Source organism: Trematomus bernacchii, unplaced genomic scaffold, assembly GCF_902827165.1.
Source record: "Trematomus bernacchii unplaced genomic scaffold, fTreBer1.1, whole genome shotgun sequence".
Taxonomy (NCBI): domain Eukaryota; kingdom Metazoa; phylum Chordata; class Actinopteri; order Perciformes; family Nototheniidae; genus Trematomus; species Trematomus bernacchii.
In genome coordinates this window covers 4,902,619-4,974,707 of record NW_022987641.1, presented here as the reverse complement: position 1 = coordinate 4,974,707, position 72,089 = coordinate 4,902,619, and the positions used below count along the sequence as shown (strand labels likewise).

Genomic DNA, 72,089 nt, shown 5'->3' with positions numbered 1-72,089 from the left:
AACCTTACTTTTGATGTTTGTTCTCTGTATGTCCCTCCCCCTGCTTTCTTCCTTTTTTTCTTCACTTTAAACTCTGAGTCAAAACACACCTTTGGCTCTTAGTTAGACTGTGATTACTACAAAGTGACCGCTTTCCTGCTGAAGTGATTGACCCTCTCGCGGCAGATGGACGTCGAACTCAATCTGGAACTGAGACAAAGATGTCCGCCCCGCAGTCCTCTGGGTAAACGAGTCCACAGGTTAATGCTGACCCAATCAATCCGAGCCTTGAATGGAATTACCTGTGAGTATTCCTGATCGCCCACTCAGCTAATTAGCACTATTCATCTACTCTCTGTGGAGACAGTCCCATGGCACTCATAGGGTCAAACTAATTAAACAGGTTGGCTCTATACGGCTCGCTGCTACCCTCCTCCTCATTTACTTTGAGTGTAAGCAACTCCTGGGGGGGTCGGTCGGGTGGGCTTTGATTTGGTCTGTAGCATTCACTGGGTTTGATTATTGATCCGGACATGAAGTCGTTCCTGTTTGAATGCTGAGAAATCTGCAGGGGGTAATCCCGCAAAGTAATATAGAAAAGGGGGAGTAACCAGTTGCAGGGCTCATTGTAATTGAATTGTTTTGTGGCGCAACAAACAACCCATAGTGATATAGAGAGGGGGAGGGGCTGGTCAGAACGACGACTCAGGAGTTATTTCCATACATGAGTGATTGGTCTTCCATTGGCATGCAACAAATAGTGCTGAAAGACGGTTAATAGATGGTGAGTTGGCTTCTTCCAATTTTTTGAATATCCTCCAAGCTCCATATTATAACTTAATGTTACTTCTTCTTCACATATGGTTATAATCCTTAAGATTCCCTTACTGTTGGCCGTAATGAGCCCTTTCCTTAAGAGCAGGGCTAACAGCAAACAGCCCCCCACAAGAGAATAAGTCATAGCCATATCCTCCTTCTATAATATAATCTCCTCTATATGATTCCAGTTTCGAGCTCAGAAGGTATTACACTCAGCAGCATAAGTGATTCAAATCAGAACTGATAAGTTAAATGGAAAATTGGATTTAAAAGCGTTTTACTCGGCTGCTAAAATGCTGCATTGTCTTCAGGCTGCAGCACACTCTGGCAGAGGAAATATATTCTACTGCAGAACTTATTGTTGGATCTTTAATTTCCTTGGAAATTGTATGGCATCTTAAAAAAGAACCAGAAAATATACAGAGGAAAGCTGTATAGCATACAACAGGCAAAGCTTGATAATTAAAGGTAGCAGTATTTCAGATGACACCGTGTTACTTCTAATCTTCACCATATTGATTCAACTGTCCGAGCCTCCATCAGTGTGTCACTCAGGGTTTACCTGGCTTGATCTTTAGAGGCCTCTAGATTGAAATAAGCATACATAAATAATGGGTGCCGAAGCAACAAGCCATGATAATAAAGCATGTCAGCGTCCTACAGGACTATGTTCTTGTTGCTTTGTTTATATCCGCCCAGCTTAATTAGAAAATAAGGAATATAATGAATGTTTGCTAACATGGCAGATGAGACAACTGCAGCATTATGACTTTAGGAAGTTGTTAGAGTTCAAACACATATTTTGAACCAAGTAACTGCTATCCCCAAGACTAGTCTACAGCCATGCTAGGAACTCTTGTTGCCGTACTACTTGGATGCATTTCTTTGATTCTCTGAGCAAAATAGTAATGATAGTACCCCAACATGCTGATGATCAGGAAGTAGAACATTTGTCATCTCTATATTGTGTATATGCTTGATGCTGAGACACAGGATACTGGGCGGTAAATAGGTGCAATGGAGGCTGATAGAAATATCATTTCCAGTATCTTTGCAGCTATTTGGTCACAAACAACATTACTAGATTGCAATTTGACCTGAACATGGAGTTAGATAAACAGTGAAGAGATCCCCTTAATCATAAGTACATCATCTGGAAACCATGAATGTCTGCATTTATATTTTTTCAAATAGATGTTGAGATAGTTCACTGGATTTAAAATGTTTTTATTATTTTGATAAGGTTGAAAAGTCATTGGAGTGTCAAAATCAGAGGCGCACTTTGTATCGGTTTATCAAGTGATGGTGTGTCCCACTGACTCTACCTGGACCATTCATTGTTGCCATTTTCCATTCATCCACCAGATGCTTTCCTGATGCCCCACCCACCTACACACCTGCTCCAACTCTTCCTCATTAGCCCCGCCCACCTGCACACCTGCATCTCATTCCCTTGTCAGCCTTTCAGTAAATATACCGGCCCAGTTGCGTTAATTTCTTTCTGCACCATCTTGCCCTGTGTTCATGTGTCTCACAGCCATTTGTATCTGACCTGTTTCTGTTTTATTAATGTCATATCTTCTGGATTTACCTGGATTTAAACCTGCTATCACCTGCTGGCATGCCTGATGGATTGGTTGGACTGCCTTCCATTACAATTCTGAAATGGAGAGTGATGTAACTCAGGCAAGTGTTTCAGCACTTTTAGCTAATGCAGTGTCCACAGAGTGTTTACGTAAGCTCACTGTTAAAAACATTGTCCATCAAAATGAGTAACCACAGGGCCAAGAGAGGCTCTTTTTTAATGAATTAAAGCTAATCGAATTCTAGTATGCCGATGACGAAATGCTTCTGGATATTGATTTATCTTGTGATTGGTCATGCTCGTCAGTTGACCCCTGATCTCAGGAAGCATATAAAACCGCAGGAAGTTTACACAAGCCCCAATTTATAAGTGATGGGTGACACAGGGCCAATATACCCTCCCTGCTGCTGCCATCAGGCACTCTAATCTGATAAATGGGCCTTTTGTTTAAACTTCATGGGGATGTAAGTCATCCATGCTGAAACTGTTAAAAAACTAAAGGTCTTAAATTAATGTCATGGCAAAAATTATGACATTATTAATCACTTTTATTTTTTTTAACTGGAAACACGATTAAAAAGCTGTTGGAAGCCATTTAAATGATGTATTGTAAGAATTCAACAACGGCGTGTGTTGGTATACATTTGAGACTAATGGAGCGCAAAAGCAAATACATGATGTTGTAATCAAGTGAAAAACAAGCCACAATATTCAGAAAGTCTGTATCTCTGGCAACACATTGCGTTCAGAGTGGAGCCTTGTGCTGTTTTCCCGGGTAGGAACAGCTGCATGAAATCAGCTTTAATGATACAGATAATGCAAAGTTAAATTTAACATCTGCTGAATGCAAAAATGCCTTCTATTCGTCCTTAAAACTGTAGCACAACAGCTTTTATATTAGTTCTTCCATTCTGCTGTGGAAAGAAGGGAAAATGTTCCTGGCGAAAGGACAAAAGTGCAGCTGTACTTTTTCTTTTTTTTGGGAATGTGTGGAGGGTCTGGCTAGTGTTCAATAAATTAAAAAAAAGAAGCTGCTGTGCACCAGGAGGCCAGGACATACTGAAACTATGACCTACAAGCTGTGACATAATTTGAACTTGTTCTATGGGCTTCCTTCCACAGGTGACTGGCTTTGGTGGGCGTCTTGGGGCTGGTTGGCGGAGGGGGAATGGCGGGTGAAGGTGAATGGAAGAAAGTGTGCAGCGCCTCTGGGACTGGATAATTTGAAGGTGGGTATCTGGGAACTGAGGGTTCACGGTTCATGGTGAGTGGTTGCGGGGATTGCGGCTCCGTAGGGAAGTCTAAGGCGTGTCAAAGGGGTCTGCAGTCACCTTCCAGTCCCAACACATGGGAACTGACATCATGCATCTGTGTCTAATGCCAGGGTCGGGTAAGGGATACGACTTGACCTTTGGCCTTTGGTGAAATTCAGCCATTCGTCATGCGTCGCTTGATCAGGGGCTGCAGCTCCTAGCACATCTGTTCATAATGCAGGTAGCGTGGGGGGGCTGTGGCTTCTGTGAATCAGGACAATCTGCTGATGTATAGACATTGATGGCAGTTGTGCTTCTATAGAGACCCTGGCTCTCCGCAAGTTGTATATCCTTAGCATTTAGCCAGTTTCAAGCCTCACCCTTTGGACTCCAAGAAAATCTTAATGAGATGCATTGAGAGATAGCAAAACATGAAAATACATCAAGGGTTTTTTTTGCCTGTTGCTGCAAAATATCCATCTATCTTTACAATTTAAACAATGCCATGAGTGTTGCAAAGTGTCCCATTTAGCTGTCTGCGGGTGTTTAACATGGTTGGTAAGGGTGCGCTTGGGAAACTTCAGGTGTTTACATTTTCTAAGACGGACGATGCTTGCTTCCTCTAGCTTGATACTTCGTGTATACATCACATTTTGTAATGCAAGACTTCCACATACTCTCATAGTGCTGGTCACAGAACAGAAACACTGAGTTTTGAGGGAAGTTATTTTAAAAGCATTTATGTTGGCCATTTTGATTCAAACAATGAAAAAGCAGTGGTGTGTAGTCTAACGTTGTTTATTAGTTATAGAAGTGTGTAATTGTAATAACTGAACTTTTCCAGGATGTCATTGAACATGTTTTCAGCCTAATATTTGACCGTATTGTGCATGTGATAATGTGAACTAAGAGTGAAATTGAGTTTGTCTTCTTGCTAGAATCCTGGGTTTGTCTATATGTATATAAGAATAAGCCAGTAGTGGATACGTGTATAAAGCATATGACTTTAATTTAGACTGGAGCGTCTACTCGGCTAAAGAGAGAAAAATATTCTCATCGCCACACACACGCACAGATCTTATCCAATTACCTCTATTTGCCAATTTTCCCAAAAAAATCTGAAAAATCTCCGATACATTTGGGTGAAAACCTGGTAAATGTCATAGGAATGCAATGATTCTTAACTCGAGTACTCTTTAAAGGTTCTTGGATTTACCATGTGTGAAACTGACGGAGCACTTGGCCTCTTTATTCCTCTTAATGCTCTCATAACCCTTTTTAATTAAAAGCATTCCCACTATTAACAGTCACCGTGTTTTGACTAGTGAAAGGAGTTACAGCGACAGCAGAAAATCTGCATCTTCTACATTTCTCGACCCTGTCACAGAGGTCAGCTTGTGATTGACATCAGGGCCGGGATAGACAGGTGACCCCTGACCTTCAATGAAGGCTCAATCGGACAATCATGACCCTCCATATTGATGCTGACATGATCTCCTTAAAGCTAGGAACGCGTACAGAATATATATTGCCATCAACCGTATTGGACAAAATGGCAGCTATTTAGTGACCTCCGATTGAGAGATCCCTGAGGAGAATCACCTCTCCGACTGATTGGAATTCCTGTTGGGGAGGAGATCTGAAGTCACAGCAGTGATCCACAGTGACAGACAAATTACAGGAATTCAGATGTAGATAAAACAAACATGCTTTTATCTCTTGTCTCCATCCTAAAGTACTCGCTTCAGTCGCATAAATTGTGATGAATGGTCCTGGGGAGGAATGTGCTTGTTGCAACACACTTTTACTTTCCTTTTGAGGATTGTCTCCGGCGATCTGTAGTATCTAATCAGTATCAATCAGTGATGGTGTTTTCTGTCAAAGTAATCACTGAAGATCTTATCAAAGTTGGAGCAAATCAACCACGCTGATGATCTGAGAGTTTAACTGGAGGTTAAACCAACATGTTCCTGACACAAGAGAAAGGGAAATCAACTGATAAGAAAAACAACTGTTCCTATCAGTTGATTTAGCTCAAAGCTATTTATTGGGAGGGTCAAAGAGTTACGTACATGTTAGTCTATAACCAGATGTATCATTATAAATGATAATGTTTCCAAGCACTATCTTAGAAGTTACTTGGTGTTTTCTGATGTAAATTGTGCTTGAGTTCAAGACATAAGGCAGACATTTTTTGCATCCTAAAAAATGTGCAGTTGTTTGGTCATTTAAAAAAGAAGTGCTATTAGACAGTCACAATTCAGGGAAATGAAATTCAATAAAAATGCAGCAGAAGGCACAGTAACCAGATTAATGAGCTGTGGCTGACGGGACTAAAATTGATTTTCTCTGTGGTGAATAAGAATGTAACAGGAAGGGTGAAAGGGTTTTGTTTTAGCATGATTTACTTTCCTTTGCAGCTCAGTCTTTTTTTTTTGTCTCTGTGGTATGCTCATCATCAAAATAAATGTAGCTAATAGCGTCTGCTGAGTGGATATGTGTTTGCACTGGGAATAACAGTCTTGCACTATGAGGAGCTTTGAGGGATAAGGAGAATTTAATGAGTACATATATTTGGAAAACAGTAATAAAATTGTAAGGAAAAAGCAAACACAGATCCACCCATAGATTTTATCTTTTCTTTACGTTTTAATGAGGAAGATACAAATCTGCAAACAGTAACCAAACTTATCACATAGCGGCTGGACCTATTTTGCTGATTCTGAAACTTATTTTTTTATTTAAACTTCTTACTCACTGCTGAATAAATCCGCAAAGCCCCCACTATCTATCCCCACATGTGTTCAATCTGGATGGACCAGATGTTCCAATTGGGGTGAGTGATCTTTATACCTACAGTATACAGTACCTGCCTCTTTTCTACACAGATGATTTGTTTCCAGCAAACTCTGTGGGCGCCCTAAACACAGAGCTCTGCTGCTTCCTCTTTTTCGAGCAACAACACTTCTGATTTGTTTGGTAACTTCTTATTCTACTAGAACCTGACTTCTTCTATCAGGAACCCCAAGAGCTGGCTCCATGACTGACTGTGTTGACCTCAATATAATTCCATCCATCTAAACTGTGTTTCCCTTCCTCTTCCCCACAACTCCAAACTGTCCTCTTGTGACATCCTCAAATGACATCCCTATACAACAAATCAGCTCTGTCATTTCCAGGGAAACATATTTTTTCTGTACGTATAACAAATACACTTCTAATCAAACTTCACGAAAGTCCAGATGAATCAAGCAAACACAGGTCTTTCAGTCGGGTAACTGCTGTTCTTATTCTGTGTGAATTCAAAAGTCAACTTGAACTTTCTTTTTTAAATACTCATCAGCAACTCAACATGTGCTTATCTGTAGCCCAACCTTGATGTTTTGTCTAAACCCAACCCTAAACCCACTTTTTCTTTAGTTTTAATTAGGGTTAGGGCTAAACTTTATTAACCAATTGTGAATATAATTTAATTTATAGGAACTTTATTTTGTAGGAGACAGGGTTCCTAATGACCTGCCACTTATTATTGCTAGATTTTAGGGTTTCACATCTGTAAAGCATCTTTGTGCACCTGATAAAGTGCTTGACAAATCAAATGTATTATTATTATTACTTATGGCATCGTCTGGAACATAGGCCAAGTATGATTCTGTCTTTCAAGATTTCTTGGCATAACCTTCTTCGAGTGAAAATCTGGGCCTCACTGCCATTGTCTCAGCTTTCCTACTTGCCCTGTAGTTCAAACAAAATGTCCATTACACACTGTAGACAAATCTGCTTCCAAGTTATCGGGGCAACACCGCTGGCTCTTTACACTAATCCCCTTCCAAATGTCTCTTGCCTCATCTTCAATCATCTCTTTACTTCAGAGACTGGCTATCATATATCGGTTATTTATCCACATCAGTTGTCGCTAACACCGTCAGCTTTCCAAACAAGCAATGTATCTGGCCACCACCTGCTTCCAGTGTGGAATCCCCAACACTGCGGTCCAGCTCGGTGGCCAACAGCTTTCCAAAAACATCATTCATACAACCTCTCCTCCCTCCAGAAAGTCCATTATTCCAGGATCTGCTTCCAGGACTCTCCTCCCAACAGCTGTCACTCGCCCAATTCATCAACTCGATCCAAAAATCGGAGTCTCTGGAGCCCGTTGTCTCATCGTGTCTAATCCCAAAGTGATCATCCAGACTAAGAGCCAAGTATTCCCAGAACCAGCATTGGATTTGTCATTACAAGGTTTCAAAAACATCCCTGCCACTTGAGGGGAAACCGAAGCCTAAACCTAAATTCAAGAGGTTGGGATGTAATCTTTTGGAAGTCATTTAGCTAATCCTTAAAGACAATCACAATGTCTTTCATCAGGAAATCAGAAGCATTCATTCAAACATGATCAACACAGAACACTGCTCTGCTGTAATAGAGTGATTTTGTAATCTGGCAAATTGCTAATAAACCAGTAAACAACACATAAATTAAACAAGCTTGTAAAGCTGCTTCTGTAAACCACAACTTGTGTAACAGTGACTGTTTTACGTCTAAGTTGATTAGGTTTATTGGACAGACTAATGTACTTGTGGATGGCGTTCTTTCTATTAAAATCTAAGTGTGGAGCTCAGTCTCTCATGCAGTATAGAAGTTAGAAAGAAAGTGGGATAAATCATAACCAGATTCCATTAGTTCCCCTGTGCAAGTACATTTTTCCAGTAGAGAACTTTTAATTAGATTTATTATGTTCCCCACCCATCGAGATGGAAGCGTGGAGGACAGCAAATGATGAAAAGTGATGGGAGAGGAGACGCATGTCAGAGATCATCTGTATACTGTAGTTAGTCAGGTAAAACGGGGACATTTTTTTTAACAACGTCTCTCGATTTTGTGATTAAAAAAAATGTAATAAAAAATCTCTCAGAAGTAAGCTCTCCCTTTGTGCTGGACAAGGTGGCACAGTTGTTCATGTTGACTAGGGTTGCATCAGAAAATATTTGTTGGTTTCAAAAAACGATTTTCTTCACTTATATTAAATTATAGTTGAATGATATTAAGAACACATTAACTGATTCTTCTCCAGTCTAAAGCAGTACGATCGTGCAAGCAGTCTTGCATCTGCAGTTGCATTTTATACATGCAAAAATGACATTCATACAATATAGATTTCAGATAGGGCTGTGCGATTATGGCAAAAATCATAATCACGATTATTTTGGTCAATAATTGATATCACGATTATTAAAAACGATTATCCATTTACTTTGAAAACATCCATTTATTGAAAAATAAAATTGGAACAGTATGTTTTTAACAGTTGATTACCCTGAACTTAAAGTATAATTCAACTGAAAAACCAATACAAAAAAATATTAAAAAAAAAAAAATAATCACATTTTTTTTTTTTTAATAAAAATAATAATCGTTTTATTTCGATTACGTTGTTTTCGTAATCGTTGCAAGCCAAAATCGTAATCGAGATTAAAATACGATTAATTGCACAGCCCTAATTTCAGACGTTTTTTTTCTGTTTTGATCTCGATGGTGCTTTCATTAATGTTCTCTGCCAGGTGTGTCAATTCTCCCTGATTGTCCAGGCATTTTGGACTGTACCAAGTGGGACCAAGGGAGGGAGAAAGCAGTGGAATACTCTCTTAGAAAAAGTTACTTTTACCTGAATGTTATGTTGTTGACTTGGCAGCTTTAATGAATTCTCACCTGCGTTATGTGGGTGGTTTTGACCAAAGGGGATACATAGCTGCTGTTTGAGAAGCAATTTCTATGTGAAGTTGGGAGAGTCTCTACTTTGTCTTGAAGTTTTTTCCTTTTCTTCGTACCGTGTATGTGTATAGTAAGATTGAACATTTTGAAAGCCACAGCTCTTAAGTTACAACTGTTCTTGGTACGCCAAGCCACTCAGAAATGCTAACTTACATCCATAGAAACTGGGTTTAGATCCAAACCCAACAGAGCTATAATGTGGGTCTGGTTGTGTTTCAGTGGAACAAAAGTAAGTGGGCAAATGAATCACTTTAGTGAGATCACTCATTATTTCCTTTCTGTAATTAATCACCAGCGTTGTCTGTTCTCTCCTTTTTCACCTTTTCCTATTCCCTCCGCTCTGTGCCAGTTTATGCAGGATCTTTTGTTTTCGGCGTGAGATTCTGCACCGCCTTTGTCTTCCCATTATGGAATGACCCTCTCACACGCCATTACATTTTTCAGCCCCATCACTCCACATTTTAGAGTGGAAAGCGTTGTAGACTATCAGCACACAGTACAGTATTGTATGGACTCCAGCTGATGACTTTAGACACTGAGAAAGAGCTGCATGGAGATTTCTCTCAAGCTACTTTGACACGGAGCGTGACTCTGGCAGAATTCTTCACCTCTTTTTTGCAAGGGTGGCTAAACCTCTCAATTAATCTCCCAGAGTATGCTGCTAAAAGTGAAGGGCGCTGCCTATTTCTGTTTAGCATAAATCAGATCTTTTCTTTGGTGCCTAGCAGCTAATTAGCAATCCCATTATTCACATCTCTGCCTTTTGTTTTCCTACACTTTCATGGGCTTACAGAAGTGTCAGCCACAAGTCTGACGGGCTGCACAGATGGAATGAACATATGTACAATCGGATCAGCTGCCTTTATGGGAATTATCTGGTTTTATTTCTAGGAAAGATATGTGCCGCGAACAAATCAGTTTAAGGTTCAATCAGGCATCAGGCTGGGAAATGACAAGCTGCCTGTCTCCTTGATGTTTTAATAATCATTATTAAGCTTTCGTCAACCAGCTAATTGGGATGTATTATGCTGTATTACATTGACTGGAATGTAAATGGCTCCTCGCTTTGCAAGTTTAATAGGTTATAGATTTGAAGTGATGCACAGTCCAGTGAATTCTGTCGTATACCCTGTCAACTCCGAGAATGGACCTTGGATTTAAGAAGGAAAACGGCAACTTTCACTGGGTCGAGTTTCTTAAATATGTGAAGACTTGCCACTCTGTTTTATATCATTCTAATCTATCTATCTTGTGCTTGTTGAGATTGTTCTATTACGATTTTCGGACACTTTATAGCAGTAAAACAAAACTGTTAGTTGCCTCCCCACCAAGGCTTCAAATGCCTATGATCTTTTTCTCTTCAACCTTGGAAAACTATTAAGAAAGAAGAAACCAGTCATTGGAAAGTCAGAAAACATGCAAACCACAGAATAACACTGGCAGTGTTGTGAAATGTCCTGGTTGTTCAGCTTTACAGGAAATAAATGGATTTCCTGTTTTCAGTTGATCATGTTTCTCAAAGAGGAAAGAGGAAACCCATAAAAGAAATGTAAGAAGTAAACCATAATAACAGATTACCGCATTGGTGATAGTATATTAGCATGCTGCAGTTCGGCCTTTGATCTTACCAAGTGCATACATGTGCATGTGACATGGTGATCATCACAGGAGGGCCTCCCCTGACCCTGGCCTGCGTATTTAACGCCAGTGTGACAAATGCGTGACATCTGTGGTGCTAACAAGGGACAGGTTGTGTGTGTGCGTGGCCACAATATCAAGCGTGAGAGGAGCATCGCATGCGCAGCACTCGCCAGCGCATAAGCCTTGCCACCTGCAACTAGTGAAAGAGAGATGTTGCGTGACCGGACTGAGACCAACATCATCATTTTTGGAATAAACCATCTGACATCTATTTTGAAGACATACTTTGCTGTAACAACGTCGGACATGTATGTGTTGTCACGTGGTAATGTTCTTTGGCTCATCACACTAATTAAGTTATCTTACTGCTGAAGCTCTGTCGTCTGGGCAGTTTAGGTATGCCGGATCTCTATTTCTCTCTCATCAGACACTTTCTATTCTTCTTTTTTCCACCGATGACGAGCGTGCATCGGGACAAATGAAAAACCCTTCATTGCCCTACTGGGCTATCCTGACACTTTAATTGGTGAGGTGTAAATCAGGCTCCATTGTCAGGGAGAAAGGTAATTATTTCCTCCTGTCTCAGCCACCAGCAATCCCCTCTTTCCTCCCCCCATTTCACTTTCTCTGCTTGTCAGACGCTTTCATCTGAGACCTGCCTCACACTCTCTTTCTTTTCTGAGCTGTGATTTTAGCAATAAGCTGTAATTCCACCTCAAAGTCAAAGTGCTTATGTGTAAAATTCTTCACATCCTACCTGTAATGCAGTGAATATGACACTCAGGAGTAACACAAATGCATCCATTCATAGTTTTTCCTCTTAGGAGCTCCGTATGGAAATAGTTAAATCCAATACTTGTGTTGCTGGTGGTTAACACATCCAAGTCCTTCTAGACTCCTGACTCCTCTGGTTTGGACTTGTGTTGAAGCAAGAAATCCCTTTTTAGATCCCTATGCTGAGCAAGCTCTCCCCAATGAGCCCATTAAAAATGATTGTGTGCTAGTTGTAAGTTATTTTGTCTCTACAATTCGTGGTTTGCGTGCAACTCTCACCAAAAACATAACCTCGTCTTCTTTTTATTGTCGACCACAGAGGATGAAGAATGTCCAATTTCTGTACTTCACTTCACCATCTATTATATTGATGAAATCCATTTATTCTGTAGAAACATTTCTAAAAAAAGAATACAGTTAATATACAGAATGGTAAGGACAGTTTAAGATGGCATGCATGAGCCAAAGAAAGAGAAATAAGTTGACTGTTTTTAACCACTCTAGGCTACAGAGTGTCGACCATTTGACTGGTTAACCGCTTTGATCCAGATTTAGATATCCAATTGAAATCTATTGGATGGATTGTCAAATTTACGTACAGACATTAATGTTAGAAATCTATTAAATTCCCTTCAGCCTCAGCTGCGTTTAGTGCTATTAAGCATATGTTGGCATGCTAACACACGGCTACAACATCAATGTAGCATTGAACTCCTATAGAGAATGTCTTTTTTTTTTATTCCACACATTCTTATTTTCTATCACTTCCTGGCTCTTTATTACCCACAGTGCCACTCAACCTCACATATTTAGGTCAGCGCTAGTAGCAACTAATGTAGCCGCTAGCCCTTAGCAGAGATGAAAAGCAGGTTACAGAGTTTTTAAAATAATGTCATGATTATAAACTTGGGGAATTTTCCATTTAGTGTTATTACAACTACAAAAGCAAAGAGGGTAAAGGTGTTTTTTTCTTTTTTACTAGTACGTTATCCCCACCACTTGTAGTAGCCATCTTCATCCCATGGATAGAGCATCATAGATAGCGGAGCTTCTGTAATTATTTCGGCAGTGACAATAATATCATGAGGATTACCCTGGTATATCGTAATACTACAAACCTACAGCTAAACATATAAGCATATTAGCATTGCCATTGTGGGCTTGTTAACAATTAAGCTCAAAGCACCACTGTGACAAAGAACAGCTTCACAGAGCAGCAGTAGACTTTTAGTCTTGTTTCGCTGAGTCAATGTCTGAGTTATAATTTCCTTGGAATAATCTGGTTATTAAAGTTACTCAATTTAATATTTACAAGCTGAGTCATTATTTAGGAAATACTGATGGTCAGCTACGTAATATTTGGCTGAAAATGGAAACAAATAGGTCATATCATGGCAGAACAAATTAGATATTTTTGGAGTAAAGCAGTTTCCGTGTTATATGTCTGTACTTGTCCTTATTCACCCTGTCTGTGAGAGTCCTATGTGTTGGGCTGTACATGTTAAAGTTTGCTGTCTAGTTAACGGAGGTAGGGAAGGGGAAAGACCGTAAGAAGGGAGGGGTGAGGAGGAGGAGGGGAAAGGGGAGGGGGACTTCAGTGGAGAGTGTGTAATAGGACACCAGCCCTCTCTGTCTTTTCGCTCTCCTCCCTCTCTCCTCTTCTCTCCTGTGCTCTTTCAGTCAAGCCTGCTCTGTGAGAACTTGGATGGAATAGCAGCATTTGTCCTCTTTGGTGTCACTGCTGGAAACTGGAAACTGGAAACAAGGTGGTTTAAGCGGGATAAAAAAAACCTGGTTGGGTACCTGGCTTTTCCAAGTGGGACCAGCACTGGAGGAAGCTCCTAAAAGGTGAGTTCATGGACCAGGGACTAATCTGGATCCTGTGTCTGTAGGTAGAGGGTCTACCTGCTGTACTGCACCACACTGTAGTGGAGCAGATCTCACAGTGGATGCAGAGTGGAGGTGGTGGGCAGCAGAATAACAGGTGCAGAGTCCCACCAGTGAGAAAAGCTAAACGTAAACTGACTCTACAATCTAATTTCCCTTTTCATTTTACGAATAAAGTTGTTGCTTCCATTTGTTTTTGACTTGTGCAATATTACCTCAGATTACGTTGGCATGCTGTGCGTAACCCACATGCCTTGGGTGTACTGTCTATTTTTGATACAGTATGCATTTCCAAAATATGAGTCATGACTTTGTAGCAGTTTCTGTATTACCGTGAAGCTAATTAAACATTTAAAAAAACTGTTTTATATTTTTATTTTGTGATGTTAGTATTTCTTTATAACTTTATAAAACCAAAAGCTTAAGTGATTAATTAATAAGCTTTTTAATGAACCTTTCTCTTCTACCTAAATGTGTGAACAGGGTTGTCCTGAATCAAAGTGTCACAATGCTGCTTTCACATGTCATTAAACTAGTACTCCTGAAGTTTTAATACTAGAAATACACACATTTTGCTGTTCAGAGCGGCGTCTGCTAGTCGTGTGTGTTAAGGAGCATGTGTTTGTAACAGAGCCGCTGACAACTGAGTGACAGGGTGTGGTAGGAACACACACTGTCCTGTTAGAGCCGGGACACACGGGGTAACTTGCAAGTTGTTTACCATTTAAAATTCTTCCCAGATCAAGATACTACATCATCTCAAATGTAAATCCAGATGGAAGGACTCTCTGCCTCATCTTCTTTTAGTTAAATACTGTTCATGTGTTTAAAACATTACCAGGACCAGATGGAAGCCAAACAATCACAGACCCAGTTTGGGAAGAAACAAATAGTATTTGCTTGTTCAGCTACGCAGTTTTCTACTTCCATCAAAATGAGTTTTTGAGCAGTGTCTCTGAAATACTGTGATGGAAAATTCATTAGGCTGTCAGCCAAGGAACGCACAATAAACACAATTATCATTACATCCCACTGGAAATATAACTCCACTCACTGAGGCTGACCTCCTTTTGTGGAGACATTTGACTGCCGTCGCAGAGATTCCTGGCAGACTCTACACTGGAGTCTCTCGAATGTGAAGAGCTCGACATAATTAATTGAAGTATTTATTATTTTTGTTCATGGCAACAAACACTAATGCACTTTTTATTGGGAGACCCATCTAGGCGAGCGTCACGGTGCTTTACAAGTTCCAGGGAGGCTGGTAGTGAGCTCATTCATATCAGTGGGGAGCATCAAAGGTAGAAGCAAAGGAAGTGACTAAACCTGAGCTGTTGGGATGTCACAGGACACTCGGAAGGAGACGTACTCCCCTGACGATGAGTTTAGCAGCTGTGAGAGGTTTTCACGCCAGACCTCTCACCCAGAGATCGCCCATCTCTCTGAGAACGCAGGGAGGGGAAGCAGTGGGCCGATTCACCTATAACAAGAAAAAGTTATTATCAATGGGTAGTGACTCAACCCTAACACCACACAAGAATCTCAGTACTCAACAATTCTGTATTTCTATGTCAATTGTTGTTTTGTTTTATTCTCGTTTTAATCAATAACATGCAAACAGATTAAGGGACTATATAGTAAGTCATGGTTATGACATTAAACTATGGTTTTATGATTGAGATAATAAAAATACTAGGTTTATGGTAGGGAAAACAATGTGGACTAATAAAAAGGCTTTTGTTAATTGGTCTCCTGAAGGAAAGTCAGATGTGCCACACGTGCAGAATAATAAATATGTGCATAATTTCTAGGAAACTGGGCTATTTATCCTGTTTCTAGGTTTTGACACACTGTTGGCTGACATTTCTGCCCCACCTTAATAAAACAAATCATTTTGCTTGTGGATCACACGGCATTCTTTCCTAAAACTAAGGTCCCCATAGCTTTGGATAATCCTTAGACATTTGCAGTCAAATAATTTGTGTTACACCGGAAATACTCACAAAGGTGTTGACTTCAAACTTTTGAATTAAATCACAAAAAAGAATACTTGAGACTTGCCTACTGCAAGAGCTGGTTAATACTGAGTCCTGAGGGTCTTGTATGGCCACAAACTTTGAAAATTAAATTATACATTCAAAGAATTTTGCCACAGCTTTAAAAGGAAAATGTAATTTCCATGTTGACTTTATAAGCCTATTAACACTTATTGAGGCTTGACTTTTACTTATCTCAAATGGCTTAAATGAACTAATCCCTTAAAAATGGTGACAGAAGCCAGAGCAGGACAAGGGTCGAGCCTCGGCACGGGGTCAGAGAGCCATCCGCCCTGAGGCTAAAGTTGTTGGAGACACCCAAGCTGACGCAGGCTCTGGGGGAGGGTGTGTGTGTGGAAGCTGCCGCAGCAGAGGAGCTGCAGTTGAGCGGTCTGGGCTGTCTGAATAAGCCCCATGCTGTTTTATTTCTCTTCTCTGCAGCTTCCCATCTGTTATCCTTCTGCACCTGAACTGAAGAATTCCACCTCTGCTACACATCAGTCACGCTTCACTCCACCTCACACACCCATATCTCAGCCTATTTGTACACTACACCCCAAACTGAAATTTTCATAGCAATGATGCAGCTTTTCTATCTCCTGGACATCAATTTTTCATTGTGCATCTATAAGCAATGAGAGCAGAAATCTGCCTCTCTTGTGTATACTTTGTACATGTGAAATGGACATTCTCTTTATCCAGTGCATTGCGGGTTTTTTGCACACAGGTAGTGCGTTAGGTGGTTAAAACAGCCAATTATTTTTGTAGCAGTGGAGTTTTGCATTACAGGAGTTCGTGTCCCGCAGGCAGTACAGTACCTGCCTCTATCTATAATTCAACTGCTCTTGTCCTGTTATGGAAAAGGCTAAGGAGAACGTTTCTCCTGTTGCTCGTTGGTGCAGATTTAACTCATCCATATTTAAGAGACATACATCTGCAAGGATATAGTAAGTGATGGGATTTAGCTGACATGTTGTGCTATCATCCATGTCTTCATACAGTGTAGTTTGTACTGTACTTACATTTGTAGACCTATAAGACTGATCATTTAACTGTAAATATTATTTGTGTTCTTTTGAAAACTAGCCTACTGCATCCAGTCAAGCATTGATTGGTCCCTTTTTAGATCAGACAACACAAGATGAAAGCCACTAGTTGTGAAAATTATATTCGGTAATAGAATATTGGTAATTATAGTTTATAATTCCTTGTGTAAAATTAAGGCTACCAAAGTAAAAATGGAGTTCTATTACTATTAAAAGTAATTTTGCAACTTTTAAACACTTTTGAAATACCACCATTGGATGGCACCGATCCAAATGTTTCCAAATCCTGATAAATGTTAATATTAATATAAACATTTAGCATGCATTTAATACTTCACTTGTCCAGTTTGTTATTAGCAAAGTTAGACAATGCTCCTAAAAATGAGCACACACAAATTATCTCCTGTTTCTCTGCTCTATTTGTAGTTCTAGCGGGTTAGCCTGTTTCGCTAGTTAGCAGCTAGCTGGTGAGCATGGTGGTGAATTTAGCTGATAATTCAATCAGGAAAATAGTAGAAGATTCACAAATGAATGCTAGTGTTCAGTTGCGTCGGCCTGATGTATTAATAGGCAATTGTTTGAAATACAAATACACTAAGTTAGCTTTAGCATTGTTAGATAAGATACAGTAGAGCCAAAGGCACAAAAGTTAAAGATAATAAGGATTATGTTTCAGTGGTCATATTTCAGATTCTCAAACATATGACAACTAAAAAGATGTTGTTCTCTCTCTCAAGCCAACAGGAGGTGGTAACTGGTTTGGTTTCTGAGCGGTGCAGTCATGAGCAGGCCGGAGGGGTTGGCCAGGCCACCTCTGGTGTTAGCTATGGCGCTCCTGGCTCTCTCCCTCCTCTCCACGGGGATCTCCAGCCTCCCCCAGCCACTGCCAAGAGTCTTCCTCTCCTTTGAAGGTAACAAGCATGAATGTAAACCAACTTGTGTTTTTCTCTACAGATGTAATGACTTTGCACTGTGCCCATGTGTTTAGTGCGCTAATGCTAAACAAATGTTTGACAATCAAGGCTAGCTTGGGGCTGTAGTGTATGGTTTACCTAGACTCTGCAGATCTTATGCTGCTTTGGATCAGATTCATCTTTGATATTGTTTCAATCACAGAGCCTTGAAGCTCCATTACTGGTCAATCCTTGTCCATCTATTGTCCCGTTTGTGTCAGTTCTGCAGGAGATGGCACTGCTTGTCAGACACAGCACGAATCTGTTCGTAGTTAAACTTTAATCACACTGCAGGCCTGTGGGCATTGCTGCTGCCCCTGGAATTGCATCTCTTGTTTTATTTAATTTCTTTGACATAGATTATTTTATGAATTATTGATGCTCCCTTGAAATCAGAGTGCATTGTAGAGGTTGACAGGTTTAGTTTGTGTGTGTTCATGCTTGCGTGAGTGAGTCAGTGTGGATGAGCTGACCAATCACTCATGCCCCCGAGCTATGAGAGGTGCACTAACCTTTTCACTGTGGCTGGATAGTGTGCAGGGGCTGAAGGAGACGTTTGATCACCTTTCACTACCTCTCGCTGCGGATTAGGCTGCACAGAGCAGCTGAGGCTGTCCGTCAGCAAGGTTTCTGCACTCAGACGGTTAATAAAGCATTAAAGTGTGAAGCTAGAACAGATGTGGTTTTCTTTTCTTTTCTCTCAGACTAAATTTGTCTTACTTGTGCAACGTATTTTCCCAAATGTGGTCTCATTCTTTATATTACATCTTTCACTTTCATTCTTATATGTGTCTTTCTTTCCTTTTGAGCTGTCTCTGATTATTGTTTCAGAACCAGCCCTTATAGAAAACGGGGGGTAAACCTCACCATCACAATCTGGTTTTGCCCACTCAAGGCACATTCACTCACTCCACACTCCTCCAGTGTTTTCAAATAGCCAGCTTAAAAGGTCAGAGGTGTATTTGCTGAAAATGAGCCAATCTCTATAATCCTGCATCGCTCGATTCCCTCTCAGCGATTTGTATTAGTCACTGTAGTTGTGTTCGCCGCAGGGAGCACCATAAATGGAGAGTTCGCAGTGCACTTATTCTTTAAAGGGGCTCTGGACTTTATTCTTAATGAGTGTTTATCTGTATGAGGAGGCAAACGTGTGTGTTTCGCTATGCAACTGGGATACATCCAGGTGAATTTATGAGGAAAGAGGAGGTTGTATGTTGGCTAAACGGCCAACTTTAGGTGTGAATTTACATTCCAGCTTTGATTTAGCACCTGAGCTTAAAACACCAGACCTGCCTCGAGTAGATTCACCTGGGTTTTTAAGTGAGAAATAATTTTGAGCTAAGGAAGATGAGGCTCATAACTCCATCTTGGCAGCAGGGGAAAGTTCGAAGGGGGTGAGAACCAGATGTAGGGAGACTTTTAGGGCCCAAGGTGGAGGCTCATTTCTCCTATAAACACCTCACTAAGAGAATGTGGGGAGTATGTGCTCCATCCAAAGCAGCCATAAAGATGGATGAAGAGTCATCGAAGAAGACTGGAAGAGTGGTGTCTCGGAAGGGAAGAAGGCGCAGGTGTTTTGGCACCTGCTGGTTGGCCAAAAGGTTATTCTTGTTTTCTAGATTTTTCTTCTCCCAAATGTAAAGACCTGTTTATTATTAAAATCTGGAACAAACTTAGTCCAGAAAGTAAACTCGTAAGTGAGACGTTCGGGTTTTCCAAGATCTGGTCTCTGGAATATCCTCCCCCCTTTTCTCCCCGTGTCACTGCTGAAATCCAATCCTGGGGTAAGGCAGGTTCACAGGACTCCCGGCGTAAGCTCGCGTCCTGCAGAGAAGTTGCTGTCTTTGACATTCCTCTCTCGCTCACTCTGCTTACTCTTGTGTTCCTCAGGCAAACCCCGCCAGACCACAATTAAAACCGCATAATAAACTGTAGAAAAATGCAGCTACCCCAAATAATGAACCCTCAAGCAGTTCTCTTCATCCCTCGGATAATAAACACAAGACCCCTTCGTATAGCAAATCTATTTAGGGATACCCAGCATGATTAAATATACAGTAATTACTCCTCTACCTCGCTTTCTATATCTATTCTTTCATGTTAATTGAGCCTATTTTGCTGTTGCAATAAGGCAGAAAAGCAAACAATGATATGAAAGAGGTGACGTGCAAGCATGCAAAGAAATGTAACAACCTTCTGATTAATGTCTGCAACAGAGAGTCTAAATCTTTAGAAAACAATCTTTAAAATATAAGCTGTTATCATTAATTTACTCACATTAAGTACATTTGCTATAACCTGGATGAAGAGTTTTGTTTGAAACCCAACACGTTTTATATTTTGCTTTTTGGTTCTGCTACTGTAAAGGAGGTTGGCCTTGCTCTTGCCAAAAATGCCATTCCAGTAATGATGGGATCAAAAATGCAGCCTCATTTATCCCTTCAGTTGGCAGTTGGAGCAGTGGTCCGTGTTTATGATCAGGATCATTTACCCTCATCAGCGGTCTCACCCTGTTCTGGCAAACCTCCAATATTCAATATTAAATACAGCATGTAACCAAATCGTGAAAGATGTTTATTTGAAAGTGAGCTAGTCTGCACATGCTTTTGCGTGGATAATGTCGACTTTGCACACACGTGTTTGGCTAAGAAATCGGAGATATTGATTAAGATAAAGTCTGTTTAATGAGCGCTCTGTCACACTCGTATGAGCCACATGGGCTTGATTCACAGCTTAAACAGAACCAGGCGTGGAGATCAGGAAGCAGGCATCAGGGAGCAAATACACCGGATCCCTCCGCCTCACCAGATTACTCCTTATCATGCCTCATTACTGCCTCAACTCACCCCCCATTATTCATACAGCAATAATACAGCTCATACATTGTAGGTGGATATCTGTTAAGGATGTTTACTTTGTGGTGAGGGTTTGCAAATGCGTATGTGCGTCGCTTTGTTGGAAATAAAGTGTATATTTGTCCGTGGTCAGTGCCTGGATGTGCATTCCTTAGACTTTATTGGATTTAAGTGGCTTCACGTTCTGCTGAATCACTGTGAAAACTATGTGGTGTGTGTTCCTAGCTACATTCTAGGAAATCTACAAGATATATGGCTCAAATAGCCTACTTGTAAAACATGCTATTTTCAGGCTTTTATCAATCTGATCAACAGCATTTTCTGAATAAATTAGAAAGAAGGTCTGCTTTGGTAGTCTTGGCTGATATTCCATTAGCATCTTGTAAGGTAATCTCTCAGATTTAAATCCAATATGAGTGGAAGGAAAAATAATTTGATGCCCATGGCAATGTCTCGGTTAGGTGAAACTGGTCAATGTCCGTGAAAAAGTTAATGTCCGGGAGAAATAATGATTAAATATTAGGATTGTAGGTTATGGAACGAATCGAGGCATATAGATTTATAATATTTTAGAAGCACACACCAGACGAGGGTGTCTAACGTCTTTGGGTGTTGTTTTGGGGTAAGAAATGCTGAAATGTCAAAGACCATTGCTGACAAGTAGCCAGAAGCAGGCCAGGATGTCCATGTTTGTGCCGTAAGGTTAATCTTCGCTAGCGTAGGACAGCAACCTGTGCCTGCTCTACATTAGACCTCATCATTAGCATCTCCCCTTTTCCTGTGGTGAACATAATAATGACTGTGAAGTAAAATCAGTGATGCTCTGTGATTATAGGGAATTCCTGGCAGGGCTAAGCATAGGCCTGTCAAATCTGTCGGCAAGGGCATACAGAGACATGATACAAATAGCTATAAGTTAGCAATGCCTGCGTGTGTGTTCTCTGAACCTAAACACTGGTGTATTCATGGCATGAAGAGAGCTATTTCTTAGTGTGTGTATGCATGTCCCCCAGACTCATGTCCATCTAATTGCTTGACTTGCAGCATGGACAGTTCCTGCAGGAGCTCCAGCTTGCGCCGCCTTTGGGCTGTCAGCGGGTGAGATGTTTGACAGCTCCTCTGTCAGCCTGTCTTTCTCTGCCCAGCTCTCTCTGTTTAGCCATTCCTGTGTCTGACCTTGCTAGCCCTGTTGAATGTTTTATTATTCCACCTCCAAACACGTTGAAAGGTAATCAATGACCATCAATTCAAACAAAGACATTGTCTCTTCAAGGATAGCCAAGGTCAACTAGAGAATCCTTGGTTCGTACGTTGGCATTATTTCGCTAATCAACGACCTATTGTTGTGAAACTATGTATGCAAGTTTCTTTATACTCCTTCCTTTGTGTGTAGTGTATTTCGGAAAATGTGGCTTTGAATTGGTTAAATACTTTAATATTAGAGCTTTTCTATCAACTGTGCTTTCAGGGGTAGAAAAAAAGGCATGTGCTATTTCTGGATTAAGGCTGAAAACGGATTCTTTATTCCATTATTGAAATATTTTATGACTTGAATGGATTTGTTTTTGAAGCACCTGGATGAACAAGTATTTAAACAATCTTTCTGGAGTCTACAGCCAACTGCAGAAGAAACGGGTGAATTTGCCTTTGTTCCCTTTACAGTAAATCTTTGCTTTCCCACAACTCTACAAAACAAAAACAACCCCCTCGACCTCATCCATATCATGTCACTGAGGAAATATAGCTTTTTTAACCTAAGGCAGCCCCAGCCTCGAAGATGGCAGAGAGGAGTCCCAACAGGTTGATCTTTTTCCTTTGGTTGTCCTCCATGACTAATAAAAACATCAAATCTGAGAATCCTTTGACCCGTATCTCCTGCAGGCGTCCCCTCGCTCTGAGAGTCTCTGCTGCCTCTCAACAGTAAAGTCAGAGAGATTTACTGTCTCCTGGAGATGACTAGAGGTTCCTGGTGTAGGCAGGTGAAAGGTCACGGCTAAGAGGCTCATGGTACGGGCTGGTACGTCGGTGACATGTGAAGTGGAGGCCAGGTGCTAATTGGAGCATAGGGAACGCAAGCTAGCTGGCAGGCGAGCACCGTGATGGACAAGTTGTCATCTCAAGTTTAGGCTCTTGCAGGGAATATTAGCCAATACCTTAGCAGGTCAGCCAGGCAATGAAACCAGCAGTTGACATTGGTGCTAGATAACATCACGCCGCACTAACACACACACTTTGGCAAGGGAGAAAATACACTCTGCGTTCACATGTCATATTTAGATGTGGCGTCTGTTTTGAGAAGCTAAATTGAGAGAAGGCATTCAATCCAGCCATATGATTCCCATTAGAAACGTCTGGATTTAGATGATTGGCAACAGACAACAATCGTCAAATTAATGAGACGCGGTAGATATATAGCCAACTCTGGCTTCTGTCCATGTCAAGTAGTTGCAGTACAGTACGTTTGTGCATGCTGTTTGCATTTTGACTGCTGAGTACAGCGTGCCTGAGAATGTTGAGTATGTCTCTTGGGCAGACAATCGGACGACTCTGTCAGCCAGACCTCCTGGGTGGTCTCCACGAACTGGAACGACACCTTAACTTCCCTGCTGCTATATGTAAACGCCACCAGTCATTACTGTATACCGTCAAGCTGGTCCCCAAAGAGAATGGATGGCCGCAGCAACAGCCATTACTTATCTCTAGAGGGTCCTGTCAGTTGCCAGGATAAAGTCTTTTACTGGCGCAGTATGTGTTAGTAGGCTAGCACTGTGTTAGGTGAGTGCAGCCATCCAGAACTGAACCAGAAGAGTTCTAAGGCATTGTCCTGACAAAGAGAAATGGTATTTGGCACCAGGTTGGAAGTCAGGCCTCCGTGATGAAGCCCACTCCATCTTGTGAGGAGCGATGAATTGCAAGGGGGCGGTATAAGCCCCTTCTTCAATATTTATCAAGACGGGTGATTGGTGTCCTCCCACTGGCTGCCCCTGACGACCACAGAACAGGTTCTCCTTGAACTCAATAGAAGGCTAGTCTCATTAACATGGAGTTAATTTATTCATGCTGGCCTTTCAGGTACAAAGCCAATTGATGAGGGCTGAATTTGCATGGGAGACACCAAGGTTGGTTTGTAATTGGCCCGCTGTCCAATCCTGAAGTGTTAATTAGCTCCAGGGACCTTTTGGCTTGCGTTCAAGAACTGGTGTTAATCAACAAACCCAACACTCAAGTCAATTTGTTGAAAGCTGCTCATCCCTGCTTCACCAGGGCTAAGCTAATGTTTGACAAATCAGAACAATGCAGTATTGTTCTGATTTCATGAGGTGAATCTTATAATACAGTTGTTCAGTCTTTACCACTATTGTACCACAACTCTTTCCTAGAAAATGTACCACGAGGACACACTGTTTTTCCTTAAGTGTTCTTCTGCCTCTTGTCCCATCAAATTGGAAAAATAGCTTAAAGCGACACCAGCTCAGTCATGGTCCAACACTACAGTTGCCTCTCTCATAAAGATCCCACATACTTTCCACCGACAGTGAATCCATAATTATTACGAGATGTGTTACAACAAACCACTCCTTGTATGGACACCCCAAACCAGAACCATGGAAGCGTTGTTTACTACTGGAGTCATGGCTGAAAAACTCAGCCTGCAAAATGGTTTGTATGATCATATAACCAAGTCTGTCAAAGTCTTAAGGGTTGAAAACCTGAGTGAAGCTTCTTTGTGGTTTTTGCCTTTCCTCTCCTGGGTATATAATCACAACAGGAAAATGCAGAGATTCAGCAAATGGAGGACTGCAATCTCCTCTGTACTTTGACCACATTTTAATTCAATTTCTTCAGTTCACCACAGTCACATAAAAGAGCATGTTTTGTTTTGTTCAAATTTTGAGTCTCTGTGGCTTGTAGCCTCTCTGGGTTATTATCATGGAGCCTGTGCGTGTGAACAATCGATTTCCCTCTACATTTTACAGAAGGCTTAATTACCCCCCACAGGAATCACTGCTTGTTTCTTTGGATATATTTTATTTAAGGCCTGTAGTGACATCACATAGCTTGTCTTGTTTGTATGTACCAAAGAGCGTGTTTAAAGGTGAATATGCATTCATCAGACCACCTGTCACAACTTCTCTGCAGAATTGACTGTAACCTGATGTCATCAATCATTATTCACTTGATTATTTTAGTCTATTAAATGTCAAAATTAACAGAAAAATTGCCAATGTATTGGTTTTCGTCCGACCATTAGTTCAAAACCAAACAATATTCATGATCTAATCACATTTCTAAGCCAATCGACAAAATAATTGGTCAAACTCCATCTGCTGAGGCCATGTAATACACTTGATAGCACCAGAATGGGTAGTCGACTTACGTTGTTTCAACGTTATCTTAGATACTTAATTAACAATGGTGCTATCAAACAAAAAGGAATCAGCAGGTTGAAAACAGGGGATGCTAGCATTTTTGCGTTATCCTAAGAGGCAATACACCACTTTTACACAAAAAGGTCATCTGTATGCTTGAAGAACAGCTCTCAAATATCTGAGAAAATAACCCTGATGATGTCAACGGGTTTTCTTGGATTGGGATTCGAGACCTCAAGGGCTAATAGGATCTGCTCCGCAGCAAAGAAAGCAACCTGCTGTTTAATATTGAATGACGGCTGTCGCTTCTCTGCCCAACAAAAGGCTTTTGTGCTGCTTCCGCTTGACCACACAAAAAAATGCATCAAAGAGAGAGAGAGAGAGAGAGAGAGAGAGTCTGAGCTCTCCAGTCTCCACCTTGCCCTTTTCACTTACCCCACTGTCCGTCTCATGGATTAGGGTGGATTGTATCACCATCGGTCTGCCATTTGACCAATGCGGCACCATGGGTCAAAGCTCAAAGTCAAAGGCAAGACACTGGGGACTGCTGTGAGGTCCACGGGGAGGTGTTAGGCCCACCTGCCCACATGCATAATAGAAAACCCACCAACTGTCAAAGCTCAAATCCTCTTTTTTCTGTTTCTTTCTTTCTCCTCCAGCTGCAATGAGAAAAAACAACACAAAATAGGAGATTTCATTTCCTCAGCTTTTGCCAAACCTCTGTTGCTATGCACAAAATATCATCCCTAAAACAGACCCCTTAAAGGACACCTATCATGCTATATTTGAACAATATATTGTAGGGCCATACCTATATAAAGTATATAAATATAGTTTTTTTTTTTCAAAATACCAAACAGATCCTGCATTTTAGCCATGCCTCATTTCGCTCCATTTGCTCTTTCCAGCACTGTTTTTGCAGGGGGCTGATTCTGTGAGCTGCAGCTGACCACGCCCCCCTGCAGGAGAGGGGAGCGTGCTCTGATCAGCTGCTGGGCTGTCAGAAGAGGGGGGAGATCTCCGTCCTCCGTGTTTTATTATATTATTATATAGAGTCGTTATTCATTTGTTTTAAAGCTCAATAAATAACAAAGAAGACCTTTGACCGGCACTTTTCTAATTTTGTCCAGAAGATTTCAACTTTAACGGACATCTTGACCGGCGAAAAAAAACCTAACTGAAACTCTGCCGCACGGTCCCCTCGTTCCTTGGAAGAGGCGGAGAGGTGGGTGTTTGTCATCTGCTGGTGGACTAACCGGAGAGAATTACAGTGCTTGCCTCGACGGGGAGGGATTGCATTGAATTAAAGCAGCAGGAGCAAACGCTTGCCTCGGGGAGGGAGAAAAAAAGCCACAGCGGAGAATAAACAGAAGGGCAACCATGCGCGGGAAGTCTTCTTCGCTGCTTTTGTGGCAGACTACAGCGCCACTTACAGGCCTGGCATATGTACTACAGCGTCTCCAGCGCTTTCGAGCGGTAATGGCCGGCCATGGCCCAACCCCACATTCCCCTGATAGGTGGAGAGTTGGCCCAATAGCCGTAGCGCCACCGTCCTGACGTCAGTAACGTGTTCAAATCTGGATCAGTTTTTATCAGATCCGTTGCAGCCCCTTTTTTAGAGATTTGGGTATGGAGGAAAATAGAGAGGGTTGTGTTTTCTGACACTTGGTGAGTTCCCTGGAACACCGGGGACACATATTCATGTATAAAAGACGTACAAAAGTGCATTTTGCATGATAGGTCCCCTTTAAATGTCGCTAATGCAGAACAGAGGCCTGTACTACGAAGCCGGATTTTCCTAACCTGGATATGTTTGAGTTAGCCGGTTGGCCCAATCCAAAACATACGCGCTCTCGCTAAGCTGTACTACGACGCTGGTTATCAAGTGGATCGCTCAAGCCAGCCGTGTCCTATCTAGTTAGGTGCGCGTTCACATGAAAGGGGTGGTATTTGGAGCATTCGACCAATCTCAAACATGGACAAGCGTACTGACAGCGCAGCGTCATGCTTCCTGAATGAAAAGTGAACTTTAATATTAGTCAAATATGAAGAAGTTAAACTTTAAACATCCATGACTTAAACACTTTATCCAGGATAAAAGCCACATAGCTGCACCTGCAAGGTGAATACAGCTGGTAAAAGAAAAAGCGTTTGAATGCGTACATTAACAGGTTTATGAAATCACTGCCCCGTCCAAGACACGAGTGGATCTGACTTTAATTACATTTGACTCAAGTGTTTCGTCAACTTAATGTGTTGCTTAAAATAATACTTCTGCATACAGTATGTGACACAGAGTGTTGCACGGCCAGATACGGCTCAAGAAGCTGACTCGGATAAGGAAATATATGATATATTATGATGTGATGTGATATGAATGATAATGGGACACATCGACGTCTGCACTCACAGTGCCGCGGACTGTACTTAATGTTACTTTGATCCGGTTACTTATGTTGTGGCAGATATTTAAGTAAGCTTTCTTAACGCTAATGTTATAATAGTCAAATTGCTCTGAAGATGGGAGGGGATATTCTATTAATTTTCACGTTCACACAGTCAGTTGATTTTTGCCGGCCGTCTTTCCTGCAACGGCAGTTTTTCTGTATTTCCTCTATCCTGTAATACGACTTGATAGCTTTAAACTCCGCACACGGAGCTCTGATTGGTCAGCAGGCGGTGCTTTCACTGAGTTGATCTCTTAGCCTGCAACCTAACCTCCTCCCGAGGAGGTTAGCCGCTCAGCATAAGTTACCATGGAGATCTAGCCCGCTAAAAAGAGAACCAGCATCGTAGGACCGGAAAGCCCGAGTTTTCCCTGAAGTCAGCCGGCTAAGCGAAAATCCGGCTTCGTAGTACAGGCCTCTGGTCTCTTGTTATTGTTTGGTTGTTTTAGTATCCACATAAATCTGCTTAAATCTGCATCATCAAAACAACACTACAACAAGCTGCTTTTCCTCAGTTATGACGTCCACAAACACTTTTGACACTCTTCCTTCTCGGGAAGTTGTGTGATGTCAACAACAAGGAATGCATATCAACTCAAGACTAACTAACTACATGTGGTTCAGAGGATTTATTCATAACTGAAACAAAAACAAAAAACAAGTGTGCTCCAACTTTTGTTTTGATATGTTGTCCCGACATCTGATGTGTCACTGTGAGGTTTTGGTGCCTAAAATATGATGGAATGAATTTGGACCAAACGCTAATCAGTCTGTCTACAAAGGCTTCATAGGGAGGTTATGAGCTGGTATTGATTCTGTAAACAGATTGTCCCAGTGTTTATATTAAATGACTCTGAAAAACCTTGACAATAGTTCAGAGCAGCCCACCCCTCTCCCTGAAGGAGCAGGTGCACCATCTGGCAATGTGAACTTTTGATGTTGGTTTACAATGCTGCAGCAGTGCAGGCAGGCATGACTCATGTGTTTGTACGAGATTGAAAGCAGAGCACTGAGGAGATACTGGATCCAACGGTATGTGGCCCCAGAGGGTTTCATTTTGTCTCTCAGGGAATGAGCTAGACCCATGTGACACCCTCCTGCTGTGTCCCATCACTGCACCGAACTTAACTAGCCCTTCACGAAAAAATCAAAGTGTCCTATTTCTCCCCACTGAGAAAAAACAATACAAAGTTCACCAAAATATTAAACAGTTATTCCACGCCGTACCACACCCCTCTGAACAATTTGTTCTCCTTGTGGAATTTTCTGGAGGGATGTTGTCAGAAGGAGAGCTGTAAAGATGGGAGTGTACCATAATGTCCAATAGCTAGGGTCATTTAACAGTAGGGTTAATGCTTTTTCTCTTTTATATTATTTAGTAAATGTGTCTGATAGTTGTAATGAACAATTGAGCATATGATTGACCTTGAAAAATGTTAATTGAAATGCAAAAACGTAACTCGCTAAACTAGCCACACAGCTAAACTAGCTTTCAAAGAACAGACTGGCGTAATGAGGATAAATGCGTAGCTGTTAAAAATTATACAAAATTATACAATTGTTTCCAGCTGACTCAATGTTGGCTAAGCTGTTAGATAGTTAAACAGTCGTGAGTGAATTCAAATTACCTACATGTCAGCCATATTCAATAATTAACCAATAGCCATCAAACTCGAACTTCATATGACTATGTTTTTTTTTTAAAGGTTAGCATTTGTACCTAATAATCCAACTATAGCAATTAAGGCTTGGTTTGGCTAAATGAAACACAAAACTTGGCATAGCTGCTTTTGCATTTAGTTTTTCGTAGAAAGAATGCTTCTTTTCAAATACCTTTTCTTTCACCTCTTGCATTTTTCTTCACCCCAAATACTTAAAAAAGCTGTGGTTTTGTGGCTTCTCTCTGCCCAATGAGGCTTTAACTCAACCACTGTGGCAATATACTGTAGGCTAGGATTGTAAAACTCCTGCTCAGACCACACTCTATACACAGCTGTATGTTTAGTGACAGCTGTAATCTTTAAGCTGCAGAAAAATCAGCTATAAGAGTGTTTAAATGATGGTTTACTGCCACGTGTAAAAAAAAAAAAGGTACTGTAGTGTGGTCCTAAAGGTTTTTCTGAATACCCTCCAAAGACTTGTTATGTGAAGATGTCTGAAATGAATCTGAAGCCCTGCATGTTTCTAATTAGCTGAGTCTTTCGCCCTTGGTGGCTCTCACTCTGTCAGAGCAAGCCGTGTAACATGTTAAACCTTTTCAGTTTTCTAGGAAAACAATGCCTCTGCACGGAGAGCTCTGCGATGTTATCTGCGATGCTATCTCTCCTCAGCTTCGAAGCATAAGGCTGATTCCGTCTCTCATTAAAGAAGTTTCTCTTTGTTAAGAAAACATGGACGCTTTCATCTTTTTAATTGTATTTTCTGGCAAGTCAGGTAAAATATGTGTTCTTCATTATGCACCACATGACGCTTTTGCCTGAGATGATACAATACCCAGCGCTCACTTCAAGACATTAACCATATGAGGCAATAGGTAAACATGGGTTGTATAGAGTGAAGTATCGTGGGAAAGTCTCCTGTGACTGAAGTGGGTAACTGTCTTCATTTCTTAACTTAAACACTTCAGTCTTTACGAGGCGAACGCCCCAAACAACAGCCTGTGATCAGAGTAAGGGGTGCCACTTTCCTTCAAGATAAAAGACCCCAGCCTCAAAAGCGTATGTCTCACAATGATGAAAATGTGACTTTGGCCTGAGGCATAGAAACAAAGCACAGGCAACCTGTTTGTTGATTAGAGGAGGCAACACAAAGAGAGCTGAGAGAGGGTCATTGGAGGGGAGGAAATGGAGGCTGTACATCTGCATTGCCCCCCACACCCACTGCTCTCAGCACAGATTGAAAAAGTGATAAATATGCATGAGTTTGGCTTCAACAGTGAAGGCCTTTGATGGTATGGTTGAGAGTTCTCTATCTCTGGAGCAAATAGGCTGAAAATAACTGTCTGAGAATGTTTACTTGCTGAGTGAACAATATGCACTTCTAATGCGTAGAAGACACTCTGCAGGAAGTCTTTTTCATAAAGTACATACTGTATTTCTTGCCTGATCAAGTACTTTGTAGTCACAGCTTCTCTTTGACTAAAGCGGTCGTATAGGTTGTCCGCGCAAGTAGCGTTTAACAAACCATGGTTGTGTGAGGAAGTCAGTTAACGTAGTGTAAAGAGTGAGGAAGGGTGAACATTTACTTATTTTTCCCTTTTACACATTTACTTATTTTTACTTTATGCCACATGCGTAATCAGAATCAGAATCAGAAAGAGGTTTATTGCCAGGTAGGTTCACACATACGAGGAATTTGACTTGATGTCATGGTGCAGACATAAAATATAAAACAAGAAATCTAATATAAAACAAGAAATCTTTAAGGACACCGTAATAAAATATAGCAATATAACAAACTCAATTTACGAACCCAAACCTCTATATTTTCCTAAGCTTTACCAACTTTTATTTTAATTCACTACAGTACTAAGCGTTTAAAAACTATGACTATGATATTACCCGTCACTGGTAATCTCCAATCGTCGCATTTAGGAAAATTAATTGAATTCAATAACAATCTTAAGAGCTAAAAACTACAGATACACTTCAAACTTAGGAAACAATTACAAAAAGACTACAAATCTGACCAGGAATCCAATGCAAACGATTGTTTTGTTATCAAAAATGTTAAGGTATGATACCAATTCTTATGACACGGAACAATGACATTGCCGCTTGGAGCCATGTTGAAAGAGCAACATCAAAATTCCTAAAAGTTAATATTATCTAGTTTTCTTTTAGGATCTGTGGGCTCATGCACTGAGACCTAATTAAGAGATATTGTTTTGATCACACAGAGATATACACAGGCTTGTATGTAGCAGCTTCTCTTGAGATTTATTCTTTAATCCCGGTGTGAAAGCACGTTTATTTGTTTGTTTTACTAAGCCTTTTTCTTCTCTGTGTGTCTCTCAGACCTGCAGGCCTCCCAGTCCTTTGAGCACTACAGCATATCAGAAAAGGCCATGGACTACAGGATCCTGCAGATGGACGAGGACCAGGACCGGATGTATGTGGGCTGCAAAGACAATGTCCTCTCCATGGACATTAACAACATCACGCATGGCACACTCAAGGTCAGCAAATGCTTGTTATTAAAGTCAGTCATTAACATTATTTCATACAATTCTGGCATCTCCTTTCTCTCGCCACGACAAAGGAGATTTCACAGCATGTCAGGCACATCAAAAAAAACTGCAGCCCTGGTATTATTCTCATCTTTGCAATGATATGCAAATTACCATACATTTGCCACGATCAGAGCCATTTAGGGTTATTCAAACGAGACATAAAAATGCTCTGAAAACTGATTCTGTATGCAGTGAGGGAGTTATCGTCAGTGTAATTGACAGGCATGAAGTGCATAAACAGATGGGAAAGCATTTAGGTTCCCCCAGGGAGTGCTGCACCACATCCATTTTTTCTAAGTAAATTGCTTGATATATTCATTGAGTCAGACCTCCAAGCACCTCTCCCGGGTTTAAAAACTCACACATTTTCTACCGACAGTAGCTGGCTGTCATCACTGACACAACAACTCCTATCAAAACTGTAACTTTGACATTTATTTGGTTCATTTTTTGCAAATGTTCCCTCTGATTTCCGTTGTGTGAACATAACATGATAACATTTAATGTTGGCATATATACATCTCGCTCAATCTGTTGATGCCCCCCTGGGCTCACTTCCAATTTAAATGCTGTGCTGTTTATCCCACCAGGTGTTCTGGCCTGCGTCTACAAGCAAGATAGAAGAATGCCAAATGGCAGGAAAGGACCCTACGGTAAGAATCCAAAAACCACCAATAAATAATAACGAATGAAGAAAGCTGTTAATAATCTTAAAATGTAAGTTTTGGACCCCATAAACACTATCTTAATGTGTTCATGTGAGCCAACTGAATGAAATACAGAGATTAACGACAATATGTCCGACGCTTTTCTGCCTTGATTGTCGAGATCTGGAGGAAACGTTTTGTCAGCTGTTCCCACATCCGTTCCTCCGAGTGCGAAACTGTGCATGTGGCCTCCTGGGATTTTCCTCTCCCATCTGTGAGCTTGTATCATGTCCAACCACATGTGTTAGCGGGCGGCAGATGTCTTCAGGGTCACAGAGTGGCCCGGAGTCCTCCTGGCATCGGCACAGTTTGTCAGGCGTGGGAGGATTGAGGGCCACGGAGCGCTGTAGAAAAACAAACCCCAATCAAAGCTCTCAAATGGGACGGAGCTCATTGACGCAGGGATTTCATAACCCGGCCTGATTCTGAGAAGCACTTGTCAGCTGCAACAGGATTTAATGAAGGCATACAGTAGGACTCAGAAGACTGATTCCTCCTACGCCTCTGTTTCCCTCTAATTGGGTTGTTCTGGAGTTGCTTACAGACACCGCAGTGCAGAGTGCAGAGAGAAAAACACCTCCTGAGCAACTTATAATATGAATTGAAACCCTAATATTCAAAGTAACAATACAAGTTACCCTAGAAAGCATGAACATTGCTGCCTGTTCGTCTCAACCATCTCTCCATCCCCTGACAGCAGCTGGGGTAATGGAGCCAGGCGTTTGTAGAACATGCTGTTGCAGAAATAGAGAGGACGCTGTTTCCAGTCACTGAGTGATTTGTGCTCTGAGTCACAGCCCGCCTGCTGCACACAGGCTCCCACAAATATTTGGGTGAGCCATCTTTGTGTGGAGCCTCTCAGTGGCAACCTTCTCCCTTCTGTCATCCCTTTTCTATTCACAACTCTGCCAGTTTCTCTTCAAATGTTCTCATCCGGTCTTATTATTTTTTCCCGCTTTCCTTGGTCACTTTTTCCAACTCTCGGTTTCGTCTTTACCGCACTATATTTCATTTTCTCTCTTCCATAATGCTGCTCTTCTTTCTCATGGGGTTTCTTCATTTGCATCAGAGCCCCCATGTCTCTGTTATGGTTACCCTGCACATCTGTATATATTAAGTTCCTCTTCCCCGATACAATCTGTGGTCGAGAGCGGCTCCAGAATGCAACCGCACATCCGCTGCCCCTGGGGGGGGGGTGGGGGCACAGTAGGAGAAATATAGACCAACCAGGTTGATTACATCTGTTTGCTGCTAGCTCAAAAGCACTGGATGTGATCACCACTTGAATTTGAGACTGGGGGCTGCTCATCGTATGCATAGGGAACGCAAGAGGGAAATAAAACAGGATGCGGCTACCTATATATCCGACAGAAGATACGGGTGCAGGCCCCAAACCCGTTGGGCGTGTGAAGGTTGAAGGAGGGTGTAATGAGATGATACGGGAAATACAAAGTGTGGAGAAAGCAAGACGGACAGAGATAGGGAAATAAATAACAGAGATGGGTGTGTGACGGTGAAAGGTTGTTTTTCTTCGATAGTTCCCAGTGGAGCTGTGCACCGACCGCGAGCTGCAGCAGCTGCCATTCCTGCAGCCATGGCCAAGTTCCTGAAGGCTCCCCCGATACATCTTCCTCTGCTCCATACTTCTTCTTTCCTACACTGCTTTTTCTGCAAGCCCAGGCTTAATTAGCCACAAAGTCCAGCTCTCCCGCTGCTGCCGTTGTGTACATGTAAGCAGAGCTGGAGGAAGATCTGCTTCACCTAGATATATCACATATACCACTGACACTGTTTTTCCACTGGCCTTAATTCCAGACCAGTGAGCTGTGGAATTGTTTGATTGTGTATAACCGTCATAGGAAGTGAGATACGTTTGAATTACTCCCTCATTTGGAATAGGATACTCCAGGAGAGATAAACAAGTTCTGGATTCGGTATTCACGTTGGCTGTGTTCCAGGAAATACTGCAGACGTTATCCTCTGTAATGTCTGATTCAGTGCCTAGATGAGGTTAAGAAAATATCAAAGTACTTTTTTAAACATGCTGTCAAGTATCGGAGAAGTTTTTCCATCTGCTATTCATATTGAAAGTTATTAAAAGGTATTTAAGCTTGTATAAAGTGAATGTAATGATTGCTGAACAGTGGCCACTGTGGCTACGAGTAACACTTAGCTAGATGCTGAATTATTGTTTTTAGCTATCTGTATCACTACTATACAGAAACCAAGAATTGCTTATTTTTTTATGCAGTTATCTGAATTATAAATGAATTTACGAATGACTGAAGAAATTGCATTGTGTCTTTTCGTTAACAGTAACATTCAGATCAGTCCTTACCATTTAAGGAGAATACTATTATAATTATTATTATTTTTGATATGTGGGAAAATCAGCCTTGTGTTTTCTTAACAATTGACATACATTTATCCCAAGAGAACAAGCTTTGTGATCTCAAGATAACGGCATTTTATAAAGATCAAAGCAAGTCATTCTCGGTTTTCCGTCCAATCTGGGTTATGCAATTATATTTACAGTCTAAGATTATATTATACATCAATAGTTATCTGAAGTTAGCTACCTTTAGCCATCATAATCTACCGGCCACAAGAACTCATCTATGAGTGTAGCAGCAAAACTTGGCGTGTTTGGCTTCTCATTTGCACAGGGAACAGTGTCTTATTTCTTTACCAAAAAGCTTCACAGTCTTGCTTTAAAGCATTGTGCTAGAAACAAGGAGCTTATGAAAGGTTATCCAAACAATTATATCGGAGTTATTCTGAGTTTACAGTTGTTTTTCACCTACTGAACTTTTAACATGTCTTTTTGTTTATTTGTACTTTCCAGCATGGTTGTGGGAACTTCATCCGGGTGGTGCAGCCGTACAACAGAACCCATCTGTTCATGTGTGGCAGCGGAGCGTACAGTCCCGTCTGTGCGTACATCAACAGGGGCCGCAGACCAGAGGTGGGATCACCATGACGGACTCACTCCACTAAATATACAAACTCTTTCTGGTGCAAACCATGTTTAGGGATTGTGGCCTGCATCACATCCATAACTGGAACTTTGAGAGGCTAGAGACTGAAAACTGTAAATATGTTTGATGGATTGTTCCTCCTGGTTTTCCATTCAATTACTTTAGGACACACTGCAGGATGCTGAATCACCCCTAACATGATCCAAAAAGTCAAAAAACATAAATAAATGTTTTTAAAGCTATCATATTGAGTTACCGAAGATAGTATAGGTCCCTTATATTATTACGAAAATACACCTAATTATATTAATTGAGTTAATGCACTCAAAATGCTTATTGCTCATTTAAGACTGTAATTCTTGTCTTTTTTATTCTCGGAAAATAGTTAAATCAATGTAAGTGTCACCTCTAAGCTAATACAATTCATTCATAGTGGGGATACTGCCACCCAGAGCAGGTAAACAACATACATTGTGTGACAGATTAGGAAATCATAAAATAACAGGATGAGAAGTATTTATCTTATGTTGAATCAGATTTTATCTAATTTGAGAGGTTAATGAGTACATATATCATGGGTTTGATGGATAACTGTAATAATATGAAATAAGATGTCTTCACAACACTGTTCTGCAAAGGAATTCAACATTAGAGCCAGCAAATACTGGAAGTGTGTGCAGCGGATGACAAGAAGCACAGAGGAAATTGCTATATCATATTTTATCTTTCCCTGGAAGGAAATTCATCAGATAGCAACTGTGAGCATATTCTTCTCGTCAACTAGGAATGTAGCAGTGTCACCACATGACCAGAGAGACTTCATAACTTTATATAAGCAAAGATTTCCTGTACTCAGTTTGATGCGTCGAGAGAGGAGCTGCAGAGGATAAGAGGGGGAAAATGGAGCTCTAGTGTCAGGGACAGAGGGCTTATTTCTGGGCACTGTTCTTTTATCTCCAGCCTCACAGCTCTGGAAGTGAGAGCAGGGAAGCCCTCCAGGAGAAAAGTGCTCACTGAGTGAACAACTATTAGCCACAGACTGCTGCCAATATGCACAGCGAGTGATCCTCCATACACGCTCTTGACACACTGTTGTTCCTTTTGTCATTCAGGGGTTTTGTTTGAAAAGCAGCCTACTCAGTTTTCAACTTCTAAACTCAAACATGTTGGAGTCCCACGAAAAAGATCTGTTAATTATAACAAGCTGCTTTACTGGGAAGTTGTTTGCAAGTTCACACAGTGGGGACCTTTGCCCCGGGAACGTGCCTCGGACTATTGTGTCTGTTGTAAAAGACAGAAAGGTTATTCACATGTGTCAATGTCAATCTGTACTCCTCTGATTGGTATTTTACACTGCAATAAATGTCAATCTTACTGGGTTCATTTATATCTTAATTGGTCTTTAAATCTTTTATAAGATGCAATCTTGGATGGAATGTCAGGTTGTCTACAAGTAGCAGATTTAAACTTGGCTGCCTTTCCACCTGAGATGGAGAGATGGCTATCAAATATATTAGCAAGAAAGTTCCTCCCTGGATTTATCTTTTTACTGTCCCACACGGGCCAGTTAGGGTAGACTTGGCCGGTTTCTAAAAAGGATGGGAACATGAGCTTTGCTACCTGTTGGGACATTTGGTACGCTCATACATGCAGTTTTATTGTGCTCGGGGCCACTTGAGGAAACCACTTTTCATATAAAAACTGTCTCCATAATGTCTGACTTCCTCTTCTCTCTGTCACAGGAACAAGTGTTTCTAATCGACTCGAGGAGCGAATCTGGGAAAGGGAGGTGCTCCTTCAACCCTCAAGTGAACACCGTCTCCGTCATGCGCAGTATGTGCCTCCACCTTCATGAGAAACTTGTTGTTACCATACAAAATAAATCATTTGAAGTTTATTAGCCCTCTAGATTTGTTCATGTGTTCCTCCGGGGGCTGCATTTTTGGTTAAGTGTGAATTATTATAGGTTAAATCTTTTTTTAAGAGGATTAAAATATCAGCGTGGCTCAAACACATAAAACACGGACCCCCAGAGGCTGAATAAGTACCCTCTTCATGTCAGGCTGCACCCTCACTTTGATCTCTGATTGGTTGAGCAGTGTTGGGTTGCTGTTGACACGCTAAAGGTGACACATAGCACCCTCAGATCTGCTTTCTGACACCTGAGCATGGCCGTGTCAGCAGCAGCTTTGCCAGCTAGTGAGCACACAGAGATGCCCTGGAGGGAGCCCGAGGGGAGGGTGGAATATCCTTAAAGGGGTAGGGAGGAAGGTGCTTTGCCAAATCAAGGAGAGGTCAAAGAAAAGCCTTTGGAAGCAGTGATTCGACTGAGAATAAAGGGCATTGTCTGAGCTGTATTAAAGCTGCACTTCATCTCCCTGTCATCATGTTTTGGACCCTCTGTGACTGTCTGAGTGCTGTCAACACTCGCTCCTTAGCCAGCAAGATTAGATGCAGGCCACATTCCCCTAATCCTCCCCTAACTTGCCCCGCATTCTCCAAAACACATGGTCTGGAACCGATGGATGATGAAGTGAGAGTAAAGGAATGATAAAGAGCATGAGGCAGCGTATCAGCGGCAGAACACACACAGACTGTAAACCCATTCATAGGACATTATTTATCAGTCATAAAATATGTGTACTTTATCAATATAAAACAAAATAGCTGACGCTGTTTCTGTATTTTCTTGTTTCGAGAAGCACTTTTTGTGTTTTAGCTATACAAAGTACTGCATGTTACAATATTGTTGATTTGTTGTATGTTCCCCTCAGACCAGGAGCTGTTCTCAGGCATGTACATTGACTTCATGGGGACAGATGCTGCCATCTTCAGGAGCCTGACCAAGAGAAACGCAGTGCGGACAGACCAGCACAACTCTAAGTGGCTTAGTGGTGAGCACACACACATTGAATGTATATCTTCAAATATATATATATATTTATATATATGTATATATATATAATACAGAAGCCATGAGAGTAAGGTGAGAAAAAAATATATTCTAATGATATTTTTTTTAAGTCTGATTACAATTGTTGTTTCTCTGTGTTAATGCCTTTAAAATAGGTCGACAAAAAAAAGGTTAATTGTTTCGGACAAAAACTCCCTTTATTAAATCATAACCTTAGGAGAGAAAAACAATTTAGATCAGAATTGTTCTCACTTCCCTCTCTTTACTCAAATAGGTTTCACTTCTTTAATATTGATTGCTAAATTGTCTTTTCCTTTTTCTTCTTCCATCAGAGCCAATCTTCATTGACGCCCACCTGATCCCAGACGGGACAGACCCTAATGATGCCAAATTGTACTTTTTCTTCCGCGAGAGGCTGACGGATAATAGTGGAAACACTAAAAATATCCACACTATGGTGGCCAGAGTGTGTCCAGTGAGTTCCCTTTTCTTTGCCTAAATAAATCAATAGTTTTCCGGTTCTCTAGTTCCAATGTGCCACTTTTGTCTGCAGAGTGACATCGGGGGACAGCGCAGCCTGGTGAACAAATGGACCACCTTCCAGAAGGCCCGGATGGTGTGTTCGGTTCTGGAGGAAGACGGCACCGAAACTCACTTTGACGAGTTAGGTGGGTGAAATAAGGAACTGGACCATTTTGGTGTTTTTGCATGTTTTATATCTCCTTTATTTGTGGTGTGACGTGCAAGCTCCTTTTGTTTTCATGAACATTTTAAAACAAACAAAAGACCATCCTTATTCCCTCAATCTCTCTATTTGTTGTTCCTGCGATTGCTTTCTCCAAAAACAATCCGTGGAAGTCCTTTTTGTTTGGTCTGGATTGGGACTATTGCCTTTTATGAACTCTCATAACATTATTCTGTTGTTTTTTGTTACCTTGTAAACATCTAAGCATATTGTTCCAGTCCTTTTTGGGCCTCCGCTTTTAAAACCTCAAACACAAGCTTGCAGCACTTTAAACCTGCTTTTTCATGTATATCATCCGAGCAGTCAATCTGTCAACATGTGCAGTTATTAATTCATGCATTCTTCGCTTTTTGGCAGTCTCACCTGCAGGATGAAGTGATGTGGGATAAAGGGAATTTGTTGAAAGTATTAAAAGTTTGTTTATGTGTGCACATGTGTGTTTTCCCTTACAGAAAATGTGTTTTTGCTGGAAACCGATCAGCCCAAGGGCCTGTTGGTGTTTGGAGTCTTCACGTCCACAAGGTAAGTCTAACGGTGAAGCCAACGGTAACATTCCTGCTGGCCTCAGCGGTTATGTTAATCACTGACTGGATATCAGCAGGAGGGTAGGGGCTTGTACGGCCTGTTACATGGAGATGTCATCAGTCATGTTGCAGACCAGAGTATTCTGATGATCAATTACAACAGCCGGGTGGCTTACCATATGGCCCTCATGTTTATGTTTTTTCCTTATGACCGCAAGCAGGAGTGGATCATTATGCTGACCGAGTGAAAAGGATATGTTTATAGTACGCATTAATACAGTATATGTATTACGTGACATGTATTGTTGGTCATATTTTTATGTGTGATAAAGAATTTCATTGCTGCATTTTTCAGATAGTTGAAACCAGAGCCTCGTTTGTCAGGTTTTGGGGTTGTTAGTTGATGGTACACTACATCGCAGCAGATGTTTTTTGTTGTTGGAATTTTTACTGTGTTTTTTTTTACCAGTTTTAAATGCTAGCATTACAGATCTCTTAAAATTGTAAATAACCACATTTTGACATACATTGTGTTCTTTTGGTTATTATATTAATTATATATATATATATAAAGTTAAAAGTCAACAATATTTGTAAAGCTTTTAGTATAGTTAATCCCAGAACAACTATATTTGGGTACCTTTTAGAATTTCTACAACTTTTATGATCTCTTCAATAAGAAATGGAGACATTTTTTTTTGTTTTACCACATACTGACTCAACCTCTGTAGTAATTAGGGAAAACCACACTAAATAAACTATATGAAACATCTCTCATTCAGCAGAAAGTCTCAGTCAGCAAGGTTGCATAGTAATGTTGAGGTTTAAAGGAATGGTCACTTGATCCATGTCTTCTGATCTCTAATTGAGTTCATCTGGTAAACCTAGCCCTCGATCCACTTGTTACCAGAGGATCATATAAAGGTTACAGTAGAGTATCCCGGCTCAAAGAACACAGCCAAACCAAACAGTGAGGTCCTTCAGGTCTCCCACCTCAATGTTATTCCTTTCTCCACACTATGATTCTTGCTATGTCTCCACTTCACACAATATGCTTCTGCTCCCCCTTTCAACAAAGACTCTTTTATGTGTAAAGCAGTATGTTTTTAAATGACTAAGCCAAGCCACATCAGATAAATGAAGGGGGACTAGGAGAGCTATCCCCTCTGGAGAGGGGCCTTGGTTCCACCCAGACTGCATAACAGCCTAAGAAACAGAGATTTAATAAACAACTGCAGAATATTTCAGCAGGGTGGGTCTCCAGGTTGTGATTGTAGTAGATTCCCACTGTTGTGTTTTCTTCAAAGTATGCATCTCATTTCCTCAGCTCCGTGTTTAAAGGCTCGGCAGTGTGTGTGTACAACATGGCCGACATCCTCACCGTCTTCAACGGGCCCTTCGCTCACAGAGACGGACCAAACTTTCAGTGGGTGGCCTTCCAGGGCCGCATCCCTTACCCAAGGCCCGGAACTGTGAGTTATTTTCTCAGCCTTTCATTGATTCATTCATTATTCCGGAGCATGACTCTGAAACTAAATTTCATTTAAAATATGAATTTTATCCAAAACTCCTTTCAAATTTCAGGCCAGAAAAGCAAAAAGCAGATACAAATGTTGTATTACCAGCCTTTATCTTATATCAGTTAATTAACCAACAAACATAATTAAATTAAAACATTTCAGTAGCTGAACATAAATATTAGTCATTAAGTTCATATTGCTAAGCTATTCATCCTCTAGTCATCAAATATCAGAAGTAATTTCCCAAAGAATACCGAAGGAGTAGTACTAGAAGTAGTAGTAGTAGTAGTAGTAGTAGTAGTAGTAGTAGTAGTAGTAGTAGTAGTAGTAGTAGTAGTAGTAGTAGTAGTAGTAGTAGTAGTAGTAGTAGTAGTAGTAGTAGTAGTAGTAGTAGTAGTAGTAGTAGTAGTAGTAGTAGTAGTAGTAGTAGTAGTAGTAGTAGTAGTAGTAGTAGTAGTAGTAGGCAAAACATAAACAAATGCCCCAATATGGACACTTGTGGGACTCCACATTTAATCTCCATATATTCAGATCAATTGTCAGAAAAACTTTACTAATAGTGATTTATTTTTCCTCAATGAGGATATGTTTAAACTATTCAACATAAACTAATGTACTGTATTGTGTCAATGATGAAACTGACAATCTTTTTAACTCAATACTCATTATTTTGTTTCAGTGTCCTGGTGGAGCCTTCACACCTGACATCCACACAACAAAGGAGTTCCCAGATGACGTGGTGACCTTCGTGAGGAACCATCCAGTCATGTTCAACCCAATTTACCCGCTGGGGAGGAGACCTCTGGTCGTCCGGACCAACGCTGACTACAAATACACATCAGTGGCAGTGGACCAGGTCGTGGCCTCCGACGGCAACTACCAAGTTCTCTTCTTGGGAACAGGTATGGGAGAAAAGCATGTCCTGCAGTTTTTAGCAAAGCACAGTCAGCTTTAAGGGGTTCTTTTGTCTCCAAAAATTGTTAAGGTCCTTGTAACCTCACGTCCATCCCATTCTAGTAAACGCAATAGCACTCTTTCATCAAATAGGCACACATCTGTCCATTTGCCATGAGCCCAATGACGCAGAAATGGTTCTCGTGCAGTTTACATTCATTTAAAAATGTTTAACTTGCATTACTTTTGGCATGAGCATCAGGGCCTGATCAAAACTGGATTTGTAAGGCTGTTATTGATAACAATAAGATGTGTCTTTTTTTAAATAAACTGACTTTTTTTATTCTAATACCTGCATATTGATTTTTAAGCAGTACATTTATTATATATTTACAGTTATTGCCCCTCAATATCTGATCAGCTTATATACACAGGTGAAGTATCATATCGTATGAGCTAGTATATCATTGACTGATTTTTTTATTCAAGCTCTAATGGGCACCTTATGGAACAGTCACTCCAATCCTGTAACCAGGAAGTTGGAAGCAAACCTATTTACAGTGAGATGATAAGTGGCAATAACAAAATCTTTCTCTTTTATGAGTTGACGTTAATTAATAAGTTAATAATTGATAAGTGGAGTCCAATCGAAACAGCTGGTTATCAGATAAACATAACAGAGGCGATTTTAAACTGTGTGTGTGTGTTGGCAAATTTTAAAACACAGACAGCCTGATACAGCATTTATGATGAATCATGTCACAAATAGGTCATAGACAGGTTAAGAGGACAAAGTGCCTTAGGAGAGGACTTTGGCCTCGTATGGTTTGCTTTCATTGATTCATGTGAGAAAACCTGCAGATATTCTGTTCTTGTTTTAACCTTAATATTGTCATTTGTTTTTATAAATTCCCAGAAACGCATAGATCACCTTGCAGGCAGGCAAATGTCCCAGAGAGCCCAAGTCTATAATACAAAATTTCTTGTTTTTACACCCAAAACATGTTGGTTTAACAGAATGAAATGTTTGTGCGTATTTAATTATGCATGGATCCATTCTCGTGCGTGTCCACACAGATTTGTATTCAGCAAGCAGCTTTCGGGCTCTCTCTCTCACAGCTGCTTGTGTTTATCAGGCAGCCTTTGCATTCTGTTTCTCCCGCCTGGATTCTTGAAGAAGAGCCAGTGCTGTGTCCAACCCATATCTGAGTTCCAAAAAATGCTGCTTTGTCTCAAGGATGAGGGAGGCGCTCTTATCACGCATTTCCAGGAGCTGTTACTGTAACTCCTTCTCCCTGCTCGACAGCGCCAACTCCCAGGACAAAACAGCCACGTTGATGATTGTTGCATTGCATGTTGCCCTTTCCGTGGCCCTTGTCCTCCCTCACACGGACTCAACAGCTTCAATTCCCACCCCTGACACAGTTGATTTTGCTATGAAAACTGGCAGTGGCTATCATGCCTAATTCAAAAGCAAACACGGGCAAAGGAAAACAGACTCGGAGTAAAAAAACAAACTCACAAGTGTTGTATTGTAGTTTCGCTGCATTCTCTGTAGTGTGACTGGGCATATCTGTTTCACACGGTTGTTTAATGCTCATGACTTGTCTGCTTTCTGCCTCCAGACAAGGGTACAGTACAGAAGGTGATTGTACTGCCAAGCAATCAATCCCTCCATGAAGATCTGATCCTGGAGGAGCTGGAAGTGTTTAAGGTCAGCTGTCTGTTTTACTCCCCTTTCTTTCATTATGCTCTTGCTTTCATCCCTTTTCCTTCCCCAAAATCAAAGGTTGGCCACAACACAAAGGCCAGGGGCGGACAGACAGACGCAGGGTGGCATTCAGGAGATGGATGTTCTGCAGTATAGTGAAACGGAGAGTGATGGGAAACATGCTAACATACTGCAAGGGTCTGGTGGTTGCCCCTGGTGAACCTTCGCACATGTTGTTTTATCTCGACTCAAAACACCTCGAGTGTGATCAACTTATGTGCCGAACTTAAGGCCTCGCCTGCTTTCATCTTCCACTTCACCTGGACTATAGCAGTTTATCAATCAAAGGAGATTTATTTTTGCTAAAAAAGGAATATATTTCTCCTGAACAGTTACATCTGGAGAGAAGCTGCTCCTAGATGTCTACCGTCTTTGCTATGATTGTTTTTTTCTTTTAAAGGAAAATCATCATAATCTGTTCCTTGCCTGTTTCCCCAACATTTCAACACATTATGAAAACCTCTGAACTTGGCTCTTGTGTGTCCTATTTTTCAGAATCAAGCTTCTGTTACAAACTTGAGAATATCCTCAAAAAAAGTACGTGCCAAACTTTGCTCACCTCACATTTCAAGTGCAGTTTTATTGTTTTAATATGTTTTTCATTGTCTGCGGCTACTATGTAATGCACGAAACAGAAATGTCTTGTGCATAATAAGCCCCCCAAGGGCAAGGAAATAATAAGTCATTGTTTCGGCGCTCTGCCTCATTTTCCTGTCAGCCGGCCACTTATTAAGACAAACAGGACTGCTGACATTTGAACTGTTTACTTTATAGCAACAGCTGTACGTCAGCTCCGAGTTCGGGGTCTCACAGGTCTCCCTGCACCGTTGTCACGCTTACGGCTCGGCTTGCGCTGACTGCTGCCTCGCCAGAGACCCCTACTGCGCCTGGGACGGACTCAGCTGCTCGCGCTTCTATCCCACCAGCAAAAGGTACCCAATGGTTTACAGCTTTAGGGCCCTCAACTTCAGTTTGGTGCCAGTATTCAGTATCTTTACATTTCAATCTAAGAAGCTTCCAACAAATATGATCAACCACTGTACAGCATATTGGTTGTAGGCAACAGATGGAAAAATATGTTGAACAAGAATAGAAAGGGGCTGCTTACATCTTGTGAGGGCCTAAAGCTCCTTCAGTGTACACTTCAATGTAAATATGTCACTAATTTTACTTTCGTTATTTCCCTCAGTCTGCTAGACATAACACAGACAAGAAGGTGTGAGTGACACCTCGCCTCTGAAGCGATACCTCTCTGGTCTCTTTAAGGACCGGCTGTGTGTCTCTTGACATTCCAGTCAGACACAGGTCAAGTTTAGTTTGGTCCGAGAACAAAAGCGCAGACGCTGTTTTCCTGTGGAAAATGTGTCTGAAGTGTGTGAGGTGTTTACGGGCTCTCTTCCTCAAGCTGTTTGATATGAGTGTGCATCACCGAGTGGAATAACAGTCAGATTTTCCTCTTATTGTTTTGGCACGGAGTGCTTCTTCCACGGAATTAATGAGATGATCATGTGAGGACAAGGGTTATGTATTTATTTCTGAGCTATAGTGTCACTGCCATTTTCTTTCTCTTTTTTTTCAGGAGAAGCAGACGGCAGGACATTATGCATGGAAATCCACTCACTCAATGCAGAGGATTTAATCTGAAAGGTATATCTTTATTTTAATTCTGAAATACATTATGGTAAGGGACTCATTTACAAAATAGCCGAGTTAAAACATGGAACATAATCCAATCTTTTGAGTGTTTGATATAGGCCCATATTAAAAGACATTACCGTAGCAACCAAAAGGGTTAAAAGAATCTTTAAGTGCTTTAATAAATAAATAAAACCCAGTGTCTATCACGCCATAGAGAGAGAGGGGGTCATACAACTCACAATGATAAGTATTACAATTATCTACAGTAATAAATCTTGATGCAGAGTGATAAACTCAATTGAAGGGCTTCAGAGCTGCAGCCGAAGCATGCATGTGAAAAATGATACCATTACTCAAGACTGATAAGAAAGATATAGCCTAAGTTTCAAATGACTGTTTAATGTGAAAGCTGACAAACCCACAAAGAATTATTACCCAACTTTACTTTTTCCTTCAGCTCTAAGGAGCTTAGCATCTTTTTGCTAAGGGTTTAGTAAAGCTAAAGCACTAGGGAGGATGCAATATTAGCATGTAGTTGATGTATGCTAACGGCTCTAAAGGCTTAGCAGAAACCAAAACAGAGCAAAAACACGAGTTAACACTACATACTAAAAAATGACCTTACATTCATCAGGTGGCCAGAAACAAAAATCCAAATGAATGCTAATGTTGTTAGTTTTCAATAGGTAACAGTTAGCTAGCCTGTTAGCCTTAACTAATGTATAAGTTTAAAATGTGTTTTAGTTTTCAGCTTGTTTTTAGTTCGATTTTAGGTGTAAAAGAAGTATGCAGCTCCAAATATTTACTGATGTTATGTACAGTTTTTGTAACCGAACATTTCTAATGTTAGAGAGATACTTAAACAACATAGATTCACATTCATCAGGAAAATATCTCCCATTTTAAATAGTTAATCTTTGAATGGCAAAATATGAATTGTTACTTTTTGGATTATAGTTGTTTCTGTATGGTTTTTTGTCTCAGTCCAGGGCTTTTTTTGCTTGTTTGTGAGTCCAGATACTGCTGATCACCCCTTACAAAAAATGTGTTTAATATTCACATAGTGGCATTGCCAAGGTGCAGTTAAATAGTAGGAGAGTGTCCCATTTTCATGAACAGTTTACATATTTAAACTACAAACGAGGTGAATTTCAACGAGCTTGGGGAACCAACCATATGGCCATTACGTCTAATTAGTCACAACCCTGTCATACATCCAGCTAAGTGATGAACCAATTACCTGCAACAAAACGACACTGTAAATTAGACGAAACGGTGTTGCTCTGATGCATTGAAAGTTCTTTTTTCAGTGTGTAGAAACTGAATAAATCTGTGTGGGAGGTTTGGTTGTGCTGCAGGTGGCCGCACTAAGCTCTGTGTCAACATTTCCCTCTCACAGTTGGGACTTGAGACAGATTTGAGTCCATCTGTGGGATTTGTGTCTGTCGGCAAGTGACGTCTGACATGACTCCCCTGACTCTGTGTTTGTGTGTGTGTTAGAATACAGAAACGCAGTGGAGATGACGCAGTACGGTGTGAAAAACAACACCACTTTCCTCGAGTGTCTTCCCAAGTCTCCTCAGGCATCCATTCGCTGGCTCATTCAAAGGGACAACGACAGGAGGAAAGAGGTCAGTTTGACATTCAGAAAGGTCAAAGGTCAACAGCACAGCATGTGTCATATGTAACATTAAATACAATAAAAATCCCTACGAGATGTATCCGATTAAACTTCCTTTTGGTTGTTTGATCAGATGGTTAAATATTAAATCCAACATTAAACGTGACATGGCAATTAAATGAGCTCACCGCTTTATCTGGACTTGCCTGAGGAATTACACGGTGAACACGTTGCAGTGATACAGATCTAACTTGATAAGGACCTTTACTAATGACTGAATTCTCCGCGGGGAAACATTTTACAAATATTTGACACCCTTTTTAACCCCTTGAAAGGCTGTGAAAGATTAAATAATGAAACATCTTTTGTGGATTTAGCTCTCAGTTCTCCAGTGTACTCAGAGTAATGGGCGTTTTATAGCCGTTTCCCGTGAGAAAAGAAGTTGGCATTGAAATAAATCACTTTAGTTTTATGGTGTGTAATTATGGAGACTTCTCCAATCTAATGCCTGGCTGATTATAGAGTGGTCAGTAGAAATAAACTTGCAATAAACTTTTGCATTTAGAATGTCAGCGACAGTTATTTGAAATAATTAACAATCAAAACATTTCAGCTACTTTCATCACCTCCACTATGGCTGCCATTTCAACTTCTTTCAGTGATTCAACAATTTCAACTGCAGATTTGCTGCAGCAACCACACATACAATTTCTACAGAGAATGCTATGGCATTTACAATTGTAACATATAACATACATTGAATTAAGAGAGCCCATTTTGCCTTTTCCAATCAACATCAGATGTGAAAATACTGAAAGACAGGCAGGTCATATTGAATCAATAATGATAGAGACCCTTAAATCTGAGTTTAGTATTTATTCATGTTATTTTCCACGTCAGTTACAACTCATTAAGGTCACAAGTAAAATAAAATAGAGAATATTCCCAAATGCCACAAGGCAAGGCAAGGCAAGGCAAGTTTATTCATATAGCACTTTTCAGCACACGACAATTCAAAGTGCTTTACAAAATAAATTAAAAGACATTTTAAGAATAAATACAGTAAAAACACATTATATAATGGCATTTTATAACGGGCATTAAAAAGCAAAGATAATAAAATAAACACAACATGTATACAATACATGTTTAAATGGCATACTGCGGTGCAAATATGAACAGCTCAATTAAAAGCAGCAGCAAAAAGATATGTTTTCAGTCTCGATTTGAAAATAGTAAGAGTTTCTGCAGACGTGCACGATTCGGGCAGTTTGTTCCAGATTGTCGGGGCATAATAGCTAAACGCTGCTTTTCCATGTTTTGTTCTTACTCTCGGAACTGAGAGCAGACCCGTCCCAGAAGACCTGAGACACCTTGATGGTTCATAATTATGTAGGAGATCGTTTATATACTTTGGTCTTAAACCATTTAGTGATTTAAAAACTAGCAATAGTACTTTAAAATCAATTATTTGGCTGACTGGAAGCCAGTGTAAAGATTTCAGAACCGGACTGATGTGATCCACTCTTTTAATGTTAGTGAGGACTCGAGCAGCAGCGTTCTGAATCAGCTGCAGCTTTCTGATAGATTTTTTTGTCAGCCCTGTGAATACACTATTGCAGTAGTCGAGTCTACTGAAGATAAAAGCATGGACAAGCTTTTCTAAATCCTGTTGTGACATTAGTTTTTTAAACATTTTCTTGGACATTTTTGACTTATTTATCTCGTAAATGTGTTTGTTTTTCAACAAAATGTACCACTTTAACACAACTTTAAAATGTTCTTTATAAATGGACCTTTATCTATGAATTGTTGTACCTAAAACACCATTGTAGTCACCTGCCTGTGTTGTATGGCACATTGGATAATAGTTTTGAATCTTTTCCAATTCTCTGCTGCAAACTATGTGTGTGATTATGACCTAACTGTGCCGCCCTCAGGCGAAGCTGAGTGAGCGTGTCATCTCCACGGAGCACGGCCTCCTCATCCGCTCCGTCCAGATGTCTGACCAGGGCCTCTACTACTGCCTGACCACCGAGAACCGCTTCAAGCGCACCGTCGCCAAGATCCGCCTGCGGGTGCTGAGCGAGGCAATGGTGAGCGTGCTGACGGACAAACAGCAGTCTCCCTGGGCCTGGGCCAGCATGCTGCACCCTAAGGTCCTTCTGTCTGCCTTCAGTCCGTCAGAGAGCCTGGCTGTTCAACAGTACTGCAAAGAGAGGAAGCAGCTGCAGAACCTCCAGCAGAGGCAGCAGCAGCAGCAGCCCCCGCCGCCTGGCCCTCTCAGGGGGGACCTGGCCAAACTGAAGCCCCTGCTGGACCGGAGGAAGAGCCGCAACCGCCGCAACCACCTCCCAGAGGTCTGACACAGCAAGGTGCACAAACTGACGCTAACACCTTTCTGTTTCCAGACCCTCACATTTTCCAACTCTCATCTCAAACTGCACTGTGGATGGACTGTCAAAAAAAACACAGAGGTGGGTGTGGGGAGTTGTTATCCGGGCTCTTTTTCTTGCATGAGGTACGGTGACCAGATGGCTGTGACATACACTAATACACACGCACAGACACCCACTAGCAACTCATTTGCCGTCGCAGTCACAACAGACGGTAACGGCTCTGTTATGAGTGCCACTAATAACCTTGGGTCTAAGCTGATATTGCTTATGATAATACACCTTGAGATGCAGCTACGGTCAATGATCTTATCATATTTTAGATATTAGAGGGGAAATTGGACTAGCTGGATATTATCTCACAATGAATTTGATATGGAGGGATTGGTAATTCGAAAAATCATGATAGTAAATAAAATAGATTGAAAATGGACAAAGGGAGACTGCTGCATGCTTTAGAGTGAGCGCCCTCTCCAAGAGTAATATTAGTATTTTATTAGATTCTACTCACCTTTCTTTATTTACTTAAACTAGAAAAGTGTTTTCTGTTCAGGAGAAATTGCTAAAATTGCTTTGTGGCCACACGTACTGTGGGTAATAAAAAGTCAATTTGTGAGAAAATCAATGTTTTTCTCATGGGTTGACTGCCTCACTGTCCACAATAGCACTGTTAACACAAGGAACAGATGGAAAGTAGACCCAATAAAAAGTGTTATATTACAGCGCTGTAAGTGAAAAAGGAATTAGTTCAAAGGCCAAATTTAACATCCAGGGTTTATGGTAGAAATAGAAGTAATATACTCAACAGCATATGAAATCCTGTGAATCTATTACTCAAATGTACATGTAAGAGAATCTGCCTCACTGTAATTCAGCTGCATATTTTCTTCTTCTTCTCTGGTTTCTAGTACAGAAGCATGTTTATAGAAATTCATCGGTAATGTTAATCCTCTCCTGGATTAGATATGATTAACTAACAGACACGCACATTTTTATTTTTACAGCATAGTTTACATCAACGTAGATGCTGAAACGTGACAATATCCTTCTTTGGATTTCACATTTTCCACATTCAGCTAAGTGGACACAGAAAATAGTTAATTGACATACAGTATGTGAATAGACTTTTTTTTCAGAATGGTAGTTAATGTAGATAGAAATGATGTGTTGCTTGTGTACAGAGTATATTTTTGTTTGTGTCCTTTTAATTTAATGTTGTGCAGATGTTTGTGAAAAAGTGTATATAATTTCAACATATTTCACCAACTATGACTGTATCTGCAAATTGCAGAGACATACGGTATTGTTTTTATCTTGAGAAAATACTCTAGTCCTACCTTTCCTCTAAACAGACATCTGCTCTGCATTTCATAAAGCTGTGTGATCAGCATCATGTCAACTCAGTATCATTTCAGTGTTATGAAACATATGTATTTCTATTTATTAATGTCATGATAGCCTGAATAAATCTGTTCCGATAAATCTCAATTTTACAAGAAAATCATGCTTTTTATTGTCAGAAAATGTTATTTATATTTTTGCTTAAAATATGAACTTTCTCTGTTACTGGCCAATACATTATTCCGCAGTTTACTTAAAGGGGACCTATCATGCAAAATGCACTTTTGTACGTCTTTTATACATGAATATGTGTCCCCGGTGTTCCAGGGAACTCACCAAGTGTCAGAAAACACAACCCTCTCTATTTTCCTCCATACCCAAATCTCTAAAAAAGGGGCTGCAACGGATCTGATCAAAACTGATCCAGATTTGAACACTGTCCTGACGTCAGGACAGTGGCGCTACGGCTATTGGGCCAACTCCACCAATCGGGAGGAGACAGCCACGGCCATTTCCGTTCGAAAGCGCTGGAGACGCTGTAGTACATATGTCAGGCCTGTAGGTGGTGCTGTTCTCACAGAATCAGCCCTTGCAAAAACAGGGCTAAAAAAGTGCAAATTGAGCGAAATGAGGCATGGCTAAAATGCATGATCTGTTTGGTATTTTGAAAATAAAAAAGTATAAATATGCCTTATATAGGTATGGTCCTACACTATATTATTAAAATATAGCATGATAGGTCCACTTTAAATGGTCCAACGTGGGCCATATGATGCTATGACAGCTTATTATGATATCTCTTTAGAGGTACAGTCACACACAATGTGATTTGTGGACATTTGCTTTACTTGCTGAGAGTCAGATGAGAAGATTGATACCTCTCACGTCTGTATAGTAAATATGAAGCTACAATCCTTAGCTTAGCCTAGCTTAGCTTAGTTTAGCATATAGCCTGGAAACATGTACCCTGGCTCTGTACCAAGGTAACAAAACATAACGAGGTGTCTCATCTGTAAAAGTTCCCAAAAAACTAAAAAATAGATACATTTCCCAAAGTTTGAAACTACTCCGAAGCCTAAGAGGGGAGACATTGCACCACCTCCAGGAAGGGATGTTTTAATCCCAATGAAACACTCCATTATAATGGACCTGACAGTAGAATGAAAGACACCCAGGAGGCTGCAGAGGGTCATTTCAAACCCATAAAGCCAAGAGAGGCCTCCTGCTGGGCAGAAATACTGCTTTCTCACCAAACAAACCCAAGTACCATTCAAAACCACTGTAATCATCCCCCAGCACATTTTTATAACTCTTTTTGATTTATGGGCCTCTTAAGGTGTAGAGGAATTTTTCTTCAGCGTGTACAATGCAGAGGTTTGTTTCAGCAGATGTATTCTGGACCAAGACTGTTGCCGGGCAGGAACAATCCAATAGTAGGCATAAAGAAAACCCAATGAGAAGATCTTTGTCAGCTTTTATTCATTTTGAAGACACTATTTCAGCAAAGTATACAAACATTTGCGCAATATTAGAATCGTACAATTCTTGCCAAGGATGTCAAACAAACCCATTTCTCCTCTGTGCAGATTTATAACCTGACACTAAAGAGGATTCTCCATCTGCTCTCCCTTGGAAGATCCCTGATACAGTTAATGTTACAGTGTTTGCATTTGAAATTAAACCTAGCAAAGCGCTCAAGCTTTACAAAATCACAGTATTCCCTCTGGTATCAAAGGAAGTATGACATTATAAATAACACAGAAATTACAAAAAAGTGCAATTCTATATCAAAAGGTTTGATGTCCCGTAGCAGCTTAAACGCACTGTGCTCTGCAACCTGCACTCATCAGACACTTCTGTGCGATTCATTTACACAATCTTGCTTTGGTTTCTCCTCACCACGCAGTAGGAAATGAGACACAGGACAAAGATGGCCACCCCGGTGCCCAGCAGTGCCTTCTGTATTATGTCCAACATCTCGATACGGGAGATGAGCTCCTTCTTCAACATGTCCGCTGTCGCGTCATCCACAGAAGCAGTCTGGTTTCACAGATTGAGACAGAGAAAGTGTGACTCATTATCGTGCACCCTGAGTGAACACTCTGAACTTCATGACTGCAGGGCTTTTATCTTACCTCATTCATCCAAACAAGAGGGAATATGGTGTAATCCTTGACTTTCTTAAGCACCCTGCAGAGAAAGAGTTCATTAGTTGGTATTCAGAGCATGATGTCTCAAACTTTTCCTTTTGATTTTGCATTGTTTGACAGAAATGATGTGCAAACTCCCCAAATTGGGATCAATAAAGTACCATCTTATCTTATCTTATCTTAAAGAAAAGGTTTGACATTTTGTAAAAAAGTACTGGTATCTGTGACTCTTGAGTGAATAGCAGACACCCCGTGTCTCATGTCTGTTAGGTAAAACGAAGCCTCAGTCAGCAGCAGGTTAGTAGCGGTTAGCTTAGCAGTCCATGCAATGCGAAATAATTAGTTGGCACATAACCTCTGTAGAAGCAAATCTAAGTGGGTTAAATATTTTATCTATATTTCCCTGGATCAATATGTTGAAAACACCCATCTACAACTTAAAGTCTCATGATGTTATACTCCTTGAAACCTACGGCCTCAAAATCCGGTGCAAGACCTTGACCTTCTTGATTTTAGACATTGATATTTCTACGATTGTTAACACCATTTATACCTTCAAACTGCATTTTCCTGCCGTGCCCCTTTCTTCTTGTCTAATTTGAACTGCGGGATAGCCCTTACTAATCTCTTCTGATGTTTATATGGAGAACATAGGACCCTGGGAAATTGGGATGACCCCTGCCCTGATAAACTACCACTTCCTATTTTAAAAAACATTTCAATAAACTTAACAAAGGCAGACTATCTTGTATCCCCTGCTCTCAGTCTTTATACTATGTTAAGCTAACTAGATCTTGGATTTAGCTTCAACATTCAGACATGAGTGGTCTCAATCTTCCCATTTAACTCAAGAATGGGAATAAGAGTAATCATCTTTTCTTTTAAAAGTGTAAGGAACATACGTGATGACGTTTGATGGTCCATACATCATGTTCACTTGAATTCTCTTGGCAAACCTCAAGGTGAATCCGGTGGTCTGGTGGAAATACACAACAAATAATATTAGCATTACAGTTGTTGCCGCTAAAAGTCAAAAATCCCAAAAATGAGGAACTCTTACTGGTTCCACGTCCAAGTAGGTGCCATGGTGCTTCTCGCTGGGGTTGAGGCCCTTCACGTTGTCAAGTAGGGACTGACTGCCACCAAGAAAGTGGGCCAGAGAGATATAGATAGGTCTCCCTGTTCAAATGGCAGTTAAACAGACAGTTTTTAATATCAAGCTGCTTGAGCACACTGATACAACAGTAGAAGAACGTTTTGGGATGCCTGGCCTGAACAAATGCAAACTGACCTGCTTGACAGGAGCTGATGTCAAGAACTCCAGCCAAGGTACAATTCTTGGTGGTCACTTCGTTTCTGCAGAAACATTGGTTGTCTGGATTGACCGTTGGAGAGGCCAGGGTGTTTGGCTGGAGAACGTAGCGATACACTTCAATCCCTTTCAGATCCATGCTCTGCTCAAAGCCAGCTGACACAGACCTGAAGACAGACAGAACACAGACTCACCTCCTTTTCCCAGTCATATTTGGGCTCTACTATGCAACTCATTTATCTCCATGGAGAAAGGCCATGACCGTGAAAACAGAAAAAAGAGAGTGTCGAAAAGCTGAACGTAGGTGGCGAAAAACAAATCTCCAGGTTCATTTTTAAATCTATAAAGAGAGACTTGGCTTTTATAATTTGGAATTGAAAAATGCACGACAGTCTTTCTTCTCTGACATCATTACCAAAAACAAAAACAACGCACGTGCCTTATTTGCTACTGTCGACAGACTAACAAACCCCCCAGTGTCAATAGCCTCTGAATTTCTATCCACCAGGGCCTGCAATGAATTTGCATCCTTCTTCACTGACAACATTCAGAAAATTAGACAAGCGGTCAGTGCCTCTGTATCAGGTACAGCAAATGTGTTGTCCCTGTGTCCACCTAAAATCAATTCAAACACCATGACACTATTCCATCAGATTAATGATAAAGACCTGGAGGACATTATACAACATCTGAAATCCTCCTCCTGCTGCCTTGATATTATTCCAACAGGATTTTTCAAAAATGTTTTTCATTGCATGGCCTCAGATCTACTTCACATAGTAAACACGTCTCTTCACTCAGGTGTTTTTCCACAGGCCCTGAAAACAGCAGTCATTAAACCGCTCTTAAAAAAGAATAATCTAGATGCTTCAGTAATGAACAATTACAGGCCCATATCAAACCTGCCATTTCTAGGTAAAATCATTGAAAAAGTAGTTTTTCAACAGTTGAGTAACTTCTTGCATTTAAATAACTGTTTGGATATGTTCCAATCAGGCTTTCGTCCAAACCACAGCACTGAGACTGCTCTTGTAAAGGTCTTCAATGACATCCACTTAAACACAGACAGTGGCAGAACTTCAGTGTTAGTATTATTAGATCGCAGTGCTGCGTTTGACATTGTTGACCACAACATATTACTAGACCGACTTGAAAACTGGGTGGGACTTTCATCAACAGTTCTAAATTGGTTTGAATCCTACTTAAAGGACAGAAAAAACTTTGTTTCCACGCCTTTACTTGAAAGGTTTACCAACTTCCAGTGTCACAGCTCTCTGTCAATCAGATGTATTTGTCTATTTAATAAAATTGTCTCTGAGTTGACAAATATGACATGTGGGGTACCTCAAGGCTCCATCTTGGGGCCTCTTCTCTTTAACATCTACATGCTACCACTGGCTCAGATAATGAAAAACAACTAAATTACCATAGCTATGCGGATGACACACAAATGTACATAACCATTTCACCAGGAGACTATGCTCCAAATCAAACACTGAGTAAGTGCATTGAACAAATCAATGACTGGATGTGTCAGAACTTTCTCCAATTAAACAAAGATAAAACTGAGGTAATGGTTTTTGGAGCCAAGGCAGAACATATAAAAGTTAGCGCTGAGCTTCAGTCTGCAATGTTCAAAACAACAGATAAAGCCAGAAATCTAGGTGTAGTCATGGACTCTGACCTGAGTTTCAACAGTCACATTAAAACAGTTACTAAATCAGCCTACTATCACCTAAAGAACATATCGAGGATTAAAAGACAAATGTCACAGCAGGATTTGGACAAACTTTTCCATGCTTTTATCTTCAGTAGACTCGACTACTGCAATGGTGTCTTCACAGGTCTCACTAAAAAATCTATTAGAAAGCTGCAGCTGATTCAGAACGCCGCTGCTCGAGTCCTCACTAACACTAAGAAAGTGGATCACATCACTCCTGTTCTGAAGTCTTTACACTGGCTTCCTGTGTGTCAAAGAATAGATTTCAAAATATTGTTGCTGGTTTATAAAGCACTGAATGGTTTAGGCCCAAAATACATTTCTGATCTACTGCTAAATTATGAACCATCCAGAACTCTCAGGTCTTCAGGGACTGGTCAGCTTTCTGTCCCCAGAGTCAGAACTAAACATGGTAAAGCAGCATTCAGTTATTATGCTCCAAATATCTGGAACAAACTCCCAGAAACCTGCAGGTCCGCTGCAACTCTTACTAGTTTTAAATCCAGGCTGAAGACTTTTCTTTTTGCCGCTGCTTTTAATTGAACTATTCATATCTTAAACTGCACTGTAACTTTTATCCATGTATTTTTTCTTTTAATGTTTATTTTATTATCTTTGCTTTTTAATGACTGTTTTTAAATGCCATTTTCTTAATGTCTTTCATTGTTGTAAAGCCTTGTGTTGAAAGGTGCTATATAAATAAACTTGCCTTGCCTTGCCTTACTTCAGTACATGACTATAGTTTGGTATTGGAAAGCTCTGACCTCTAGTGGTTTCTAAGAAGAACGTTTAAATGGTTGCCGTTCCTTAATTAGGATGTTAAATCTCCCATCGTTGACACTTACTGCCCTACTTAACGTTTGCAAAGCACAGTCAGACTGCCTCAGATGAAATAGCTCCTACAAAATGAAACTCTTTATCACCTGCAGATGTCTGATGAGAAGAAATACAGAGGCTTCTTGTCCAAAAAGGGAGGGAATGAAGAAGCATCTGAGAAAGGGGGAGAAGAAATTAGGTCAGAGAGGTGACTCATCTCTATTTAGATCTGCAGGAGTGTGTTAGAAGAACTCAACAAAGAGCAGTCTTATGGATTTTTTCTACACAACGCACCTGTCCCGTTGATCATGTCGCAGTACTTGTCGCCCCAGAATTGTAAGACACTATTGGACAAAATTAAATTTGTCAGACAGAACATTAGATTTAACAGCCTGAAATATTAGAAAAAAACAGCGTTCTCATCTGGAAGAATCTGTGCAACCTTAACTTGATTTGATAAAACAACTGGATTCTCACTTCATATCTATTGAAGCTGATGAAAAGATCAAGGCCTCAAATTGTAATACTTCATTCCCAGACTCACCTTTCTCCTCGCCACCTGTCAATAAATCCAACTTTTGAGATGTCGTCCTTTCCATCAAAGACATTGTAGATGCCATCATATGTACCATTGTACTAGAGGAAAGAAAATAAGCAAATCTTATTATTTCTGAGGTGTCACTGGGTACATGTTGTAGGGCTATAATATTGGTTTACTTACAGGTGAAAATAGGCCAATGTTATCTTTCAACAAAGGGTCGTCGTAACCCCACAGCATTTCGCCAACTGTACGGTTTTGGAACAACGAGGAGTTGCTTGCCTTTATCAGATTCTCCAGGACACCATGAAGCGGTTTTGGAACCAGAGAATAGGCTCCCTGTAAATGTAATCAGAAGAATATAACCCTATATTTGAAAAGGGACCTATGATGGTGTCAATTATAAAAGCCAACAACATGGTTCTATAACAAATTGGTTGGAAAACTGTTGTGCACACAACTGGTTTCCTCAGTTGATAAGCCTCTTTTATGACTGTGATACTGCCTTATGACTTGCATACAGAGTTGGAATTGCTCATGCTCATCATTTAAGCCTGATCAAAGTTTGAAGAGAAAGCACATTAGCCAAAACAAAGATTGCAATTATAAAATAAATCATATTTTCCAGACTCTATCACAGCAGCATCTTTGAAACATGTTTATATAAGCCTGAGGTCGTCTGACAATACTTGCCTAAATGTGTACTATTTGTACCTTTTTTGTAATCAGATAGTTTGTGATTTCAATCATAATTTAGCTAATTTTACCATTTTATTCAGGCATAGTCTTGGCTTGGAACAGATTAGCTATTTTAGTAGCTATTGTAGCTAACTCGCAGAGTTATGTCTAGAGTGTAGATTTGCAAAAACTCTGGCAAAACTTTGTAACCTTAACCACTCAAAGTACATGTTTACCCCTTCACCATCTAACGAAGAGTCAGACAATCTAACCAAGCTAACTACCTATTTATGATGAACATGGTTGGTGTCATTAGAGTAAATGCTGGAATTAGCCTTTTGCATTAGCTTTTATAGTTGACCGCAGCTTACTTCTGAAGAACTTTCTGGCTAACCAAGCTACTGTAGCTGCTTTTTTCTGAAAAACATCATTTGAGTCATTAAAGTAAATTGAAATGAGTCCGCTGCTTTACCTTTCTAGTTGACCTTATGTTTCTGAAAACTTGCTAGCTGCCTTTTCATCGAACTACAAAGACTTATTAGGCTTATTAATGCAAGAATAAAATCCATGATGAAAAATAGCGCACATTTTTTACATTTCAGTTTGAGTTTTGTCGACTCAGATATCGTCTTGTTTGTTACGTGCAGCAGGTCATCGCAAAACCTTAATTCGTGCAAGCCAAATGTTTTTTTTTTTTACCTTCTGACAAATGTAATTCTACTGCTGTCTGACATTTCTTTATGATATGCTGGTAGCTAACCCTCTATGGGGTCAAATGTGAAATCTGAAGGGTCGCAAAATGATTAACAGCACAGGAGATACAGAACCTATTGCATTTCTGCCTTAGTAATTCTGACATTCTGGATAGTTTTCAGCCCTTTAAATAGAATATGGCACAAAGAGTAAACAAGCATAATGAGTGGGTTCCAGACCAAAGCAACCCTAGACATGGCAGCTTAGCATGATTTGGCACAGGGATAGTAACTATTAATAGAATAGCTGAGTCAAGTCAGGAATCACCACACAGTGGGGTGACACTCACGTACAGCCACGCCCAGGTTGAGGGAGGTGACTTTGTCTTCCTCTGTTCCCACCGACATGGAGGGCTCAAAGATGGCGCCCTGTGGCAGCATGAAGGAGATGGTGTGATTGGGGTTGAATGTGATGTTCTCTTTGGGAAGATATCTTGTCCTGTGGGGGAAAGGGTCTCAGACATTGAATTGTGTTATACAAATGGCTATTCCTCTAAATTATATATCAGATAAATGTGATGAAAAGCTAATTTAGGTGCTGACTTTTGTTAATAGGGGTAATAAATCAACCTTACCTGTATGTGTAAGGTCCTTGCTCCACCACCACTGGAATTGCTCCATCCTGCAAAACCTCCTGGGCATTTTGCACGTCTAAGAGCCAAAACTGCCTGTACACGCTAACCCCTGTACTCACCCAGTTCTCATAAGCTTGTGTTCCAGGCTCGATAACAACTTCCTAAACCCCAAAGACAAACAGAGAGGCTATTTTTAACACACCTTCAAGTCTGCCAGCAGGCCAGCTGCCCCACTGAAAAGAGTGAATCATCTGCTATGAAAAAAGGGTCTAAACGGCCAAAGAAATGTCTTAATGTCTAAACAAATCACAGGTCCTTTGATAATGATAACATGGCACACTTCTTCACAGCTCCCTGTTTACCATTTGAAGCAGCTTTCCAAAACGCTCCCCTCTCCTTTCTCCTCATTCACCTTGATCTCCGCACACACATTCACACACTCTGTCACTCCCTATTCTCCACCCAGGGTTGAAACTGAGCACCCTACCTTCTCCACTGTCCCCTCAATGACACTCTTCCCCACTGGGATGAGGATGCCGCCCAGGATGGCCACCAACGCCCCAAACACAGCTCCGGCTATCAGCCCGCACCTCCGGTTACAGCATCCCATGGTGGTGTGCGTTTCCCTCCGTGCGTCCGTCTGTCTGCTGGCAGCCTGTTCTTCTTCTGTCTCTATCTGTGGTGTGTGCTAGTATGTGCAGCTTGTCTTGTTTTTGTGTCCCGGCAGCAGCAGCAGCAGCAGTGACACAGACAGGCTGTAGCATCAGAGGAGCTGAGAGAGAAGCTGAGGCCAGGTAAAGGTACAGACACCTCTGGCAGGCGCCCAGGGACCTCCTATCACTGAAGTTATATAACGAAAAGAAGGTTCATGGTTCATTTTCCCCCACAGGAATCAGTAAGACTATCTGAGCAGGTGATGATAACAGCTAGACTGAGGAGAAAGGTTGAAATGTAATTAGGCACATACACATTCAAATAACGCACATTTCTGATCCTATAGCAAGACCATATTTGTTTTGTTTCTTCATGTTGCTCACCTACTGTAGTAGTATTACAAAATACTGGACGTGCCATTACCTCATTTAATCCTATTTTTCCAGGACATATCAGTTATAGATATCCTATGACCTGGATGACGGCAACCTTCATAGAGATTTCATTCTTATTCCTTCTTATCTGTCATTCTCTATCTATTCATCTCCTCTCCTCTCTGCTCCAAGCTTCAACTGTACAAGAGACACAAAAGCGGGAACCTATAAATGATTAAGTATATCCTCATAGTGCAGCAACCGTTAAAGTGTGTCTTTATTTGTGGTTGTCTTAATACGGGATATACAAATAATTGCAATTGAATCTCTTCTTTAGACATTTGAGACACACTTATCTTGATTTATTGTTGTGATTTACCTGCATTTCTATCACACGAGCTCTTGGAACCGAGTCAGCGACGCAATAACATTAGTTGTGCACATACTGTAATGATTGATTGATACAATCCTTTTTCAAACCCTCTGCCCAAAGTTCAAGGAACGAAACAGACTATCCCACTGTCTGCTGTTTATCAAAACAAGACAAGGGGACAACATGTTCACAATCTGTGCAGCAGAGCGGTTCAATTGTTGTTCAATTCCTATGGGTCATGGGCAAAAACGTGGCATCCTACACTATATAGAACTGAACTGTGACCTTACCTCACATCCTCACACTCTGCATTCCCTATGTGATGAATGTAATACATTTCGGGAACCATGATAACCTTGATAACATCACAATGGCACTACTGTATGATAGAGGGCATTATACAACTGCTTTTACAGGCTGTGCTGTGCAGTGCTGGAACTACATAGCTACATGTGAATGGAAACAGAATAAATGCACCTGTTTTGAGGTACATTTACTGAGGAGAAAATATGTAATTAATTCAATTTACTTACCAAAATGTTGGCGATTAAAGGGGTTAGGCTAAATCTGTATGTTTAATTTTTTCGGTAAAGAAAATCAAAAGCTTAAATGCAGTTTACAATATTAATTGTATAGTCTTGTTGCAGTTGTTTTCAAGTTATAATAAAAACACAGAAAAATGTAATAGAAAATAATTATATTTGACAGTTATCATGGTTGGTTAAGTTTATGTTTTATAAACTGCTCAAATTTGTTGCCTAGTTTAGATCAATTGTAAGAGAAGTATTTAAATGTAATATTTACTTTGTTGACATAATTCAAATTCTTACATGACCCATGTTAAACATAGTATAGCTTGTAATCTGTTAGCGTTTAAGATAACCTTGTCTATGTGACGAGTGCAAAATCAGTGGAGTGGCCCTTTAAAATTATACAAATGTTCTATATAACGACACTGTTTGACACTGTACTGTAGGGTTGAACATACCGTATATCCAGCCCATATATTCTGCTCTGCAGTGTAACAGAAAGGTATTTTACTCACTTTAATAATATCATTGTGTGATTCTTACTTGCTAAAGTTATTGTATATTTACTGGCTTTCTTTAACTGGCTTTGCTAAGCTTGGGAAATGTCATTAAGAAGATGTTACAATTTTGTTAGTCAGAGGTGGGAAGTAACTAAGTACATTTACTGAAGTTCTGTACTTAAGTAACACTTTGAGATATTTGTACTTTATCAAGTATTAAGTATTTCCAAGTTATGCTACATTGTACTTCTACTCCACAACAATTCAGAGGTAAATGGTATACTTAACGCCACTACATTTATTAAATATCTTTATATATTTAGCAGATTTGGATTAATAATGTGAAATTAAATCAACTCTTAGTTAAAACACCTGGAGTAAATTTACAATCTACCCTGCAGAATTCAAAGTAATTTAAACTAACTGCACCTTTACCAGCTTTGATAATCACATTATTGCATCAATAATTATCAAAATACATTTTATATATTATTCTGCAATGGGCCAATCTGTATCATAAGTAATTTTACTTTTGGTACTTTAAGCATATGTTGATGCTAATACTTATGTACTTTACTTGAGTAACATTTTGAATGCAGGACTTTTACTTTTACTTAAGTACAAGATCTGAATATTTCTTACATCTCTGTTGTTGGTTACACTCTATATGTGCACCAGCAGTATGACCTTCAACTTCTGTTGAACTCCCTGATACTGCCTCCCTAACTTCCAGAACGCTCCTTTCATTATCGCCAGGCTTGACCCCTCTTTTTCTCCATCTTCCGTGTTTAAATATGCAACCTGTGGAGGAAACTTCTGTAGTTTCCCCCCACAGGTTGTAACTTCTCTTATGGAGAGTCAGGACTCAAAGAGACACTTGTCAGGGTTGAGTGAAGCAGGCAGGACCCAAATACAGATTTCCAAGAAGATTCCTTTAATCCAAGGTAACAAAGTAGACAACAGAACACTACCCTGTGACACAGTCAAAGACAAACAAGGAACCAACAATGACAGACAGAAAAACCAGAACTAAAATACACACAAGACCAATCACACAAACAAGACACAGGTGAGGAGGGAGGAGAAAACACAGGGGCACCAGGTGAACACAATCGGGCAATCAGGCAGGAGGGAACACAGAGACAGGAAGCAACAGGCAAGACGGGGGTGAACACTTTTCAAAACAAAACAGGAAACCAAAGACAGAAAAAGACAAGACAAAACACAACACAGACAGATCGTGACAGTACCCCCCCCCCCCTCAAGGGACAGATCCCAGACGTCCCAAAAAGTCCAAAACATTCCAGCAGGGTGGGTGGAGGGGGTCTGGAGGACGGGTTTGGGCTGACAGCCCAGGGGCACAGCGGAGGACCCGGAAGGGGTCTCGGGCGGACGGCCCGGGGGCAAGGCAGAGATCAAGGAGGGGGTCTCGGGCGGACGGCCCGGGGGCAAGGCAGAGTTCAAAAAAGGGCGAAGACCACAGCGGGCGAACTCAGGGGGCCGGGCATGAGAGCAAAGGCAGCGGCTGAAAAAGTCAGGAGGCCGGGCTCGAGGGCGAAGGCCACGGCTGGGGAAATCAGGGGGCCGGGCTCGAGGGCGAACAAGAAGGCGGCGACGGGACAGCTCCGGAGGCCGGGCAGGAAGGCGCCGACGGGACAGCTCCGGAGGACGGGCAGGAAGGCGCCGACGGAACAGCTCCGGAGGACGGGCAGGAAGGCGCCGACGGGACAGCTCTGGAGGACGAGCAGGAAGGTGCTGACGGGACAACACCGGAGGACGAGCAGGACCCAGTATCGGCCGGACAAGAACCGGAGCCGACCGGACAGGCGCAGACGGGACCCCGAACATGGCATGGGCTGGTGTCAATGGGACCCCGGATGTAGCAAGGGCTGGTGTCGACTGGACCCCCAACGGAACAGGACACAGAGCTGGCAGGACCCCCGGCGGGACAGGTGTCGGCGGGACCCCCAACAGAACAGGACACAGAGTCGGCAGGACCCCCGGCGGGACAGGTGTCGGCAGGACCCCCAACAGGACAGGACATGGGGCTGGCAGGACCCACAGCGGAACAGGTGTTGGCAGGAAACCCGGCGGAGCAGCAGTCGGCGGGACCCCCAACAGGACAGGATATGGTGTAGGCAGGAAACCCGGCGGAGCAGGTGTCGGCGGAACCCCCAACAGGACAGGATCTGATGTTGGCAGGAAATCCGGCGGAGCAGGTGTCGGCGGAACCCCCAACAGGACAGAATCTGGGGTTGGCAGGGCCCACAGCGGAACAGGTGTTGGCAGGATCTCCAACGATACTGGACGTGGAGTTGGCAGGACCCTCAGCGGAACCCCCAACGGCACAGGACATAGGGTTGGCAGGACCCCCGGCAGAAGAGTAGTCGGCGGGACCCCCAATGGGACAGGACATGGAGTTGGCAAGACCCCCGGCAGGAGAGTAGTCGGCGGGACCTCCAACGGCACAGGACATAGGGTTGGCAGGACCCCCGGCAGAAGAGTAGTCGGTGGGACCTCCAACGGGACAGGACATAGGGTTGGCAGGACCCCCGGCAGAAGAGTAGTCGGCGGGACCTCCAACGGCACAGGACATAGGGTTGGCAGGACCCCCGGCAGAAGAGTAGTCGGCGGGACCCCCAACGGGACAGGACATGGAGTTGGCAAGACCCCCGGCAGGAGAGTAGTCGGCAGGACCCCCAACGGAACAGGACATAGGATTGGCAAGACCCCCGGCAGAAGAGTAGTCGGCGGGACCCCCAACGGGACAGGACATGGAGTTGGCAAGACCCCCGGCAGGAGAGTAGTCGGCGGGACCCCCAACGGAACAGGACATAGGATTGGCAAGACCCCCGGCAGAAGAGTAGTCGGCGGGACCTCCAACGGGACAGGACATAGGGTTGCCGTCGGCCGTAGAGCCAACAGGATACGGGGGGCTGGCGTCGGCCGGAGAGCCAACAGGTGACGAGATGCTGGAGTCGGCCGGACCACCGACAGGACACGAGGGGCTGAAGTGGAATCCACAGGTGGATTGGAGGAGGCAGGAAATGCAGCAGAAGACGTCCAAGTTGAGACCTGAGCAGCAAGGTTTGACATGTGTAGAGCCAAGGACTGATTGCTTTCAGCTAAGGCTCGCATCATCTGCTCATGTTGGCCCAGAAGATTTCCCTGAAGAGAAATGGCGTGCTGGACCGGAACCGAGGCCGGAACCATGGCTGCTGGGGCCAGAACTGGGGCTGGAACCATGGCTGTATGGGCCGGTTCTGGAGCTGGAACCATGGCTGTTGGGACCAGAACTGGGGCTGGAACCATGGCTGCTGGGGCCAGAACTGGGGCCGGAACTGGAGCCCAAAGCATGGCTTCTGGGGCTCGGGCTGCTAGCCTGGACTTGCGACTCCTTCTCTTAGGAGCCTTTTGGAGGCTCCGTGGACCTCCAAAAGCCAGACGAGTGCCCGAGAACGGCTCCTGGACAGGAGCAGGAAATGGGGAAGAAGCAGGGGTTGACTCCAGACGGAACACACCGAGATGTATGGTGTTAGGTTGGGAGTTGGGAGGCAGGGGGCTAGCATGCCTGGGGCTAGCAGGCCGGGAATCACACGTCGAAAGGAAATCCAAAATCCAGTCAGGTAAGAACTTAACTAAAGATTGATCCACTGTTGCCACCTGGTGAGCCTCTGCCAGAGCAGCCTCTTTCTGCTGAACACTGGACGCTCCCCTCCACCTACCATAGCAGCAAGCCAAAGAAAAGGTAAAATGTTGTAAATCCACCTCAAATGGATCTGCTGGGCCCATTTCTGGTTGGTTCCTTCTGTCAGGGTTGAGTGAAGCAGGCAGGACCCAAATGCAGATTTCCAAGAATATTCCTTTAATCCAAGGTAACAAAGTAGACAACAGAACACTACCCTGTGACACAGTCAAAGACAAACAAGGAACCAACTATGACAGACAGAAAAACCAGAACTAAAATACACACAAGACCAATCACACAAACAAGACACAGGTGAGGAGGGAGGAGAAAACACAGGGGCACCAGGTGAACACAATCGGGCAATCAGGCAGGAGGGAACACAGAGACAGGAAGCAACAGGCAAGACGGGGATGAACACTTTTCAAAACAAAACAGGAAACCAAAGACAGAAAAAGACAAGACAAAACACAACACAGACAGATCGTGACAACACCAGGAGAGCTGGAGCTTTGATGGCAAACACTGACGGTTTATTTGGAGTTACGGCCAGAGAATTGACAAGACAGGTGGTGTGTCACGAGTTGACACAGCGGTTGCCAAACCAATTCTGAAGAACTCTTCTGCAGCTCGAGGTTTTAACTAGTCCGGAGTGTAATAATCAACATTCTTTATCAGCGAGACTAAACAATTATGGATCCTGAATCTAACTAGAGCTCTCGTCCATAGAAAAGAATGTGCGCCAGGGAACCTACGTCCCTGAACCGTAAACTACCTCATGGCGGCTTGTGCTCTGTCATAGACTGGCAACAACAATGCACCCAAGCTGCTCCTCCTTAAGAGAGATAGCAGCAATACCCAAGGCCGTAGAACTATGCCATGGGAAAAGAGACAGTGAGAGGAGAAAACGATGAACTGGGTCGAAGGTTGAATACCTAAGCAAATTATTCCCTAACACAACCCAAACTCTACTCTTCGTCTTTCTCTCTGCAGACAGAGCAACCTACAAAATCAAGACTAGCTTGCAGCTCAAAGATTTACTTCAAGGCAAACAATTAGTCAAGGAGTCATAAATCAGGATCATGAGAGATCCAGCTATGGTTTAAGAAATTCACACTGGTGATCTAATCAATCTGTAATCTGCAAAATTGCAGTGTCTTCAATTTAGGATTATATTTACGTTAGCTTCATTAAATATTCAATCAAAAGACTATGGCATGATAACAGAATTACATTACTTGAACTATCAATCATTATGTAAATTCAAAATCTGAAGGGAAATGTTAAACAATTCTCAAAATGTTTAACAATCTGAAATGGAAAAGTTAGACATTTGTAGTGTATTGTAACAATCTGAAAAGGAAAAAGGTTCTGTAATGCCACTGTTCTAACTTCCTGCAGTTCTTTGTGTTCAGCCAACATGGCTGTGTTGGATATATTGAGGTGGTTTTCCACTATCTTGGAGAGAGCTATAATTTCCTGCAGGGAAACATAAATGCCGTACCAGGGCAGGAGAGCGCTAGCCAGCTGCTGACCTGTTGTGATGGACCTACGATCTTTGTGTAGGGAGGGAAATATTGCTGCAATCTCATCAGTCTCTACTTTACGGATCAAAGGGATTAGATAGGCTAGATAACAGGTGCCATAAAAAGTGTCATAAGGCACGCAACCATAGGGTCTGTCCCCACAAACCAAATAAACTGTCTCTGGGAGGGGAGTTCTGGTTAACTTTACCTTTACTACGGTGTTACGGTGATGTGGCCCACATCGTGAGAGTGAAAAAACCCTCCTCCGCTCTGGAAGCAGATGGATACGTTCTTCCACTCATGCACCACAACTGGGGGGACATAAACTGAACAGTCACGTGTAGGGGACTTACCTAGGGGTACCGGCAGCGAACAGTCATGTATTTTAACTTTAACTGAGTCAACAGTTCGGGAGCCAAACCAAGGTACAACTGTTACCAAGGCTTCAACCAACAAAGATGATGTGTGTGGTTGTGGTGGACATGTTGGACTCGTAGACTTGGCTGAGCAATTAGTCTGGACTAGGGCTAATTGGAATCTGTATTCAAAAGCCAGGCTAACGTATTTCTTCACGTATATGAGTCTTAGGACCATCAATCGTTTGAAACCGTCTGGCAGGTAATCTTTATTTACTGTGTCTATGGGGTAGGAAGGGGTGTAACAATGGTCTGCCTTATCGCTAATTCTGGATGCTATATCACTCCAGTTAACTAAACTGTAGTCAGCTTTTGTGAAAGGAATTGGGCTGAACATGGGAGAGTGCATGGACTCTGGCATGTTTTGGCACAGCCAACAGTTGCTAACATTGCATTCATGTGCATAGTCTAACATTAAACTCATTGCAGAATTGGTTTTAGTTTGCTTAGATGGTGTGATTAGGGCATCATTGGATGGATTTACATAATTTCCTGGTGACTTAATTGCAGCTCTATCTGAAATGGAGCTCTGTGGGGTGGGAGGATAACCAGGTTCAATATATGAGCATCTAGTGACCCCTGTGCCAGGGGCCTTGTAATTGGGTGACCATGTGATGCACATGGGATCATTCTTTAACTGTCTTTTAGTGAAACACCACATTTCTGGGGGTACATTTGCAATGGTGTCGAGTGTTATTCTTACCACCATGTTTGTCTTTTATTGTGATTGTAGTAATGTGTTTTTATTACATGTACAGCACTTTGGCTCGACCAAAAATCGCTTTTAAATGTGCTTTATAAATAAAACTTGATTTGATTTGATTTGATTTGATTTGATCTGAGGCGAGACCTGGAACCGCTGGTACCCCGTCTCTGGATAGACGTTCCACGCCCACAAGCCTTTGCTTAAAAGCACAGGGAAAACAACAACACAGTCACTTGATTTACATTTCGTAGTCGGACATTCAAAGGAAATATTCTGTATTTCTGTCTTGGGAATGTTAACAGCAGGGAGAAGTCTTTCTCCATTGTTCACTTCTCTCCTTTTTCTCTCTCGCACCATACTGAATGTTTGTGTGGTGGTCGGAAACAACCTGAGTTCGTAGCTAGGCAATGATATGCCCGATGATTTGGGTCGGCCTTCAGGGTCCGGGCCCTGAGCGTTCAACCTGTCTGCGCTCTCTTTTATGAGCATCTTACTTTCTCTTACCAAGGAGCGAGAGCCCTCGCCACCTGGTGTTGGGAACGCCTCTGCTTCATCTAGCAGGGTTTCTTTGGCTAGGTAAACCAGACCCAGAACAAGGAGTATGAGGACCCCCTTCACACGCCAGTATCCTGAACCTCCCCACCGACCGGTGGAGGAGACAGACGGCATCGAGAAGCGTGGATCCACTCTGTCCTACCTTGGACTTTTAGGGCTGTTATCATTTAATTACAAAAATAGGATAGGCCCCTCGGATTGCTTTGGGAGCCTTCCTGACACATGCACATGTATTTTGAAGGTTTGTGTCATTTAACATGCAAGAATCATAAACTCATCAGTCCATAGCAGAGCAATGATATTGTAAGTTAAAGGTGAGCTTGTCCCTGTGGATATAACTGCTTCTCAATTATTTTAAATGTTATATTAATTCACCATTTACCGTTTGATAAAATATTAGTTTATCAAAAATACATTTTCTCTTCCATAAAACATAGGTTTGAGAAATAAATTACCCAATATCAAATAAATTACTCAATATAAAATAAATTACTCAATATAATTGACTCTTCCCTCCCTTTTCTTACATATGTTACATATGAAATAATAACTTAGGAGTCTATTTAAGCATGGTATAGTTTATAATCTATTAATCAAGAATATGTGTCCAGCTTACAAAAAACAATTGTGAGAAACATATATTATGCAGGAAATTGATACATTTGTTGAAGAACAAAGCATATCCGATTTGGGAGGAAAAACGTCATCCCCTTAACATCTGAGTTATTACTGATGGCATAGTATGAATGATATTGGGTGTCTGAGGGTGTCATTACTGAGAAATGTCAAACTAAATCAAGACCTTACATTTGAAAACAGGTTTGCATTCCTCCACTTAAGGTGACGTTATCATTGGAAAACAACAAAAGCTAATTGTTTTAATGTAGAATCTATAAATTGAATCGTTAGAGCAGAACAGAATGGTTGTATTGTAGCCTGAGTTTCGTGCAGCCTTTAGTTTTACCAGGTGGAAACATTGTCTATATAATGTGAATACATGTAGAACTAGACTTTAAGAGGCCCCTGACATTAGGCCTATTTTAACAATAGTATAGGGCTTTTACCAGCTCGCCAACTTACAGGCATCCTCTGCATAGCAGTATGAATAGCCTTAAAAAAACAAACCCACTCTGCGGTAACGAGAGTCATGTATCTGAACCAAATGCCCTAAGTGAAGCCGTTAGTCTCATCTGACTGACCCAAGGGTTGGTGCTGGTGTGACAGGGAGGCTTCCAAGTGTTTAAAGCAGATGTCATGCTTTCAGTTCATGGCTCAGTGGGGGGGGAGCAGACTCATGTGAGACAGTATCAACGGCTGTAATGTTCAGTTTGAGGAGTGTCATTCTCTCTGGGAGCAGGAAATGGTGTCCATTCAGACCAGACCATTAATGTCATTGCATGTGCATGTAGAGCAGCCTTTAGCATCTCTGTGACTGCACCCAGCCGGACTTTAGACGGGCAGAACTGGGTGACTTTTAGTGAAGCCGTCCAAGGCCATAGACAAAATGGAACCACGTACTAACAAAAGGGACACAAGGTCATCAATGTCTCTCTTTACCTTTGGCCTAATTGTAAAACAAATCAGTGGAAAAAATGTGGAACACTAATCCATCATCATGTGAAATTTAGAGTTAATTTAAAGAATTACTTATGGGTTGAAGTCAAATTAACATTAACATTAGAACTAAAGTCAGTCAAAATTGGACTTGCACGGATCAGAATCTAATCAATACACCATTTTCCCAGCTCTGTAATGAAAAGGATATCAAGATTAGGTACATTACGGGAGTGTTAAAACACCCAAACATGCATACTTATCTTATTCTTGTAGAGATTAGAGGACAGGTCTAATGTTGTGAACAAAATTCGTATGTACCACATTTAATTTAATAATTAATCTTGAATTACTAATAACTCTAAAGAAGGCAACAATTTACAATTGTAAATTCGTCTTTCTCTCTGCAGACAGTAATGTTCTCTTTGTATGACTGACTAGACTTTCTTGCAACAAATCAAATCCAACAAAGACAGCTGAATGGTTTGATTCTTTATCCACATTTGATAAATATGCAGCAATGTGAAGTTCCATATTCTCACCACTGGAGAGCAGCACCACCATTCCCTCACCTCTCACTGCATGTCTAGAAGGTCTGTCCATGTGCTGAGTTTCTGTGCCAAATGCCTGTCTGTCTGTTCAAACAAACACTCCTATCAAAACAGTTTCAATCTCACCTGACTGACTTTACTGCTGATCTGGCAAATACAACTTTCAACATTTGGATTGGATTTCATTTTGTGTATCTGCACAGCTCCGCCACTGTAATTCTGATATACTGCACATGTTTCAATAAATTGTTATATTCTTATTGTACTTTTGTTTATATCTATTTCTTGTTAACATTTATTTTTATTTTTACAATAGTTTTTAATATAGATGTTATAATAGATAGATATTTGTTCATTTTGTACAACTTCATTGTGGTTCCATACTGTTTAATTGGCATTTTTAGGTTTTGTAAAATTAAACGATATCCTGTATCTCTGCTGTAACAGGTTAAATGTGTGTTTAACAAACCAGCTTTTTCTTATTCATGTGGAAAGATGGACAGTGTACACAAAACGCAGCATGCCATCTTTTTGTCATTAGTATGATTGAAAAAATAACTGTTAGTGTAAAGCACACAGCCAACTAGCAAATGACATTTTCTCATGAATAATGTATGGTTTGCACATACATCCTCACAAAAAATAAAAATACATGGTTAACAAGTTAAATGTTAAAACAGAAGTGTGATCTTTTATAAGATCTGTTGTCCTTTTCAAAAAACACAAATGTCTGTGGTATTTTTTGTGTTGAATAAAATGTCATAACCTTTTTTGGCCTAAAGGATACACCCTCTGGCTCTTGTGATCACAAACCTGGAAAGAAGCCCAGATGACAAAGCAGGAAACCTCCGGCCTACATTAGAATGGAAAGGTCATCCCCACAAATGTGCATTTAATCCAAAAATACCACGTTTGAAATTAAAATTCCATGGAAAAGCAGGGTTGTTTACACCACGAGCATTCATGTGAGTGTTTTGAAGTGAACGCCGTCAACCTTTGGACTGATTGTTGACTTTGAAGACTCACACTTGACTTTGTCTGACGGCTGAATTATTTAAACCACAAACAATGGTCATGTACAGCTGAATGGGGAGGGGGTTGAACTAAAACTGCCACAGTCAAAGGCTTAGATCCCATGGGAACAATGCTCACTACAAATGCAGGTTACACAGTAACAGTTTAGCCTGAACAGTCAATATGATTATAGAGTGTTATGTGTACATGTTACAGGCAATTAATAGAACAGCCTTTATTTTTAATATATCTATACAAGAATTTCAGTTGAAATCATTAATTTATACTCACAGGCTAACTAATCACTATCTTAATTGTATTTTCAAATGTAAGCCACATGCTGAAGTGAACAAAGTAAGAATGATGAGTTTTTATTTGGGGACTAGAGAGTAAAGCTACTAGTGTTCAGGTTT

The 72,089-nt window shown here is 41.3% G+C and overlaps 2 protein-coding genes across 2 annotated transcripts; one reads left to right on the top strand and one right to left on the bottom strand.

The window, feature by feature from the left end:
• The first annotated feature begins 13,501 nt into the window (after nucleotides 1-13,501).
• On the top strand, nucleotides 13,502-50,844 carry sema3c (sema domain, immunoglobulin domain (Ig), short basic domain, secreted, (semaphorin) 3C). The gene is made up of 18 exons (XM_034133673.1): nucleotides 13,502-13,671; nucleotides 17,530-17,703; nucleotides 31,434-31,594; nucleotides 32,239-32,301; nucleotides 35,201-35,320; nucleotides 37,076-37,166; nucleotides 38,108-38,227; nucleotides 38,580-38,722; nucleotides 38,801-38,915; nucleotides 39,445-39,514; nucleotides 40,844-40,988; nucleotides 41,716-41,938; nucleotides 43,556-43,644; nucleotides 44,197-44,238; nucleotides 44,476-44,633; nucleotides 45,281-45,348; nucleotides 46,840-46,970; nucleotides 48,901-50,844. The coding sequence occupies exons 2-18, from the start codon at nucleotides 17,574-17,576 to the stop codon at nucleotides 49,324-49,326; spliced, it is 2,295 nt and encodes a 764-aa protein (XP_033989564.1). The 5' UTR covers nucleotides 13,502-13,671; nucleotides 17,530-17,573; the 3' UTR covers nucleotides 49,327-50,844.
• A 1,315-nt stretch (nucleotides 50,845-52,159) lies between these two features.
• Nucleotides 52,160-60,027, bottom strand: cd36 (CD36 molecule (thrombospondin receptor)). Its single transcript, XM_034133415.1, has 12 exons — nucleotides 59,726-60,027; nucleotides 59,239-59,399; nucleotides 58,958-59,102; nucleotides 57,417-57,572; nucleotides 57,240-57,331; nucleotides 56,990-57,039; nucleotides 56,803-56,869; nucleotides 54,139-54,326; nucleotides 53,908-54,026; nucleotides 53,750-53,823; nucleotides 52,833-52,887; nucleotides 52,160-52,737 (listed from the first exon to the last, which is right to left on the bottom strand). Exons 1-12 carry the CDS (start codon nucleotides 59,846-59,848, stop codon nucleotides 52,567-52,569), a joined length of 1,401 nt encoding a protein of 466 aa, XP_033989306.1. The 5' UTR covers nucleotides 59,849-60,027; the 3' UTR covers nucleotides 52,160-52,566.
• Nucleotides 60,028-72,089: the final 12,062 nt, after the last annotated feature.

Bases quoted from the DNA above. Each gene is read 5' to 3' on its own strand.
- cd36 (XM_034133415.1), bottom strand. From the start codon at position 59,848: ATGGGATGCTGTAACCGGAGGTGCGGGCTGATAGCCGGAGCTGTGTTT. The intron at 54,327-56,802 runs GTGATAAAGAGT...GTCTGTCTTCAG, and splicing joins TTCTCATCAGACATCTGCAG to GTCTGTGTCAGCTGGCTTTG. The intron at 52,738-52,832 runs GTAAGATAAAAG...CTGTGAAACCAG, and splicing joins CTCTTGTTTGGATGAATGAG to ACTGCTTCTGTGGATGACGC.
- sema3c (XM_034133673.1), top strand. From the start codon at position 17,574: ATGAGCAGGCCGGAGGGGTTGGCCAGGCCACCTCTGGTGTTAGCTATG. The intron at 40,989-41,715 runs GTGAGTTATTTT...ATTTTGTTTCAG, and splicing joins CTTACCCAAGGCCCGGAACT to TGTCCTGGTGGAGCCTTCAC. The intron at 43,645-44,196 runs GTCAGCTGTCTG...CCTATTTTTCAG, and splicing joins AGGAGCTGGAAGTGTTTAAG to AATCAAGCTTCTGTTACAAA.